The sequence below is a fragment of the Pocillopora damicornis genome, chromosome 7 (genome assembly GCF_964200805.1).
Source record: "Pocillopora damicornis chromosome 7, jaPocDami1.2, whole genome shotgun sequence".
In the NCBI taxonomy this organism is placed as follows: domain Eukaryota; kingdom Metazoa; phylum Cnidaria; class Anthozoa; order Scleractinia; family Pocilloporidae; genus Pocillopora; species Pocillopora damicornis.
The window spans coordinates 17317944-17390032 of NC_142676.1; the positions used below are offsets into that span (position 1 = coordinate 17317944).

General features: G+C 37.7%; 3 protein-coding genes, 1 long non-coding RNA gene and 3 pseudogenes across 4 annotated transcripts; all 7 read right to left on the reverse strand.

The window, feature by feature from the left end:
* Positions 1 to 3701: 3701 nt before the first annotated feature.
* LOC149042897 (uncharacterized) lies at positions 3702 to 7564 on the reverse strand (annotated as a pseudogene).
* Positions 7565 to 11853: 4289 nt separating this feature from the next.
* Positions 11854 to 16303, reverse strand: LOC149042898 (uncharacterized; annotated as a pseudogene).
* Positions 16304 to 21433: 5130 nt separating this feature from the next.
* LOC149042899 (uncharacterized) lies at positions 21434 to 24883 on the reverse strand. The gene is made up of 2 exons (XM_089211912.1): positions 24533 to 24883; positions 21434 to 22989 (listed from the first exon to the last, which is right to left on the reverse strand). Exons 1-2 carry the CDS (start codon positions 24881 to 24883, stop codon positions 22168 to 22170), a joined length of 1173 nt encoding a protein of 390 aa, XP_089068038.1. The 3' UTR covers positions 21434 to 22167.
* Positions 24884 to 29945: 5062 nt separating this feature from the next.
* On the reverse strand, positions 29946 to 44592 carry LOC149042900 (uncharacterized; annotated as a pseudogene).
* Positions 44593 to 52094: 7502 nt separating this feature from the next.
* LOC113669942 (uncharacterized) lies at positions 52095 to 55060 on the reverse strand. Its single transcript, XM_027186025.2, has 2 exons — positions 54710 to 55060; positions 52095 to 54184 (listed from the first exon to the last, which is right to left on the reverse strand). Exons 1-2 carry the CDS (start codon positions 55058 to 55060, stop codon positions 53360 to 53362), a joined length of 1176 nt encoding a protein of 391 aa, XP_027041826.2. The 3' UTR covers positions 52095 to 53359.
* A 1918-nt stretch (positions 55061 to 56978) lies between these two features.
* On the reverse strand, positions 56979 to 57572 carry LOC149042901 (uncharacterized). Its single transcript, XR_016188680.1, has 3 exons — positions 57353 to 57572; positions 57184 to 57264; positions 56979 to 57086 (listed from the first exon to the last, which is right to left on the reverse strand). It is a non-coding gene; the product is annotated as an uncharacterized LOC149042901 (long non-coding RNA).
* A 7602-nt stretch (positions 57573 to 65174) lies between these two features.
* Positions 65175 to 68884, reverse strand: LOC149042902 (uncharacterized). Its single transcript, XM_089213192.1, has 2 exons — positions 68435 to 68884; positions 65175 to 67854 (listed from the first exon to the last, which is right to left on the reverse strand). The coding sequence occupies exons 1-2, from the start codon at positions 68783 to 68785 to the stop codon at positions 67033 to 67035; spliced, it is 1173 nt and encodes a 390-aa protein (XP_089069318.1). The 5' UTR covers positions 68786 to 68884; the 3' UTR covers positions 65175 to 67032.
* Positions 68885 to 72089: the final 3205 nt, after the last annotated feature.

Here is a 72089-nt window from a genome sequence, read left to right on the forward strand (position 1 = left end):
TACCATTTCGCCCCCAAATCTTTCAACTCATTTTGCTTCGGCAGTACTGATTCCTTTTTTGTCTAAATCATGTCGAACTTTCAACAGAGCGGAACCTTCATAAACGTTGTGCTTTTTTCTCCCTTTGGTTTAACATTTCGCGCATTCAGGCGACTCAAACTTTTCCCGCTGAACTGAAGCAAATTTGTCACAATAAAATTTGAACTGAAGCGATAATTTTCTATGTGGCTTTGGCCGAAGCAAAGGTCTCTAAGGAATATAAAAGTAAAATACTTTTTCACAGGAATAATTTATGACAAAGATCTCTTGCCTTTTCCGCGATATTCGAGAATACGAAAATGACTTCGTAATCATCGGTGTATTTACGACACCAAGTGTCGCGAGACTATTTTACTGAAACAGAGCGACCATCAGTTATCACGGATGAAAATCTTCTCCCCCAGAATGCAGAAGAACTTTCATCATCATCATTATCATCATCGTCAGGTCAAGCTGACTCGGTATTCCATGACACGCTCCTTCCACATTTCTCTGTAATCCATTGCAATTGGTAGTTCATCAAGTCTGCATCCTTTGTCATCCATCAATTGGCCAATTTATGTTGGTTACAGAGTAATACATCCCCTGCTAGTTCTTTTTTACTGCGCCATCAATGCACGGGGAATCTCATCCTTTGTTGCTGTGGTGATTTACTGATTGGCGGGATGTGGCAGTAGAGCTCTTCATTTGTGGGGTGGTTCTTCCACGATCTGTTTAAGGCAGTGCGTAGCATTCTAGTGTATGCTCTTTCTATTTTCTTTTCCAGATGTGTTGTTAAGGCCCAGGAGACTGAACCATAAAAAAGGACGGTCTCCACTGCTGCTCGAAAGAAGTTTCTTTTCAGAATGTCTGGAAGGATCGATTACCATATCTTGTCCAGTTCATTTAGAGCATCCCACACCTTTCCTAGTCTGATGTTAACATCATGTTCGGTAGAGGCGATGTAGCTTTCACTTGCTTTATCTTCTCACCATTGAAACTCTTCATCCCTTCTGATGCATCTTGATTGAAGCAGATGAACTCTGTTTTATCTGCATTGAGGTAGAGCCCTATCTTTTTTGCTGTTCTTTCAATGCTGTGTAGCAGGAATGTTGTCAGCATTGTCTGCATCTGTTATTTTCATAGCTGGGTAGCGTTTGCTCTTCCGCTTTGCGAGGGTAAAGCCAAGTTCATTGTTCTTGTCTAGAGCTTTACGCAGTACACAATCAAGACATATAAGGAATATGTATGAGGCTAGCGTATCACCGTGGAGGAATTCAGCACTGATATCGAAGAAGTCTGTGTCTCCATCAGGGGAGCGAACCATAGAGCGGGTGTCCTGATATAGTATCATGATGGCATCCACTGTTTCCTTGAGTATTCCATGGGCGGATAAGATATAAAAACTTTATCTTCTCAGAAGTTTTCCCCTTTTTTTCTCCGTTAGTCATGTGCGAATGAATGTGTTTTGAGTCTCTCCGTGATAATTGTGGCTGTGGTTGAAACATGTTTTCTTTTATAAAAGGTCTTATAAATTTTTGAAAAGGTGATCGAGAATCGTCTTAAGATATTTTTACGTTTACATTTAAACACAGGGATGACTACATTCTTATCATTCATTGTAATATAATTGTAACTTTAAATAAGCATAACATAAAGCTTGCCAGAATATAAGAATCTAAATGATCGAAAAAAAAGGTCAGAAAAGATATATTGGTATATTTCCCGGCAGCTTTTTCACAAGAAGCGAATAGGTGATGAGCTAAAAAGATACTTAAAAAATTTATGAATCTAAAGTATCAAGACTTAGAAACTATGAATTCAGTCTTTTATCGTTAGTTACAGTTATGGTGTGGGTTGATAAGCAGCAGGTGATGTAAAATTTCTCCTAATTTTGAAAATGCAAATTGGAAAAAAAAAACAAAATTCTTTCCTGTCATTGCAGAGACGAAATTTCAATTGACGAAATTTCCTCTATTCCAATAACGGCTACAACTCTGGAGGAAGATCTTGATTTCTGAGGAAGCATGATCTATTTTTTATTATATAATAAGCTCAGTTATGCACGCATTCTGATTGGTTCTCACCTATGATCTATTGGAGGACAGATGTATAGATGACGTCATCATTAAAACTTTTTTCCGTATACTTTAATTCTTTATTATATAAAACAAATAGATTCCAAGTTGCCTTGCGTCTGTTCATTAATAGATCACAGAGGACGTCAAAACGTGGTAAGAAAATCAGTGACACACTCGGCTACGCTTCATGTGCTACTTTTATTAGGGACTTTAAGATCCAACAACGCGGACGTGACTGAAGCTGACCGGAAGTAAAAATACCAAAATGATCACCGCAGCGCATGATCATGACGTTTGAACTGTTTTCTTCGAAAAGCAAAGCATATTCTTCAATCGTAATGATATTAGAGGCATAGCTGGCCAGCAAAATTTCGCGAGTTTCTTTAAAAGTCGCCATTTGCACTGAAAACAATACTATAATCAGTTTCTGTTGTTCAGAAATAAAGTAATTTCACTACTCTTTTTATTCTACCCGCGGGTAGCCGCGTCGTTGAATCCCGCCATCTTAACTTAAAATTTCCCGCCACGAACACGGCGTCCTCGACACAGGCCCCACGCGGCTTCGGTATATTTGACGACGTCCGTGTTGTTGGATCTTAAAGTCCCTATTATCTGTTACTGAACAGACGCATGGCAACTTGGAATCTATTTGTTAACGGGTTCATATGAACTCTTTAGAGAAGAGCGTGTAATTAATCATTCAGATAATCAATATTATTATCAAATATATATTTTTAATTAGGCTTTCCACGGCTAATAGAAAGGAAAGGAAAATTTAGCGAATGAAAACTCTGATATCAAACAACAAAATTCTTGAGCTCGTTTTGAGTAATGGTAAAAGTACATCGCTTATGAATAACAGTGTTAACAGTTTCCCTCAAAGTTCAGTTTTATGCTGTGCTTAAACGTCTGTTTTTTTCTTTATTTGTCAATTTTTTCAAGCTTAGTCGACAATTCACTGATTGCTTATAAATCTTCATTTTCCCTTTCCTTTATCCGTGTGAAAGCGGGAGTGTCGAACTCGAGACTGCCTGAAGTAAGAAAAAACAAACGGATAAGGGTAAGTGAGTGGGGAATTAAAAAATGATAAGCTTTGAACTTAAGCTAGAATTTCGTATGCGGCTATATAAGCTACTAGGAATATGTAAATGTATTTACATATTTAGTTAGACAGTCACTTTTTCATTATTAATGCATGAATGAGAAAGTTTGAGATCTATAGTTGAAGAAGCGTCGGTGCGACAACAGATACTACTGCACCAATCCTTGTCTCAGTGGAGGGGTGTGTCCGGAGATTTGCAACACTCAATGCACCAGGTTTAGCTGTACCTGTCTTGACACATCCTCTGGTCAGAGGTGTGAGAAGATTAAACATAGAGTGATAGAGTGGACATGCTATGATGAAGTTTGAATATCAAATATGAATTGATTTTTCGCCCTTTGTCATCTCTGGCTGATCCTGTTACACTTTTTAGTCTAATCAAATTGTTGTTTACGAACCAATTTTTATTGCAGCATTGTCCGTTAAAAGTTTTTCCGGAAACAGATTTTGGTTTTAATTGCTGATCATAGATTCCACAGAACACTACCTTGATGGTTGTCTCGTAAACATGGACTAAATTTAAAATACGCTCCTTCAGAGACGTTTAAAACCTTCTGATGATGCTATATAATAGGTACAAGAAACTTGACTTAGGCCTATACTACACTCGGTCTTTTTACAATTTACATCAAGTCCCTGATATAGCAAAGCTTTTATGTACATATTTACCACTTAAGAGAGAGACTAAGTTTCTCACTGCACTTAGCAAATTCAATTTCGATGGAGTTCTCCGTACTATGTTGATTATTTATTGTGAAATCAATAAACCTAAACTCAAATTAAAATAACGAAGCTGACACTTATTTTCAATCATAAGTTAAGAGAATTCGTTTAATAGGACGAATTAAAAAATAGAAAAGCCCTGCCGAGGTATGGATGCCGTTTTAAAGATGTCATACAACGCTGAATAGTACACTTTCCGGGAAAGGTTCACGTTATCGTGAGTGTATCACAAATCCCCTGACACACCCTTCTGTTGAAGCAAGGGTCGGGTCCCATCAAATTCATTTGGAAGGTACCTATAATCCCAGTTATACTTGCGACGAGAACATCTTTCTTGATTAAGTTGAAAAAAATTAAAAATTCCTTTCATCGCTTCAGCTTTTCTTGCCTTTTAAAAATTGACTCGTTCTTATTAACACCACCTTGCACTCGAAATCATGTTGTGTTACCTATACCAAGAAACTCCGCGATGACTGTAAAATTGAATACAATAATTATGGGAAGGATTTCTCTTTAGCGCCAATCCATCCAGATTTTCATCACTTTCGAAGCCGTTTTGGGTACACAGGTCACCAACAAATTATAACTGTTTTCTCAGAAAAGTATACCTACTTTGTTGACGTCTCATCGCAGTTATAACCGAGTCCTTAAAATTTATATTCATAGTTACCACTTAAGAGAAATGCTCATGATCACGTTACGAGACTTTCAAAATTCATGGCACATCGCTTTGGTCCCCCTGAACACTATTTTAAACTATCGTTGGATCCTAAAAAAATTATTTAAACTTTGCATTAGTCGGTTGCTCGAAAATAATTTGGATAGATAAACTGATGGCGCGCTCAAAGAGAGTTTTCTAAGCCGGATAAATACGAAAAAGGAAAGTTTCATCGAGCTTTCGACGTTTCAAATTTACATGTATTATCAGAGAAATATCAAATGAAAAAACTGAAAGCTTCGTGGAGATTAAATTACGTCCTAATAGACGCCTTAAAACGAAAAATTCATAGTTTATAACAGGGACACAACATGTCTAAGGTTGCAGATAACATTGCTCTCGTGTATATCTATATTCCTCACTGATAAAGAGCCAGTGCAAATATCTGAATTATTATTAGAGGCTTTTAGTTCAAGTTCAACTCTTTAAGTGGACTCGACTTGTAGCCGGTTGCAAGATGTCATTGTTTGTTCTTAGCGTTGCTTCAATGGGTCCTTGTACTTCGTGGGCCAGTTTGCCTTTTCTGAAAAAAAAAAATGAATTCACAGAAAGTTACACGTCATATTTAGCTCCAAACCAGTGTTGGGTTGTAGAAGCATTTGATGAAGTGCAGCGGTGAGTAGGATTCATTTTTCCGTCCTCATACTCTCCGAAATTGTATTCCGCGTCGATTCCACCTTGGGTTCCATCAAACTCACATCCTTTTTCTTTGCTTCTGTAACTCCTTATGGTCCAAGACGTAGTTGATTTCTGTCTTGTCAGGGCGGTGCAATTAGAACAATTGATTCCTCGGATGTTAACATATTCATAATCTGACAGCTGGTCCAGTTACCAAAAATGTCATGACCTGCCAGTTTTGCGCGTGCGTAGTCCGTATACTGCAGACCATCTGTAGAAAAGTTACAAGTTGCTCTCAGATGTGTGGAATGATCAGCAAGAGACTGCATCTGTGATGATGATAGTCGGTACCCGTTCCAATCCGCTTTTTTTTTGTCATTATTAATCTCAAAATTTACGCCAAATGGTTTATCCTCAAAGGTACCTTTTTTAGCCAAGGAAAACGACTGTATCAGTGTCCATACAAAACTTGGTTCAGACTGCAAGTCACAGTAAACAGAAAACGGATATTTTTTTGAATCAAAGATGTCGTATTCTCCTGATTTCGAGGCACCGTACTTAGCGATGTCCTCACAACTCGTTGGCTTTGTCCTCTCACACCGCTGACCAGTATATTTGTCAGGAAAGCCACATGAAAATCGGACGCCGTGAGTGTCACATATCTCCTGACATACCCCTTCATTGAGACAAGGATTGGGTCTGCAGCATCTGTTGATGCAGCGATGCTTCCCTGAGATGTCTTTGCGTCCACCCTACAACAAAATTTAACCTTTAATTAGCTTACTGTTCTTTCGATGCCTTTTATTATGGAAGCCCATTGAATTTAGTTAACGCACGCACACGAGCAATCTGCATGAAGGAAGGATGAGTGAAAAGGTAAATGTCAGCTGTTTTTTAAGGCCAGAAAATTGCGTAGGTTTAACTTGTGTTAAGGATTTTCAAAAATTCTGAAATTGTACGATTTTAAAATTAAAATTTGCTTGAATTGTTGTTTATTAGAATTTACGGCCAAAAAATTGCTCAGCTTCGAGTTTAAATTCTGAAAATTGTACGATTTTAAAACAGAATCTTCTAGTGACCAAAACTTTTGGTACATAGCAAAGCTTCAAAACAAGATTTTCCTCTCTGATTAAGAGTTCCCAGCGTCGCAAAGCCTCACCTGAAGTCAGAAAACTCCTTGTTTTTCGAAACGAGTCTTATTCAGCATATTTTGTTTCTATTTTGAGCTAAAAAGGTCTATCTCAATCGGGATAGAACGGAAAAACAACATTTAGTGATAGTTTTGAATACTCTCGGCTAAACTCGACGGGACTTTTATCCAAAGTGAAACTGCACACGCCATGTTATGGATGCACGTGTGTCCACTACATAAGGATTTTATCATGGTAGCTCCCTTAAGATATAGGTAGGCCTTGCGCGCGCGCTATGTTATGATAAAATGTAAGTAACTAAAAAACTAAATGCTAACACAATTCTATCAACAACTCACGATTCTATCTCTCACCTTCACCGTGTAGCTTCTCACCAAATCATAATAATTTCCTCCTTGACTCCATTTCATCGCCGCTGGCTCCATGTCTTTGTTAGCGTCGTTGAGCTCACAGTTATTTTCTTTGGTTAGAGGGAAATAATTCATGGATACACACAGGCAGTCATCTTTGCACTTCATGTGACACTGGATGGCGCTGTGGAATGTCAATCTTTGAAACACGTGACCCTCAAGAATGTGATTATAGACGACATCCTCGTCGATAACAAACTTGAATTTTTGACAATTTGCTGTTGGCTGCGCCTCTTTGGTGTGAGCGAGCTGAGATACCAACAACATCGCATGTAGATAGCGAAGAACACTTATGGTGGACCTTAAAAACTTTCAAATAAGATGGATATCTTAGTTCCATAATTATACTAAGGCATGTAATATTTAGTTAGTAGCAATCAGAGTACGTCTATGCAGAGGAAAGGTAAAAAAATTATGAATAGGTACGTGATCATACTATGGTGAAACGCGGTGTAAACGCCGTTCGAGACGTCCGGCCTCAGGTGACGATAAAGATCTTAATCAGTGCCTTAAAGTTTTCTCTTCTTTTGACGCGGCCGTGATTACGTAATGCTTATTGGGAAATGGACCATCGTTTTCTGGGATCGAATATCTCGATGACAGATTGAGAAGCTGATATAAAAAATTGGCTGAGATTGAAATGAGAATCTGAGGTACATTGTGCATGGCGCACTAGATATTTTGATATCTATATATTTTGCTGTGTTGATAGTGGAAAAAAGTAACTTAAAACTTATCGAATAAGTCATGCCGCATGAGTTTGTCAATCAACTGAGTAGAAACAAATTACACGTTGTCTCTTCTCTTTAGTAGTTCAGTAACAAACTTTTGGTTTTAAATGAGTACCATCTCTCTGCACTTACCTTAAAATGTCGATTCATTTTATGGCTTCAGTAAAATCCTTCGAGAAAGGTTTGCGAGCGAACAGATGTAGTTGAAACTATATGTATGTCCGGCAATATCGATGCACCTTTATATTTGAAAAATAGAAAAAAAGCACGAGAGTGAATCAATTTAGATCATGGGTTCTGTGGTAGACGTTACCAAGAAGACACCCGAAATAAACAATTGATATGATATTGCGATACTGTTGACATGGAATTCAATAGAGAGTATTTCACAACTAAAAATTTGCATCAAATAACTGAAATCCGTCACACAGCGGTGATCACAAGAGAGACTATTCAGTTTATTTACAAAGATTTTCTTCTTACGAAAATTGGGTTATATTATTGATATAAAACGTGCGATAAACAAACAGAACCTTTTCGCAAATACCAGATGCTTCAAATGTGTGCGAAAACTCTAACACAGATGACATGCAAAAAAACACGAAAGTTTTCTGTCAACTTTTTTTCCAGCCATTTTGTCGCAAGGGTTGCCTAAAATACATCGATTTTTTAAGATAGGAAGTCATGTGATGTAAGAATGTTTTCAAGCTGGCAAATGCGTCATGAACGATGTCTTTCATATGAAAGAAAATGATCCTCGCGCTTAGCATTTTCTGTAAAATCACTTTACTAATTTGGTAGATAAACCGTGATATTATTTTCATCTTAGAATTTATCCCTTTTATAATGTACCTTGAGTGTACTTGTATTTGGTTTGGTGACCTAAAGCTTTCTACTCCGCCCTTGTTGAATTCTTACGAAAGTATTCCTACATATATTGGTCATTCGGCTGACATTGGATGTTTAAACGCAAACAGTTGTATTAACGTTTTTACCTGGATTAAAAGCAGATTTTATCTTGTTGAGCTGGCTGTCCAAATATGAATTATCTCAACTTACCTCCTCTTTCCGGCCTCCTCTGTCTTTTCCAATTTTGGCTTTGCTCCTCGATATGAGGTGAAGACTTTCACCTTTTTAACATTGAATACAATTAACCTTCACAATAAGAAACGGAAGAGAGCAGAAACAAAGAATGGAGGTCGCCATCACCAAAATAAAGATACTTACAGCTGGGCGCCAAAACTTATTGTCCCACAATTATAAGGAAAAAATTTGACCAAAATATTTTCGTAAGTTTCCCAAGAGTACTTAAATGCGATTCAGTTGAATAGGGGTTTTTCTTTCTTTTCTTTTAACTCTCCACAAAAGGGTCTTAATAGCTAAAAAACCAGAAAAAGAGTTATACCTTCTTTCTTACCGTCCTGGGGGGATATACGTCGCAGTGTGTCTTTTAATTCTTTTTGACTTATAGTGATCACAAACAAAACAATTAATTTCACAACAAGAAGCGGTAGAGACCAGAGACAGACAAAGGAGATCGCCAATACCCTTCTAATCTTTAAATTCAGAAAAACAAATACTTACAGCTGGGTGTCAAAACCCGTTGTCTCGCTATTGAAAGGGATGAAATAAACATTCGTTTTGTACGTTTCCACAGAGGAATTGATTTTGCTACTGTTAAATAGCATTGAAAGAGGCAATTGAAAAATTAACATGAATTATCAATGATGGTCGATCCGGCTCCAGCTCTTTATTTCCAGCTGAGCACTGATAAATGGGCTCACAAATAAAATTTCTTAACTTTAAAATTTAAAGTTAAATTTCTTAACTTTAAGAAGTAATACTGATCTTTATGCTCCTATAACCATCACTCTTCTAACGTTGTGGAATTGAAAAAAAAAACATTTTTTTTAAGCTAACAATGAAGTATGACGTAGTTCTCTCAACTATTTTAGGAAAATTCAGCAACAGAATCTTTAAGAAAACCGTATGACATGCAGTTATGTCTGTTTGTTTCTCAATTGAAGTTTCCAGAATTTTTGCGATTAATTGAAAACTGAGCACAATGAAGTTGAGTGGGATTCCACCTAAGCAAGTAGCCATCAAGATGGTGATTCCTTCGCGAGCCTTCACAAGTTGTCCAATTAATGAAGAATTTTAACGGAGAGTATCGAGAGTCGTCTTAATATACTCCATGTTTAGATTTAAACGCGGGGATTGTTAAGTCCGTGTCACTCATTGTTATATAGTTGTAACTCTAAATAAGCAAATATAAAGCTTCCCAGGAAATCAGACTCTAAATAATCGAAAAAAGGATATATTGGTACATTTCCGGCAGCTGATTACAAGAAGCGAATAGCTGATGAGGTTGAAAATTACCTAAAAGATTTTTGAATCTAAAGCATCACGACTTCGAAACTATGAATTATAGGTATTTACAGTTATGGTGTGGGTCGATAAGTAGCAAGTGATGTGAAATTTTCCTAATTTTTAAAATGCAAATTGAAAAAATACAAAATTCTTTCCTTTCATTGCAGTGACAAAAATATGTGTTATTTTAGTATCAGTATCATTAAGCCTAACTCCAAGCTAGACTACACGATGCATAACATAAAATTCTTAAATTCTATGATGTCCTTGTGCGTGTTTATCAAGGTTTGTCGATGACTAGCGACTAGCTATTTATAGCTTTTAAAGGACCTCGATCTCATAACTGTTTATTCCCATAACGGCTACAACTCTGGGGGAAGATCCTGCCTTTCTGAGAAAACATAATCTATTTCATATTTTTTACAGGTTGATTTAAGAAGATAAAGTTCACGAGTTTTTAAACTTTCCCCTTGGTATTAATTTTAAGTTTATTAGAGTTCCGGCTCCCTCCTGGGCTTTTATAATTCTGACCGTTTATTTAAAGTGTCGTAAATGTAAAAATGTGGCTAAACGAAGATGTTATTTCTTTCAGTAGTCATGTTATGTACTTCGTCATAAGGTTTTAGAATTGTTTAGATTTGTGTGAATCGTTTTTTGCCGCACAATTATTTTGCAGATATATTACAATGCAGTCAAACCATCAATTGTTAAGAGACGTTTTCAAAATAAAGCATAATAAGAGGATTTAAATTTGATGGAAGACCAGGTGGAGTCAACTACCAAAACAATTTCGGGGACCTCAGAAATTAAGTCTTTTCTGCTCTTATGCTTAGGCTTCTTTCCGCGTTTTTTCACATTCCTCTTTTTCCATACTCCCATTTTTCATACTTTTCGTTTTCCGCAATCCTCATTTTGCACAATGCTCATCTCCACGCTCCACACTCCGCACTCCTTGTTTTCCATACACCCAAAGTAGAGGGAAAAAATATGAATCCGACTCAGCTGCACTTCATCAAATTCTTCTACAGCGCAGCACTGTTTTGGGGCTGAGTTTGACGCGTAATATCCATGGATTCATTGATTAAAAAAAAAACAAAACAAGAAGAAGAAGAAAAGTAAAATGGGCAACCCATTCAAGAAACCATGGAACCAAGGACAAAAACAAACAATGACTCCGTGTAACTTTAATCAGGTCCATCAATTGAGTTGGACTCGAATCTTACTTGTCTCTTTCTTCGCTCACTGAGCTCTCCCGGACCTGGCGAAACAACAGTGTCCCTGATTGGCACAGCGTCGTTTCTGAAAAAGCACTTCATCGTTATCCCTTAGACCTCCATGCTGTTTAGTAAGGATAGGTTTCGCTCATAACATGATTCTTCAACATTTGCCGAACAAAGCGACGTATACCTCCAAGTTGTATCTTTGAAATCGTGTCTGTGTCTGCGGACAAACTGCACCCATTTTCCTCTCACAGTTGGTATCGTTCAGGAACTGAAACATCCTGTGCCCGGTGTGAACGATGTTTACTGACAACTTCGCTGGTCAGGAGCAACACATTAGCGCCCACGTTTCCACGTATCTTTCATACTATATTCGATCTTCTGAATTACCAATTATTACTGAATTCGATCTTCTGTCATCAAGTGACGTTAGTGTTTTTTTTGTCAAATGGTACTTTGGCCGCGCAATTCGAATACCATTTTTGAAGGGAAAATGGCATGACTTTAAGAACTTGTACAATCGTCAATTTTAACACTGAACGTTTCAAACTTGGGAAACCTGTATTTCAAATGGTAAACTTTATAACTAGAGAAAAAAATTTTGCTTCATGGTCACTTGGATTTGTATTTAATAATGTATTGACAGCGCGTCCAACAGTGTAATGTTCCTGTAAATCCAAAAGCTTAAAGTAAAAATCTGAAATACGACTTTGAAAAAGACGAACACAAGTTCGTAACGTTACTATGAGCATCAACTGCTCACAACTGATATGTTAATATAATAAGATGATGTCTCACGTTATGTACAACAATCCTGAATGACGTTTACACTTCACTGGTGCTTCTCTTTACAAACACCTGCTCCAACTACTTTACCTACTTTATCTGCTAGATTTTGGACATTTCAAAAATTCTTTAAGAACAAGTGCAATGTTATAAAGAAAGCAGTGATCCTAACGAAGCATTTAAGTACCTTAGTCCTTGTAAAAGAAAGACTATTGAGGGCTTCCCACAGTTATGTATCGAGTCCCTAATATTAAATCAAGCAAAGCTGTGCATTTTTATCACTTAGGAGAGATTCTTAGCATCCACTTGCCTCTTGGTAAATACCATTTCGAGAGAGAGTTCTCCTCACTGTACGGATTATCACACGCTATTAATTTAATATCTCAGGGTCTAAACACAAGCATTTCAACTTACGATTAGTCGCTTGCTTGAAAACATTTTGCATAAATATACACATGATGAGTTCTAAATACGTTTTCAACGGCGAATATGAAAGAAGGTCAATTTTATCGACCTTTCACTTTTAAGATTTAAGTTCGCCATCTACGGAATATCACATGAAAAGATGAAAGTGCAGGTCAAGAGTTTTTGTAGAGAGACCACCTACTGACTTACTTCAACTACTAAAATATGGACGCTGTTCATCTAAGGTTGCTTAGGACGTCTCTCTTGTGCGTGTCTACATTCCTCTGTGATAAAGAGTCAGTGTAACTATCTAAAATATTAAACGTTCAGTTGAAGTTCAACTCCTAAGGTGGACCAGACTTAAATACATATGATGTCAGTGTTAGTTCTTAGCCTTACTCAGATGTTTTCTTGCTTTCAGTTGGCCGAGTTCCCTTTTCTGTGAGAGAAAATGAATTCGCAAAAAGTTACTCGTCATATTTAGCTCCAAACCAATGCTGCGTTGTAGACGCAGGAGAAAACGAGCAACGGTGATCCTGATTCATATTGACGTCGCCAAATTTTCCGAAGTTGTTTTCGTAGTCGGATCCACTCGGTTTTCCATCAAATTCACATCCGGCATCTATGCTACCGTAACTCCTTACGTGCCAGGCCGCATGTTCCCCTGTTTTGTCAGGGCGGTGCAATTAGAACAACAAATTCCTCGGATATTAACATATTCGTACATCTGACAGGTGGCCCAGGTACCAAAAATGTCATGACCTGCCAGCTTAGCGCGTGCGTAGTCCGTATACCACAGACCATCCGTAAGAAAGTTACAAGTTGCTCTCAGATGTGTGGAGTCAATAGCAGGAGACTGCATCTGTGATAAGGATAGTCGGAACTCGTTCCAATTCACTTCCCCCTCTTCAATATCAATCTCAAAGTTTTTGCCAAACCTTGCCTTCTGGAAGGCATTTTTCTTAGCCAAGGAAAACGATTGTATTAACGTCCAAACAAAGCCAGGTTCAGACTGCCAGTCACAGTAAACAGAAAACCGTTCATTGTTTGAATTGTAGATGTCGTATTTTCCTGATTTCGAAGCATCTTTTTTGGCTATGTCTTTGCAGCTTCTCGGATGTTTTATCTTCTCACACCGCTGATCAGAGTATGTATTAGGACAGGTACAGTTAAACCTGGTGCTGTAAGTGTCATAAATCTCCTGACATACCCCTCCATTGAGACAAGGATTGGTGCGACAGCATCTGTTGATGCAATGATGCTTCTCTGGTGAGTATATGTCTCCACCCTACGGCAACATTTAAAGGACTTTTTACCTCACCATGCTCATCGAATTGGGTTGGCATGTACTTTATAGCAACCATCGACAAATCTCACTGGAAGCGGATCGAATTGATAACAAGCAGTGCGAGCAAAGTATATGTGCGTGCAACACATAGCGGGGTGCCAGAAAGGAGATGAAATGTCCGCCACAAAGTAGATTTGAAATGCAGTAATACAGCTATGGTTCAGTCAACGATGTCTTTATGAAATTTGTTGTCACTTTTGTTCTGCCGTCCACTTTGTATTACAACATGGCCGTTGAAAAAAAAAAAAAAATTTGCGAGAAAAAGAACGGACCCAATCCTCTCTCAGCCAAATCAGTGTGTTTGGGTTTTGTCTAGACCAATCATATCGCAGACAAAACGATATGCCCAAAATTGTCTTTGGCCTGGACTGACATATAACACCTGTTTTTTAAGGAGTACCGGAAAACTTGATTATGTATAGGAAATCGTATGAACGCGAGTGCATTTCGTGATTTATGGGCACGAGTGATGTTTTGAAAGTTCTCAAAATTGCACGAGTGACCATAAATCACGAAATGCACGAGCAGGTTCATACGATTTTTTATTTATTATATTCTCGACAAAATTACTCCATCGCGCTACTCTGCACGCCTTACTTCCATTTTTGGGTTTACTTTTCGTTTAGTCGCCCATGTTTGCCAGACATTTAACCGGGTCTGTGTAGCTTTCAACGTGTTTTTGTTTTTCGCATTTTCTTTAAGTTGCTCAACGATGTTTTGGTTTGACAAAGAAAACCGGCTGTCAGCCATTTTTTTTTATAATTTGGTGTTCAAATTTGGCGCTTCCCCGGTGTTTCCATGGCAACTTCTCCGTATTGCACTCTATAACCTATTTATGCATTCATCATTGACCAATCAGAAACGCGATATTTTGTTGAGTATATAATAAGTGGGAATATTTATTTTATTTACGAAAATTCATAAATAAAAGAATAAGGAATTAAATAAATATATGTTATTTGCCGGCTGGGAGGTCCGTATGGTGAAAAACTGTGACCGAGGTCTTGAAAATACTGCCCGAGGCCGTAGGCCGAGGGCAGCATTTTCAAGACCGAGGTCACAGTTTTTCACCATACGGACCGACCCTTAGCCGGTAAATAACATATTTATTGTTTTTAAACTTGACGAAATTCTCTCCGAAAGAACCCGAATGATTTAGGGCTGTTAATACGGCAAGATCTTCCAGAAACTGAACAATTTTTGAGCGAGTAAATGGTAGTTAAAATAGAGGTGAAGCAAATTAAAGAGAGATGCCTCAGCGAAACATTTTCATTTCCGTAACGATAAAGGTGATTTAAAAGGCTTCCAAACAAACTTTGAAACATTATTTTTACAAGTATCTGTCACAATCTGACACCTGTCAATTAGAGAGCGCGTAAGAAAAAAAAAAGCATAAGAGCATTTGAAAAACAACGGAACTGGTTTGGCAAGGACTGTCACGACAATGTTTTCTTCAAAATCAGTCAATAATCTAACGGAAAGTATTATTCACTCTCATCGACGATTCATTCATGTACGAAGATTTACCTCTGTTCATTAAGTAAACGGCGAGGAAAGTAATTGTGAGTAAATTCAACTTTTTTATTTTGAAGTTGTGAGAGTTCGCTCGTTTGTTTGCTGCAATGGCGTGTGTAAATCTCGTCTTTCCTTCACAAAAACTAAATTCGAACGGCACACTCCAACGAGACACAAGGGAATTTAATGCGGCCTTTTCTCAAAAAATTCCTTCAGTTTCTGTTGTGTAATTTACGGTACAAATGTCCAAATTGAACGGAATTGGAAAGACTCACCGGGAGCCTATATTTGTTGTAGAACTTAAATTAAAACTTTGCTCGCTCTTTCTCTACTAACAATTTTTTTCGAGAAAATTCAGATATTAAATTAAAGTTCCATCGTTCAGTTTAACTGTAATCAAATACCTCACGTTTTAACTTTCTGGGTACTTTTTGTGAACGATTAAAATTAATTGCAGACAGTTTTTAGGCCGCTTGTCAACCAACGTAATGACACTATTGTTTATACAAATTCATTCTGAAACCAATATTTTTCTGTCAACCAAAGTGATTTGAGAGAGAGAAAAGAGAGGATTCATAAGTTATTTATCGGCTTGAGGTAGTGACCGACGTGTTTGCTTAAAAATACTGCCCAGCCGGAAAACGAGGTATATTTATGAAAAATGACAACGAAAGTTGGGATGTACTCGGCGATTCACGAAAGCGTTACCGTGGCCCGTGGGCAGAGATAGGAAAATACTGACCGGGTAAAGAACCAATCAGATTGCAGGATTCGTTACCGTGCCCTCTAAAAAAACAGTAAACAATGTTATCTCACCTTCACCGTGTAGCTTCTTACCAAGTCATAATAATTTCCTCCTTGCCTCCATTTCATCGCCGCTGGCTCCATGTCTTTGTTAGCGTTGTTGAGCTCACAGTTATTTTCTTTGGACAGAGGGAAGTAATTCATGGATACACACAGGCAGTCATCTTTGCACTTCACGTGACACTGGGTGGCGCTGTGGACTGTCAATCTTTCAAACACGTGACCCTCAAGAATTTGGTTATGGATGACATCGTCATCGATAGCAAACTTGAAGTTTTGACAAGTTATTGCTTTCTGTGCCATAGTGGAGAGGGTCAAATTGAATTCAAACAGCATGACTTGGAGATGATGAACTATGCCCATAGCAATGGCGCTATTGATGCGAAGGAAAACAAATAATGATTATTTCATCTGACAAGCATGGGATAATCTGGAACGAAATGAATAGATATTTGGGTCTCTTGCTTAAAAGCGACCTACATTGATGCGTTTTTTAAATTAACTAGGAAATGGTTTTCCTTAAAGCATTAACTGTAACATTTAACTTACTTGCGACGCAAGTGGATCTGATATAAAAAATTAAACGAACCAGTAATTGCTGATCAAAAGTTTATCGGTTAGTTGAACGCAAAGCTAAATGTCGAAGTATATCAAGTCTCAGTGAAACAGCCGCTGCGATGAACTTTATCAAATACTGACAGGCGAATGGCAACCACACAGAAGTTTATCAAAAACTTCATGTATCAATTCGCCCATCGTCGAGGAGTGTTTCTTGAAACGTAAAACTTTAAAAGTTTCTTATGTGTCCGTTATTTAAGAAAAAAGCGTTTTGAAAATAAGAGAGATCTCAGAACGTTTTGTGTTACAAAACCAAAAAAAGGGAAACTCTACCCACTATCAATTGTTAAAAGATCCTCCTTCAGCGACGCACTTATGAGTCTCTGTACTCTACAAATTCAACTCTAAGGACGATTTAGAATGTATTATTCACACTTTAATATTTAAAAAGGGTCGCATTTTATTATTTACCATAAGATCATAGTATATAGAATATTAATGAAAGCTCTTAAAGCAAGCTTTCTTTCCATCGACGAATGAAAATATCTCAAGTTTCGCTACACCTATAAATTTCGCAACCGTATGGCTGGTCTCTTTTCCAGCTTTAATAAAAGTATGGATTACAAACCAGTCACATAACAAACTTTGATCTTATTTTCTACTCGTAGATTGGAAAAACACATAAGTTCTGTCTGTAGAGCCAGTTAGTAATTATTTACTGAAGTTGAGTTGAGGTGAATAGTGGTGGATATTATCTCTATTACTTTCACCGACAAATTTATTTACTGCAATCATTAAACCGAAAAACTTGAAGAACTAAAATGAATTGTTAAGTGTAGCTTTATAGAATGTTTTAAATAAGAATCGCGATCTTTTTTAAAACAGTAAGACCCCCCGTCAAGTTCGACTGTCAAACATAAGAGCCCTTCTGTGGCGGTGACTATTTAACAAATAGAGAAGCCTGGACTGTGCTCTGTTCTGTTATAAAGCACGCAGGAAGCGGCTAGAGCACGAAAGAAGTGTAGGGAGAGACAGGAGATGCAGTCGAGTGTTTCTCCTCACTTCTAGCTCTAGCCGCTTCCTAAGTGCTTTACAAAAGAACAGCATGAGCACAGTCAAGGCTTCACTGTTTGTTTTATAATGAAAGAATCCGTTAAAATTCCCCAAGCATTAGTTTCAATTTTAAAAACAAACTTTATTTCCAAAGCGGACATCAGTGTCGTCAGCATGGTCGATACTCTCATAAAGCACGCACCAACAAGCCAATCAGAATCCCCGTTAGAATGGTTCAAATAATCTGATTGGCTGTACAAGAATAAAGCTGTCAAAAATGTCAAACTATCAAAGTTCACATTCTGCGTTAGTTTACAAACTTAAATAGCTCGGCAGGTCGAATTTAAAACTTTTGCCTGAAGATTTTTAGTCTCTTCTACAGAATCTGAAAGTGAAATGTTCAGTGAACTTCTGCCGAATTGTGGCCCATAAAAACAAGCAAGTTTTTTCACATGACAAGTAGAAAACAAAGTGTATAAGGCAGAAGTTTTAGGAATGAACGACAGCCGAATTCACAGGAACATGAAGATCGCTCGGGATGACAACACCGTAAAACTAGGCTGCAGTGACTGGTGAAGCCCTCCACTCGACGCATCAGAAAGGATATCAGAGCAAGCTCTTATTTTTCCACTCGAAGGGCGGCCGATGTAGTTTCTGAGGCTTGCTTCATTGCGATGACCGGAGATCGCCATGATGATCGCAGTCGCTCTGACACCGTCATGAGTGGTATGAATTTTAACAGTTAGGCCAGTTTGGTTATATTTTTCACCATTCCTGTTTTGTTCTGTTTTGTTTTTGAAGACAAAACTTTATATACTATACGAGTGTGAACTGTGTTTGATTTTTGTTACCGCACATAAGCTTGCAATCTAACTGAGCGTGAAACCCTTTCAAACTCGGTCTGTCCATTTTGTTTTCTCTTTGAGGATTTTCGACTCTGATCACGTTTCAGCAAAGTAATTCATGGCGCCTGGCATGGTTAAAAACTTTGGTTTGGTTCCTCCGTTGCTACTTGCCGTCTCGCTTGTTCCGAAATTTCACTTTCAATTATGGAAAAAAAGCTAGAGAGAAGTCCCGGAAAGGTCGGACATAGTACAATTTGGCAGATGACGTGACAGCTTTAGCTCAGCTCCATGCTCTATACTCTCCTAGAGCACACTCTTTGAACCAATTTCAGCCGGCGTTTTATTCGAACTTTATCATAATAATGTGTAATTTTCCGAAACTTTTTAATTTACTGGACAGTTACCTTACAAGGAATTTACTTTAGACTGTTTTATTTGGTTTTCATGATAGGAATTTCACTTTTTACGGAGTAGATCACTTCAGGATATTCGTCTGCCTAGTAAATTGAATAAAATAGACTAAACAACTTAAGTTTCTTACAACTTTGGCACAGTGTAGCTCCTCACCTGATTATGGTAATTTATTCCTTCTCTAAATCTCATCGCTAATGGCTTCAAAATATGATTCAAAATATGGGAAATATGATTATAGATACAAGCAGGCATCCTCACACATCACATGTAACAAACGAATGGTAGCAAAATAAGGCGCATAGCTCCCTAATTATCTGTAATTGTCATAATTATCTACACAATTATCTATTGGCCATGAATCAGGGTTGAACCATGAAGGGGAGGCTGTTGAAGTCATTAAGGTGCCAGTTCGAGATAACCCGAGGTGAGTACACATACATGATTGTTGCATCAGTCAACTGCTGCTTGGAAAAACCTAAAATGAGAAATGGTAAAATATCACAAAATCTTTCTCAAACTCTAACCCTTCTCTAGAAAGATGTGCAAATAACGAACATAGATGATAATACTGGACACTTGTTATCATTGATACTCCTTCACATTATGTATATTTTGAACAGGAGCCGGATGATACGAACAATTCAAAACCGTATACCATCCATTCACAGTTTAAAAGCGTCAACTAGAGAAGGAGAGATTAAGGTCAGACTTCACCATTGAGTAGTCTACTAGGGATCAAAACTGGAAGTAATAGTAATAACACTGAAATAAAATATCACCCGAAGCAATTTTATTGTTTCTCCAGACATTGTTGTTGACGTTAAGTTGCTTCATTTTTTTTCTGTAGTCATTCAACACAAACGAAGACACACAGCCAGGTCTTAAAATGATCGTCCGCGAAGTTGTTTTTTGCCAACAGATAATAACCAATACTTACCCATTTGAATAAACTTCATGAAAAAGAATCTACATATGGCAGAAATTCAACATAAACACGGATATTATAAATCAAACACCGTAATTTTTTGTGAAAATTAGTGTAATGGAATCATTTTGCATTGAAAAATCTTCAATGTTCACAAATGTTACGTGGTTAAATTTTTCATTTTCGTCGCTACTTTCTAACTTGTGACGTAAATATGCTTGATTTAGGCACCGAGGACAAACAGAGCTGAAACCTTTTCGAGGAGATGCTTGCGAATAATTTTTTTTCCAATTTTGTTGTTGAACGGCCCCATTCTTGTTCTCTTGTATTTAGCGGCTACTTTCTGCTTTTTGAGGTATAATTTAGTTTTGAATGCATGCATTGTATGTTTTGTTTACATCAGGTGAACAGACAAAAAAATTGATAGCGACTGGAGCACTAACGCAGATCCTTGGGAAAATGTGAAAACATGAACGACCAAGATGAACGAAAAAGAAGGACGTAGACAAATCAATTATTTAGTTCTAAACAGACATGATTGTTGCATCAGTTAACTGCTGCTTGGAAAAACCTGAGATAAGCCAACGCTCAGAACGTAAGCCTGCGTGTGAAAATTTTTCTTAATCAGCGCCACGTTGTAATTGATAAGTGATGGAAAGTTTTACTTACGTTACTCACTCAACTTATCGATATTTTCAAGCGAGAACGAATGATTGAACCGGTTGTTTTTTGACCAACTTGTTTTAATCAACACAGTTTGCCACTGATATTTCATTCACAGTTTCAATCGCTCAACGATGTGTAAAGTTTGACTCGTAAATGTAAAAAATTGCATGAAAAAATTGTAAAATATCAAAGTTGTTCTCAAACTCTAACCTTTTTCTAGAAATATGTGCACCTAAGGAACATAGTAGTCATTTACCTCAAACGAAGACAGGCAGCTAGGCGTTAAGATGATCGTCCGTAAATTTTTTTTTCGCCAAACAGATGCTAACCAGTACTTATCCGTTTTAAAAAGCTTCATGAAAAGTAATCTACACATGTCATAAAATTCAAAATAAATACAGATACTAATACTCACAAGCAAACCTGCACACTAATGTTACACAAAATAAATACAGATACTAATACTCACAAGCAAACCTGCACACTAATGTTACACAAAACTGGACGTTCAAGCAAGGCTTGATGGTAATTAGCAAAGAAGAAGAAGAAATTCAAAGCTTTTGTAGTAAGATCTGTTCCGAAAGGGAGCTTTCCTAAATGACAATTTTTACTGAAGCCGGGTGGCAAGAAAGAGAGGGCATTTTTATTATGAAACCACTTTTCGAATCCTTCGACCAGGTACATAGTGGACTCGTTCTCTTAACAATAGATACAAAGTGAGCCGTTTTCGACTACAAAGATGTAAATATTTCTTTGCGCAAAAATATGCAAGTTGACTTCTATCATTCTGCTGACTCCTGAGATGTATTTACAAGGCTGGAGAAGAGATCGGTTTTTGAGTCATTTAACGGCAAATGTCTCTTTCACTCTCAATACAAATATCAAACTAGTATCTGAGATTATGTAAATTGATGAAACAGCATTCAGGCGATTAAATGAAATGTGATACTGCCCCTTTCTATGGCTATCAAGTCCTATTCAAACAAACTTAGTGCAACTGTGCAATTTAGTCTTCGTCTTAAGTTATGCAACAGTTGGTGTTTACCCTTGATTGTTCAGATAATATATTTCAACTTTTTAGGCTTTTTAATTTAATTTAGGATCATGTTATATCAGTTGCATGTGTATGTTACCGATATAAGTTTATATAAAGGTTCGTAAGGCGTATTTGAACAAATTCGTATGATAGCTTACGCATACAAGCCATGAATCATTACTTAACTACTACTACAGAGCAATTTTGCTCCTGTTTTCAAAAGGGCCCCAAGATTGCATTAGCTTTGCATTTTTGGTATAGAAAATTCGGGCTAATCTCCTACCTAAGCAATGCACAGCTAAAAACAATCTCAGATTACAACTGTTTGCTTGTTTCTCTTTGATTTCTTAATAGTTCCTGTGATATCATATATTGTTCTGATTGGCTGTCTGTATTTTTTCGGTTTGACAAAACTCGTTGAAAAAGCGTTCTCTCAACGTCATACTACCAAACATCTTATGGGAAGCGGCTGTAACGAGATTAAAGAGCAATTTCTTCGATTTAAAAAAAAACATTTCCGAGAAACCAAAGGCCTATGTTGGAAAAAACAAAACAAAACAAAAAGCAGCCACAACCATTAAAAGATAGAATCCTTCAAGAAAAAACAAAAACCTTATCTAATACTCACAACTCATTCTAGTTTTAGTAGATTATTGGAACTTAGAATAACCTATTCATGTTTAACCCCAAACCAATATTGCGTTGTAGAAGGATCCGAAGAGGAGCAGCGGTGATTCGTATTTATCGCTCCGGAATGATACCGTCCAAAATTATTTTCGTTGTCAACCGCTTCTAGTGACCCATCAAAATCGCATTCATTTTCCTTGCTTTTGAAACTGTTCACGAACCAAGCACCATTAAGAGCCATTCTCGTGTAGGCGGTGCAATCAGAACAGTTAATTCCACGGATGTTAATATACTCAAAAAGTTTGCAATCTCCACCCCAGTCACCGAATATGTCATGACCTGCCAGAACTGCGCGTGCGTAGTCCGTATACTGCAGGCCATCTGCAGGTAAGTTGCATGTTACTCTCAGATGTGAGGAGTGATTTGAGAGAGACTGCATATGTGATAAGGAAAGGCGGTAAGAATTCCAGTCCGGTTCATTGTTATTGTCATTCACAGGAAAATCCGTGCCAAACCCCTTATCCTTATATGTGGCCTTATTGGCAAAGGATAACGACTGTATCAATGCCCATACGAAGCCAGGTTCTGACTGCAAGTCACAGTAAACAGAGAACGGTTTATTAGCTGAATCAAAAATATCGTATTTTGCTGATTCTGAGGCTCCGTTGTTAGCGATGTCTTTGCAGTTTCTTGGATGTGTAGTCTGACCACAACGCTTACCAGTGTATTTGTAAGAACAGGTACAGTTAAACCTGGGGCTGTGATTGTCACAAATCTCCTGACATACTCCCCCGTTGAGGCAGGGATTCTGGCTGCAGCATCTATTAACGCAGCGATGCATCCCAGGAATGTAGCTTCCTCCACCCTAATTGAAAATGAACCTTTTTTTCCTTAAACTATACCTTGATTACAGTTAAGTCCAGCGGTGTAGATATTCAGAAATAAATTTATGGGGGGGGGGGAGGGAGGGACGTACAAAAGAAATTGGTCGTACCATGCGTATATCAAATTATGGATGCACGCGGGAACTAAGTTTTAAGAGCACGCGAGAAGCGTAAGAGTTGCCTGAGTGCTCTTCAAACTTCCCAAGTGCATCCAAATCTCGATACACGCACAGCTAAAGCGTGAACAAATTTCGTTATAACATAGCATGGAAGTTGTGCTCGAAAAAAAAAGAGCTTATTACAACTTCGTCCGATTTACCAGGTAATCATGTTCTACCCCAAAACTATGAATAAATAACAAAGTAAAAACGACCAAGAAATATTTTGAGACCAAATCTTTATTCAAAGAATTGTAAAATTTCTGCTCCGAAGCAAAAACGAATAAATTTTTTGCATGCACGTGAGCGCGTAGTAGATTTAACATGCTTGAATCGTTGTTTACTAGAATTCAAGGCCAGAGAATTGCCTATGTTTGTGTTGGAGATTTGGAGAATTCTGAAATTGTACGGTTTAAAAATAAAAATATGCTATTTAACAATACTTTAAGGTATATCAACACTTAAAACTGATATCAACCGTTCAAAACAGGAAGCAATAGCCTATAAATTTCTCGCATTTACGAGACGCGTGTGGTAGATCTACGCTGCTTGAAATGCCCCTGTTTACTAAAATTTACTAACCGAAAATTGCTCAGCTTTGAACTAACAATTCTGAAATCGTTCGATTACAAAACAAAATATTCTATTGAACAAAACTTTGGTACACATCAACGCTTTAAAATAATATTCTCCGTTCTAATGAAGAGTTCTCAGCGTCGCAAAGCCTCAGTTGAAGTCAGAAAACTCAGTTCTGTTTTCAGCCATAATTCTCATCGCGTCTGTGAATAAAGTATTGTCAACTCCGAAAATAGTTACGTCGCTCGAAGAGCTACATGCTCATTGTCTTTTTCGAAACGAGTTTTTTTCAGCATATTTTGTTTTTATTTTGAGTTACAAAGGTCAGTCTTTATAGGGATAGAACGAAAAGACAATCTTCAGTGATAGTTTTGAATTCTCGGGGCTAAACTAGACGGGACTTTTAGCTGAAGTGAAACCGCACACTTCATGTTATGGATGCACGGACGTGCACTAAATATATATTAAGTACTTTGTTATATATTTAGACTTTCCCTTAAAAAATCATATGGCAAAAACATGCTGTTGTATTCGGCGTGTGGGCAACAACTGCGAACCTGTATTACGGTCGGGATACATTTGAATTTGACCAGGGGCACGTGGCCAAGAGTTAACCAATCACAGTCCTCGTTTTGTTGAGTGGAAGTCTAGGTATGTAACATGGATTTTTATGGCAGTAGCTCCCTCAAGATATAGGTAGGCCTTGCAAGCGCACTATGCTATGATAAAAATGTAAATAAAAAGAAAAACTAAGACAACTCTATCAACAACAAACGATTCTATCTCTCACCTTCACAGTGTAGCTTCTCACCAAATCATAATAATTTCCTCCTTGACTCCATTTCATCGCTGCGGACTCCATGTCTTTGTTAACGTCGTTGAGCTCACAGTTATTTTCTTTAGACAGAGGGAAATAATTCATGGATACACAAAGGCAGTCATCTTTGCACTTCATGTGACACTGGGTGGCATTGTAGACTGTCAATCTTTGAAACACGTGACCCTCAAGAATGTGATTATAGACGACATCTTCATCGATAACAAACTTGAAGTTTTGACAATTTACTGTTGGCTGCGCCTCTTTGGTGTAAGTGAGCTGAGATACGAACAACATCGCATGTAGATAGCGAAGAACACTCATGGTGGACCTTAAAAACGTCCAAATGAGATGGATATCTTCATTCCATAATTATACCGAGGCATTTAAAATTTAGTTAGTAGCATTCGGAGTCTACTAAGAAAAAAAGGCAAAAAAACGCGAATAGGTACGTGATCGTACTATGGTGCGAACGCGACTCGACTTCAGGTTATGATCAAGATCTTAGCCAGCGCCTTAAAGTTGTCTCTTCTTGTGACGCGAAAGTGATTACGTAATGCTTATTGAGAAAGGGACTATCGTTTTACGAGATCAAATATCTCGGTGACTGATTAAATAACTAATATTGAAAATTAGCCGAGATTGAACTGAGAATCTGAGGTACAGTGTGCATGGCGCACTAGATATATTTTGCTGTGTCGATAGTAGAAAAAATTAACTTTAAACTTATCGAATAGGTCATGCTGCATGAGTTTAATTTTATTTAGTCAAAGGAGTAGAAACAAATTACATGTTGTCTCTTCCCTTTAGTAGTTCAGTACCAAACTTTCGGTTTTAACTGAGTACCATCTCTCTGTACTTACCTTCGATTCGTTTTATGGCTTCAGTAGAATCCTTCGCGGAGAAAGGTTTGCGGGCGAACAGATGTTGTTGAAACTACATGTATGTCCGGTAATATCGATGCACCTTTATACTTGAAAAATAAGAGAAAAACACGATAACGAATCAATTAAGATTATTGGCTCTGTTTACTACGTTACCTAGAAGAGACCCGAAATAAACAATGGATAAGATATTGCAATATTGTTGACACAGAGTGCTTCACAACTAAAAATTTGCATCAAATAACTGAAATCCGTCACATTTACAAAGGTGATCAAAATCTGATTACCCTTTTTAAATGTCGGGATCTTTTAACATTTTTATGTCAAAAGACCCCAACTTTTCTGGAAAAGTCAACACAGTGTCCCTCTCAACATTAGTTTTCTTTCGGCTCATATTAACAATGTTTGTTTTCTGAAGTCATTAACCACGCACCAGGACCACTACAGCAAGCCATAAAAAACAACGTCGGTGGAACAAAGGCTGTTTCTTGCCGTGCACCGTTTCCTAATTAAGTAGAAATGAGAACTGTCCAACATTCGATTGTAGAAACAATTTAAACTACCAGTGACCCCCTGAGCTTAAACATACCGCAAGAACACTAATTGATACCGACAACAATAACTAAGACGGCAGTAGTGGCGTAAGTTCAGAAAGACATAACTGAAACTAAAACTGCCGTCAAACAATCGCACAGCTGGTTTGCATGCTTAATGAAAAAAGCTAAACTGTGTGATAATCGCGATCATTTTTCTCCGTTACAAATTTATTCTTCGTAGAGTATCCATAACCAAAGCAATCTTTCTTCGATATCGAGTTCGTTTCCATCCAAATTATACTTTTTCTCGTCCGACCCCATCAGACTCAATGAGTCAATACGTATTTCGTCATTTGACCGGTAGGACCATATCAAAAAAGATTCTACAGTAAAATTGATTCCTTTATTTATTCGAGTCTTACAATTCATCGAAAAAGCGACTTCTTTCATTATTTATGTTTTGTTTTCCTAAGTCCAACATTAGAAGTAATGTTCTAAAATGGAAAATGTGGCAGAATCATGCGACTGCATGGCGAAAGGCTATTCGGGAGTTTAAGATGTCAATATAGCGACGTGTGGTAAAACGTTCCTAAAGAAAACCTTATTTATTTTCCTCTAGGTTTCTCACCAATAGCTCGATGCGTTAACCGTTTCTGTTATGCTGAAGTTGAGGTGTGGCGCCGTATGAGACGGTAAACACATGCAGCCATTTTTGAAATTCTAATTAAAGGCAGAAATTCATTTTTTAATCGAAGTCTTCTTTGGCGTTGCCGTCCTGACTGCTTAAGGTCCCTTTTGTTCTGTATGGGACGGCTAAGAAATGTACAAAGTTCTAAAACGCACCTGTTTAGCTATTGTTTTGCTCATTAGATCTTATGTTACACTTCGTCCTCGTTTTCGTCACCGCCGTGGTTTTTTTTTATAAGGGACCATAAGATCCGACGACAGTGAGGTCGTAAACTGGGGGGAATGGGGAGAGGTCGCCGTCGTAAGGCGCGAAAAATAGCATTAAGAACACTCATGGAAGACGCAGTCTGTTCCATAACAGGCTTTTGGTTTATCAGTGAAAATATGGCATCCTTTAGAGATATACTTAAACTTCTCCTCGAAAGTGCTGATGACGATGATATTTCCAAGGACGAATTTCTTCTTCTTTACGATAGAAACATCTCAAAAAAACCCAGATTTCCCTTACGATTGTTGTGGAGCGTTCTACTTAAATGAGATGAACGACAGCAAGTGTTTGGCTGAGTTTCTATTTCATCAGAATGTGGTTCCCCTCCTTTTAGTGGCCTTGCAGCTCCCTTAGTCTTTCAAGTCTCACCAAGGAACCATTTGGGATGGGGTAGAAGCACTTTGTATAACACTGAGACGATTTGCTTACCCATGCAGATACAGCGATTTAATTCCACGATTTGGTCGGTCGGTTCCGGAGCTGAGTATGATTTCCAACCTAATGATCGATACATTCTATCAAGAACACAATCACAGAATAACTCAGTGGAACAATACACTGCTGAACCCTCCACTTCTTGAAAACTTTGCCTGTGCGATAAATTTAAAAAAAAGTGCATTACTCAATTGTTTTGGTTTTTAAGACGGAACAATAAAGCCCATTTGTCGACCCGAAGAAAATCAGAGGTTGGTTTATATAGACATAACGAGTGCATAGTCTCAAGTGCCACTCTGTTGTCTTACCTGATGGTATAGCCAACATGTACGGCCCAGTATGTAATTGATTTAATCTGATTAGTTGCTCTTTCTTTTTCTTGAGGTTGAGATTTGAAACTGTATACCCAAACCTCAGCTAACTAAACCACTTATTTTTTTCCTCTTGAAGAGGGTTCCTCACGATCTGAGGCGGTATGGCTTCTCTACAACAAGAGAACCAATGGCCGTGCATGTATGGTTATCCCGCCTATCTCCTGCGTGTCCACCTCCAGGTCCCTTACAGAGGTGCCGGAATAGCACCACAAATAGAGTTGTACAACAAAGAGTCTAACAATTTGTTACACAATGTAAGATTTTAGGTATAAATGTTGAAACAAGTATTCACAGCAAAACCAAAGATATTATGAATATCTTTGTGCAAAATTAAGCCGAGTTAATTTTATTTTTCTAAGATAAACATCAGCTGAAAACTTTGCATCTGCTCAAGTTGCTGCTTAGTTTGTTCCACTAGGACTTTTATCATATCCTGATGATGTTTTCTTGGTTGATCTTCTTGTTTACCCTCAACTTCAAGTCGTTGCTTTTGCAGCTGCAATTCTCCTTCTTTTCACTTCTGAACGTGATCATTTTTTTCACGAAAATATGCAATTGTTTCACCTCCATTTTTTGGTTTGCCTTTTCTGTGTTCTTCTCAGGTTTTTTAGAGCCTCTGTTTCTCATTTCAGCTGCTTTTGCGTTGTCAGTTTTCTTCGTATCGTTCTCTACGGTGTCTTCAGCTGCAGCTTCGGCTATTTCTTCCAGAGCCTTTTCCAACTCACTCAAATGACATTCACACTTGCCTTCTCTTCGTCTTTCATCTTTGTTTTCAATTTTCGCTTAGCAGTATGTATCTTTGTCTAACAGCACGCTTACTGACCTTGAATCGGGGAAGCTTTAGGCCGTTCTTATTGTTTGCATTTTTTCCCCTGATTTTTCCTTTAGAAATGCTTCCTTTTTTGTACTTAAAGGGTTTAAGTACTAAAATTTCTTGACACAAGCAGTTGTCATGTTGTTCATTATTTAACTAAGACGACAGTTCGAGTCTCTCCTCTTGTTTATTTCCCGGGAGTGTATGTCATACAACACCTTCTTCTATCACGGGGTGTTTTTACGAACTCACAAAACAGGAACACTTGGATTTGTATTTAATAATGTATTGACAGCGCGTCCAACAGTGTAATGTCGCTGTAAATCCACAAGCTTAAAGTAAAAGTCTGGAATGATACTATAATAAGATGATGTCTCACATTATGTACAACAATCCTGAATGACCTTTACACTTCACTAGTGCTTCTCTTCACAAACACCTGCTCCAACTACTATACCTACTTCATCTCCTACATTTTGAACATTTCAAAAATTGTTTTATGAACAAATTTGCCATGTTATAAAGTAAGCAGTGATCCTAGCGAAGCATTTAAGTACCTTAGTCCTTGTGAAAGAGAGGCTGATGAGGGCTTCTCACAGTTATGCATCGAGTCCCTAATATTAAAATCTAGCAAAGCTGTACATATTTATCACTTAGGAGAAATTGCTAGAATCTCCCTGTCACTAAGTAAATACCATTTCTCCTCACAGTACGGATTTTTTAAAGCGAAATCAAGAAACCTAAACTTAAAGCTTAGTTTTACTAATGATCAAACTAACAAAGCCGAAGCTAATTTTCAATTATCAGTAAAGAGAAAACGGTTGATTGACTGAGTCAAGAAAATACCGCCCTACGACGAGAAAACATGTCATAGATTAACAGCGTACGGAGTTAATTAAACATCTCTGAATCTAAACACAAGCATTTTAACTTACGATTAGTCACTTGCTTGAAAATAATTTGCATAAATCAACCAATGGTGATCTCTGAATGCGTTTTCAAAGACGAATACGAAAAAAGGCCAACTTTTATGGACCTTTGACTTTTAAGATGTAAGTGTACTATCTATTTAACATTACATGATAAGATGAAAGTGCAGGTGAAAAGTGTTTGCAAAGAGACCGCATACTTACTTCAACTATTAAAATATGGATGCTGTGTATCTAAAGTTGCTTATGACGTCGCTCTTGTGCATGTCTACATTCTTCTGTGATTAAGGTCAGTGTAACTATTTGAGATATTTAACGTTTAGTTCAAGTTCAACTCCTAATTGGGCCAAACTTGGAGGCGCATGATGTCATTGTTAGTTGTTAGTCTTGCTCCGATGTTTTCTTGCTCTCAGTTGGCTGTGTTTCCTTTTCTGTGAAAGGAAATGAATTCGCAAAAAGTTACACGTCATATTTAGCTCCAAACCAATGCTGCGTTGTAGAAGCAGGAGAAAACGAGCAGCGATGATCCTGATTCATATAACGGTTGCTAAATTGTCCGAAATTTTTTTCACCGGAAACTCCACCTGGTTTTCCATCAAATTCACATCTGAATTCTGTGCTATTGTAACTCCTTATGTGCCAGGACACATCTTCCTTCTGTTTTGTGAAGGCAGTGCAATCAGAACAATTGATTCCTCGGATATTGACATATTCGTACATCTTGCAGATGTTCCAGGTACCAAAAATGTCATGACCTGCCAGCTTAGCGCGTGCGTAGTCCGTGTACTGCAGACCATCCGTAGAAAAGTTACAAGTTGCTCTCAGATGTGTGGAGTGATTAGCAAGATACTGCATCTGTGATAAGGATAGTCGGAACTAGTTCCAATTCACTTCCCCCACTTCAATATCAATCTCAAAGTTTTTGCCAAACCTAGTATAATTGAAGGCATTTCTCTTGGACAAGGATAACGATTGTATTAACGTCCATATAAAGCCCGGTTCAGACTGCAAGTCACAGTAAACAGAAAACCGTTCATTGTTTGAATAGTAGATGTCGTATTTTCCTGATGTCGAGGCACTGTTCTTAGCTATGTCTTTGCAGCTTCTCGGATGTTTCATCTCCTCACACCGCTGACCAGAGTATGTATTAGGGCAGGTACAGTTAAACCTGGTGCTATGAGTGTCACAAATCTCCTGACATACCCCTCCATTGAGACAACGATTGGTGTGGCAGCATCTGTTAATACAATGATGCTTCTCTGGTGCGTATTTGCCTCCACCCTACAGCAACATTGAAAGGATTTTTTAGTTCACTATGCTCATCGAATTGGGTTGGCATGTACTTTTTAGCAACAATCGAAAAATCTCACCGGAATGGGATCGAATCGATAACAAACAGTGCGAGCAAAGTACGAGTGCGTACAACACATAGCGTGGTGCCAGAATGGAGATGAAATGCCCATCACAAGGTAGATTTGAAATGTAGTAATACAGAAATGGTTAAGCCAATGATGTCTTTATGAAATTTGTAGTCACGCCTTTCCTGCCGTTCCCTTCGCATTACAACATGGCCGTTAAGAAAAAAGTATGCGAGAAAGAAGATGAACCCAATCCTCTCTTAGCCAAATCAGTTTGTTTTGGTTTTGTCTAGACCAATCATATCGCAGACAAAACGGTATGCACAAAATTGTCTTTGGCCCGGACTGACATATAACACACCTATTTTTTAAGGAGTACGGCAAAACTTGATCGTGTGGAAATACTTATTTTATTTACGAACTTGAACATCTTGGGATATTTACTTTGATTACGGAAGTTCATAAATAAATGAGTAAGGAATTAAATAATTAATCTTATCTCACCTTTACCGTGTAGCTTCTCACCAAATCATAATAATTTCCCCCTTGCCTCCATTTCATCGCCGCTGGCTCCATGTCTTTGTTAGCGTCGTTGAGCTCACAATTGTTTTCTTTGGACAGAGGGAAATAATTCATGGATACACATAGGCAGTCATCTTTGCACTTCAATTGACACTGGATGGCGTTTGGGACTGTCAATCTTTCAAACACGTGACCCTCAAGAATTTGGTCATGGATGACATCGTGATCGATAGCAAACTTAAAGTTTTGACAAGTTACTTTTTCCTGTGCCCCAGTAGAGAGGGTCAAACTGAATACAAACAGCACGACTTGGAGATATTGTACGATGCCCATAGCAATAGCACTGTCAATGTGAAGGAAAAAAAAATACACGACTATTTCATCTGGGGTAATCTGGAACGAAATAAAGAGATATTTGGGTCTCTTGCTTAAAAGCGACCATTATTGATGCATTTTTTTAAATTAACTACGAAATTGTTTTCCTTAAAGCATGAACCGTAACATTTATATTAATTGCAACGGAAAGAAAAGAATCGTTAGCAGTAAAATTGCCAAAATTTTAGTCGTTAGCCGCAAGAGATATTACCATATTGAGATCTTCTTCTGAGTCAATAAACGTTTTGAAAGACTGAAAAGAATTTATTCGTCTCGCTGTGAAGTCGATCTTCACTACAGAATCACTTATTTGCGGAATTTTGAAAAGAAGATTAGGCAAACATTCAAGCCCAAACGAAATTGCTCCTCGACGGTTTGTGTTAGGAATGCTCTACAAAAGGAGCCGTAAACGTTCCCTGCAATTTAGCCTAAGCTGAACACAGTTTATAGAGAATTGATTGTCAGCTCAAATGCTTAGCTGATTTCTCTTCATTGCTCAGGTTGCAATGGAGGGAGATATATTGGCAAATGGAACTGATATTAAAAAAATACACGAACCAGTAATTGCTGATTAAAAGTATGTCGGTCACAGTTGAATGCAAAGCTAACTGTCGAGGTATATCAAATCTCAGTGAAACAGCCGCTGCGAGGAGCCAAAATTTTAACCGTTAGCCGTAAGAGCCATTACCATGTTGGGACCTTCTTCTAAGTTAGTAAACGTTTTAGAAGACAGTAAGGAGTGTAGTTGTCTCGCTGTACAGAATCACCAATCTGCCGTAATCCGAAAATATGTTAGACAAAAACTTAAGCACAAAAGAAATTGCTCCTGAACAGTTTATGTTAGGAATGCTCCACAAAATAAGCTGTAAAAATGCACGGCAGTTTAGCTTAAGCTAAACACTCAGTTTAAATACCAAGCTGATTTCTCTTCACTGCGTAGGTTGCAATAAAGGGAGATATTCTGGACTATTCAGTCTTGATTTCATTTTAAGATTGGCAAATGGAATTGATATGAAAAATAAACGAAGCAGTTTCAATTGCTATACTGCAGTAATTGCCGATTAAAAGTATGTTGGTTAAAATTAGTTGAATGCAAAAATAAGGTCGAAGTATGTCAAATCTCAGTTAGACAGCCGCTGCGATGAACGTTATCAAAAAGTGTTTCATGATAGCATGTTTCTGTCTGACGTTCACGAATTAAATAAAATCGCCTAAGTTTGAGGAGTCTTTCTTGAAACGTAAAACTTTCAAGACTTTCGTGTGTGACCGTTAATTAAGAAAAAGCGTTTGAAATTAAGGAGAGATGTCAGAAGGTTTTGTGTTACAAAACCACAAAAAGAGAAACTCTACCTACCATCAATTGTTAAAAGATCCTTTTCCAACAATGCACTCGATGAGTATCTATCCTCGACGGAATATTCTCTAAGAATGATTTGCAATGTATTTTTCCCACATTGATATTTAAAGCGGATCGCAATTTATTGTTTACCACAATATTGGAAACATTGATGACACCTGTTAATGGCTCAAACTTATGGCTGGTTTCTTTTCTAGTTTTAAGAAAAAGTATCAAGTACACACCAGTCGGCTACAAATCAAACAAACCTAACAAACTCTTATAATATCCGTAGACTTAAAAAAACACATAAACTTGAGTAAGCAAAATAACCATTTGTACTCACTGGAAAGTTCTCTCTGTAGGGCCAGTTAATGATTATTTACCAAAGTCGAGGTGGATATTGATGGAGATTATCTCTATCATTTTCACCGACATTCACCCCAGGTAAACAATTATTTTAGTATATGCCTGACAGAAAAAAACAAAGTTATTTATTTCAGTCAATAAACTGAAGAGGAGTCTGAAATTAAACTCTCGACGTGATATTTGTCTCTACTGCTGAGTGGAGCTGATTAATCACTTCCTAGCTAGCCAATCAACGTGTACGAAAAGCACTATTTACCCGCGTGGGGAAAACTAAAATGAATTACTTACGTTCATGACTACAGGCTTATAGGATGTTTTAAAAGAGAATCGCAACGTTTTTCAAAATATTATGAGCTCTCGTCGTGTTCCATTGGGGAACATTTAGCAACCCTTTGTTTCGGTGACTATTGATGTTAAATGTTTCGAAAATTATAATTTTTGAACTAAATTTTGAATTGGTCGATTTCAGCTCCGTTTTTCGAAGAAAAATAAATTTTGAGCCTTATTCGGAGAAATGAAGAGCGTATTCTTTTTTCTACAAGTAACGAAGAAGAGCTACGTACACAAACGTGCTGGAAATTAGAAGCCTAGAATTTACTATAGCCTGTTTTATTTGGTTTTAATGATAAAATAGATACTGTTTTTTATAGAGTAGGTCACTTCAGGATACTATTCGAATAACTAAATGTTTTATTAATAAACTTTGGTCCAGACTAAACAAATCAACAGTTTATGTTAGGAATGCTCCACAAAATAAGCTGTAAAAATGCACGGCAGTTTAGCTTAAGCTAAACACTCAGTTTAAATACCAAGCTGATTTCTCTTCACTGCTTAGTTTGCAATAAAGGGAGGTATTCAATTGCTCTACTGCAGTAATTGCCGATTAAAAGTATGTTGGTTACAATTAGTTGAATGCAAAGCTAAGGCCGAAGTATGTCAAATCTCATTTAAACAGCCGCTGCGATGAACGTTATCAAAAAATGTTTCATGATAGCATGTTTCTGTCTGACGTTCATGTATTAGATAAAATCGCCTAAGTTTGAGGAGTCTTTCTTGAAACGTAAAACTTTCAAGACTTTTGTGTGTGACCGTTAATGAAAAAAAAGCGTTTGAAATTAAGGAGAGATGTAAGAAGATTTTGTGTCACAAAACCACAAAAAGAGAAACTCTACCTACCATCAATTATTAAAAGATCCTTTTCCAACAATGCACTCGATGAGTATCTATCCTCGACGGAATATTCTCTAAGAATGATTTGCAATATATTTTTCCCACATTAATATTTAAAGCGGATCGCAATTTATTGTTTACCGCAATATTTGAAACATTGATGAACGTATTAATGTAAGCTTTCTTTCCATCAGTGAATGAAAATATGTCAAGTCTTGCTACACCTGCTAATGGCTCAAACTTATGGCTGGTCTTTTCTAGTTTTAATAAAAAGTATCAAGTACACACCAGTCGGCTACAAATCAAACAAACCTAACAAACTCTTATAATAAAAAATAAATTTTGAGCCTTATTCGGAGAAATGAAGAGCGTATTCTTTTTTTTACAAGTAACGAAGAAGAGCTACGTACATAAACGTGCTGGAAATTAGAAGCCTAGAATTTACTATAGCCTGTTTTATTTGGTTTTAATGATAAAATAGATACTGTTTTTTATAGAGTAGGTCACTTCAGGATATTATTTGAATAACTAAATGTTTTATTAATAAACTTTGGTCCAGACTAAACAAATCAAGGTAACTGTACAAAACATGGTGTTCTTCGAAGAAATATCCCTATGCAAGCCACCTTTACAAAGACCAAGCAAAAGTTTACATAAATGCAAAGCTAGATATTCGTAATATTATGAAAATATGTTCATCTTGTATGGGTTTTGTTTTCTATGGCATTTGAAGTTCTTCAAATGCAGACTGTACTGTTGTGCCTATATTATTGAAATGCCAGCTGCCGTGTTCCCACAGAAATCAAAACAAACTGCGCCTCGTAACTTAAAAGACATTGAGGTAAATTTTCAAATAACCAAGATTGATGCACCAATTGCCTAGAGACACACAGGTGAAAATGAGGTTTTGAAAGACTCACCGGGGAAAAACAAGGCTAAAAACCTTTTCGAAGAAATGCTTGCTAATAATTGTTCAAATTTTGCTGTTGGACGGCTTCATTCTTTTTCTCTGGTTTTTAGCGTCTACTTTTTGCCTTCTGAGATATAATCATGATGCAGTAAATAACTTTTAATCGATACAAGGCAAATGCACCCTAAATTAAATGAGAGAAAATATATTCATTAATAGGTAGCCATTCCATGCAGTATTCGTCTTGGGAATAATACTTCCGTTCGAGAGACTGTCTATTCATTGTATTGTAAGTGAATTTGACATTTCCCACGGCCTGGAAAAGGAGCCTCCTTCTCTATCTCATAATGTTCTCTTGTTATTTATCAAAACTTTTCCTCTCAATTTTTAAATTTTTACGGATAAATGGAAATGTCGTGGATTTGCCAAAACCTAGAACATCATCCGAACTTCATAAGCTATTTACACTTTTCATTTCAGCTTTTGAAACATGTATGGGTAGACATATCATAAAGTTTTTAAGGTATGGTGGCATCAAGAGTGCCTTAATAGAGATAAAGCCACGCTATATAATGGGAGAAAAGCACATTTGGACCATTTGCCAAAAATGCAATGTCCTTTCAGCTTGGCACATGCATTATCCATATGTTGTTGACCTTCTGTGATAAAGTTACAAGTTACTCTCAGGTGTGTGAAGTGATCAGCAAGAGACTGCATCTGTGTTAAAGGCAGCCTGTATGATGCCCAATCCACTACGTTGTTATTTTGACACAAAAGGAATCTAGATACTTCTCACACCGCTGACCAGTAAAATACGCATGACAGGTGCAGTTAAGGTGGTGTTTTGAGGGTCGCAAATCTCCTAATAAACCCCTCCATTGAGACAAGGATTAGAGAGGCAGCATCTATTAACATAGCAATTCTCTTTCGCGCTGAATTTATCTCCACCCTACAGGAATATAACAGGTTGCTCACATAACATATTTAGAAACTGTTTTGAAGGAGTACTGGAACACTTGAACAGCTTGGGATACTTACTTCATTTACGAAAGTTCATAAATAAATGAATAAGGAATTAAATGAACAATGTTATCTCACATTCACCCTGTAGCTTCTCACCAAATCATAATAATTTCATCCTCACCTCCATTTCATTACCGCTGGATCCATGTCTTCGTCAGCGACGTTAAGTTCACAGCTATTTTCTATGGAGTGAGGGAAACAGTCCATGGATACATACAGGCATTCATCTCTGCACTTCACGTGACACTGGGTGGCGCTGTGGGCTGTCAATCATTGAAACACGTGACCCTCAAGAATGTGGTTACGGACGACATCGTCATCGATAGCAAACTTGAAGAGTTGAGAAATTACTGCTTTTTGCGGCACAGTGGAGAAGGTCAAATTTAATACAAACAGCATGACATGGAGATATTGTACGATGCCCATAGCAATGGCACTATATTAATGTGAAGAAAAAAAGATACATGATTATTTCATCAGATAAGCATTAGGTAATTTGAAACGAAATGAGTAGATGTTTGGGTCTCTTACCTTAAAGCGACCTCCATTCATAAAATTTCTTGAGATAGAACATTTGCTCATTTGTGGAAAATACATTGATGCATGTTTTTAAATTATCAAGGAAGTTGTTTTCCTTAAAGCATTAACCGCAACATTTTTTTTCAATTGCAACGGAAAGAGAAAAATTGCCAAATTTTAGTCATTGGCCGTAAGAGCCATCACCATGTCGAGACCTTCTGGGTCAGTAAACGTTTTGGAAGACAGTGAGGAGTGTATTCGTCTCGCTTTGAAGTCGATCTTCTCTACAGAATCACTTATTTGCGGAATTTCGAAAAGAAGATTGGGCAAACATTCAAACCCAAACGAAATTGCTTCTCGACAGTTTCTGTGAGGAATGCTCCACAGAAGGAGCCCGGCGTAACTGACGAACCCTGCAGTTTAGCCCAAGCTGAACACAGTTTACAAATAATTGATTGTCAGCTCAAATGTAAAGCTCATTTCTCTTCATTGCCCAGGTTGCAATGGAGGGAGATATATTGGCAAATGGAACTGATATAAAACGTAAACGAATCGGTAATTGCTGATTAAAAGTATATCAGTTACAGTAACTTGAACGCAAAGCTAAATGTCGAAGTATATCAAATCTCAGTGAAACAGCCACTGCGATGAACTTTATCAAAAACTGACGTTCATGTATCAAGTTTGAGGAGTGTTACTTGAAACGTAAAACTTTCAAGAGTTTCCTTTGTGTCCTTAATTAACAAAAGTAGCGTTTTGAAAATAAGGGAGATCTCAGAAAGTTTTGTGTTACAAAACCAAAACAAGAGAAACTCTACCCAGCATCAATTGTTAGAGATCCTCCTTCAGCAACCGCACTTATGAGTCTCTGCACTCTACAAAATCAACTCAAAAAATTATTTGGAATGTGTTATTCACACTTTAATATTTGAAGAGGGTCGCATTATATTATTTACCGTAGGAGTATAGGATGGAGAATATTAATGAAAGCTCTTAAAGTGTTTTATTAGCATCTTATTAGATAGCGTGCAAAAGGAGATCCTGTGCAGCTAGTTTGTTTCTATACTACGTGTATCCGGCCCGTGTCTTAATATGCTTGCCAAGTTTTCCACAATGGTCTACCTGAGTATCTCTCTGAAGAGCTAGAGAATATTCAGCGCCGTGCAATAATTTTCCCAGTCTTAAGCTACCAAGAAGCTCTCAAAGAGTGCAATATTGCCACCCTCTACCAACGGCGCCAATTGCTGACAGAGCGCCTTTCCAGTGAGATCAAAGACAACACCTGCCACAAATTACATGGCCTTTTGCCGTCATGTTATCTTACTACCGTAACCTTAAGGAGAACGCGCTTTTAACGTACCTTTTTGCAGAACAAATAGACTGAAGAATAGTTTTATCATGTACAAGGCGGCTATTTCCTAATGGCTTTATCATGTGTGATGCGAATTTTAATATACATATATAGTATTTTTTAGGCTTATTTTATTTTATTTTTTATTCTTTTTGTATCTAGTATTAAGTAAACATTTGTACAGTCCGTAATAATTTTTATCCATGTTTTGAAAGTCACTGTGACGATTCTGTGTACAAAATCAAAAGCAAATATCTGCAGTGTGAATGAAAATCGATAGCCTGTGGATCGTAGTAGCACCGATAGGTGAGACTTGTTTACAATCAGGTGTTTCGAATATATTCCAGTCAAGGTTAAATTGACTTATCAAGATTGTCGCAGTTATTTAAGTTCTACATTAGCGTGATTATTGCATCAGTCAACTGCTGCTCGGAAGAGGAGTCAACGCCCAGAACCTTCTAAGCTTGCATGTGGAAATGGGCACCGAAGGCTATTTTTCTTTTATCAGCGCCACGTTGTAATTGATAAGAGATGGAAAGTTTTACGTTCGTTACTCGCTCAACTTATCCATGTTTTCAAACTAGAACGAATAATTGGTCTGGTTATTATTTGTCCAACTTGCTTTAATCAACCCAGTTTGCTATTGATATTTCACTAAGAGTTTCAATCGCCCAACGATGTATAAAGTTTCACTCATAAATTTAGAAAAATGCATGAAAAAATGGTAAGATGTGCTAATAAGGGACAAAGATGATAATATGGGACACTTGTCATCATTGGTACTTCTTTAAATTATGTAAAGTTGTCATTATTTAAAACAGGAACCGAATGATATGAATTATCCAAGACCGCACGTCATCCATTCACAGTTTAAAAGCGTCAACTAGAGAAGGAGAGATTAAGGTCAGACTTCACATTTGGAGAGTCTACTAGTCATCAAAACTAGAAGTAATAATAATAACATCGAAATAGAACATAATCCGAAGCAATTTTACTATTTCTCCAGGCATTATTGTTGATGTTAAGTTGTTTTTTTTTTCCTGCAGTCATTCACCCCATACGAACACTCACAGCTAGGCCTTAAAATGAGCGTGCGTGAAGTTGCTTGTGCATCAAAATACGGCAGAACTCGTAAAAATACTCAGCGATGCTACAAACCAAAACGTCTAATAAGATATATTCATCCAAAAAAAAATACTAAAGAAATAATAAAATAACTTCCTATAACTTCAAGCTTTGACACAAACAAAACGAACAGATCCACAATAGTAGAATAAAAATTTCTAAATCATTGAATAACTGAGGAGGGTTGTCCAATACACCCAAACCGCTGCGAATCGTCAAACCGGAAATCGATTCGCGGCTAAGTGGTGTTGTGATACTGGAGTTCTGAGCAACCATCTCTTAAAACATGGAAACGCATACCGGAAGTCAATTTGTAAGAGACTTAGAAAATATTCCGCAAGTGTCTGCGATAGGGGGTTGAAGGTGTTGTCGAATCGACTCGAATCGAACGACCGTCATACCGGATGTCGATTTGCAAGACCCTTAGAAAATATTCCGTAAGTGTCTGTGAAGGGGGGTTGTAGATGTTGTCAAATCGACACGATTTGACTTGAATCGAACGACTCGTCACCACAAATGACGACCCGTCATACTGGATGTTCATTTGCATCCGGTATGACAGATTGTCATTTGCTGTGAGGAGTCGTTTGATTTGAGTCGAATCGTGTCGAATCGTGTCGAATCGTCAACATTTGCTACACTGTATAGTTTATAATATTCTGACGATAGACTTCCGGTCGTCTCACGCTTTAAGAAGGTGGAAGGTTCATGTTGTCACGTTCTCGTACCATGCCACTCATTTTCACTCATTGCTCACATGCGCGCCCCTCGACTTCCGGTATGTTAAGGCACGATTCGACTTCCAGTGTGACGATTCGTCAAGGACCGTTGACTAATCGCAACGGTTTGGATGTATAAGACATGTATGTTTGTGGTAAGATCTGTCTCGAAAGGGAGCTTTCTTAAATGACAATTTTGACTGAAGCCGGTTGGCGAGAAAGAGAGAGCATTTTTATGATTAAACCTCTTTTCAAATCCTTCGACCAGGTACATAGTGGACCCGTCCTCTTAATAACAGATACAAAGTGAGCCGTTTTTGACTCCAAAGATGTAAATATTTCTTTGTGCAAAAATATGAAAGTGGACTTCTATCATCCTGCTGACTCCTGAGATGTATTTACAAGGCTGATGAAAGAGATAGGTTTTCGAGTGATTTAACTGCAGATGTCTCTTTCGCCCTCAATACAAATATCAAACTAGTATCTGAGATTACGTAAATTGATGAAACAGCATTCAGGCGATTAAATGAAAGGTGATGCTGCCCCTTCCTATAGTTATCAAGTTGTCTACAAACAAACTTAGTGCAACTATGCAATTCAGTCTTCGTCTTAAGCTATGCAGCTTAGTTGCATAGCAACTAAGACCCCAGTTGGTCTATACCCTTGGTTGCTCTAACTCCTGAAGATAATATATTTAAAATTTTTAGCCTTTTTAGTTGAATTTAGGATCATGTTATATCAATTGCATGTGTATGTTACAGATATAAGTTTATATAAAGGTTCGTAAGGCGTATTTGAACATATTCGTATGATAGCTTACGCATACAAGCCATGAATCATTACTTAACTACTACTACAGAGCAATTTTGTTCCTGATTTCAAAAGGGAACTACGATTGCATTAGCTTTGCATTTTTGGTATAGAGAATTCGGGCTAATCTCCTACCTAAGCAATGCACAGCTAAAAACAATCTCAGATTACAACGATTTGCTTGTTTCTCTTTGAATTCCTAATGGTTCCTGTAATATCGTATTTTGTTCTGATTAGCTGTCTATACTGTTTCGGTTTGACAATAATCGTTGAAAAATCGTTCTATCAACGTCATGAAATCAAACATCTTATGGGAAGCGGCTGTAACGAGACTCAAAATCAATTCCTTCGATTTCAAAAAAAAAGGTTTCCGAGAAACCAAAGGCCTATGCTGATAAAAATAAAACAAATAAAAAAGCAGCCACAACCAATAAAAGACAGAATCCTTAAAGAAAAAAAAACCCTTATCTAATACTCACAACTCGTTCTAGTTTTAGTAGATTATTGGAACTTAGAATAACCTATTCATGTTTAACCCCAAACCAGTATTGTGTTGTAGAAGGATCCAAAGAGGAGCAGCGGTGATTCGTATTTATCGCTCCGGAACGATACCGTCCAAAATTATTTTCGTTGTCAACTGCTTCTGGTGACCCATCAAAATCGCATTCGTTTTCCTTGCTTTTGAAACTGTTCACGAACCAAGCACCATTAAGATCCATTCTCGTGTAGGCGGTGCAATCAGAGCAGTTAATTCCACGGATGTTAATACACTCAAACAGTTTGCAATCTCCACCCCAGTCACCGAATATGTCATGACCTGCCAGAACTGCGCGTGCGTAGTCCGTATACTGCAGGCCGTCTGCAGGTAAGTTGCATGTTACTCTCATATTGTGGCGTGATTTGAGAGAGACTGCATTTGTGATAAGGAAAGGCGGTAAGAGTTCCAGTCCAGTTCATTAACCCATTAACCCATTAACCTAACCCATTCACAGGAAAATTCGTGCCAAACCCCTTATCCTTATATGTGGCCTTATTGGCGATGGAGAACGACTGTATCGATCCCCATACAAAGCCAGGTTCTGACTGCAAGTCACAGTAAACAGAAAACGGTTTATTGGCTGAATCAAAAATATCGTATTTTCCTGATTGTGAGGCTCCGTTGTCAGCGATATCTTTGCAGTTTCTTTGATGTGTAGTCTGACCACAAGGCTTACCAGTGTATTTGTAAGAACAGGTGCAGTTTAACCTGGGGCTGCGATTGTCACAAATCTCCTGACATACCCCCCCCCCCCCCGTTGAGGCAGGGATTCTGGTTGCAGCATCTATCAACGCAGCGATGTATCCCTGGAATGTAGCTTCCTCCACCCTAATTGAAAATGAACCTTTTTTCCCTTAAACTATTCCTTGCTTAAGGTTAAGTCAAGCGGTGCAGATATTCGGAAATAAATTTATAGGGGGGAGGGGGGACGTACAAAAAAGAATTGGTCTTAGCTTGCGTATATCAAATTATGGATGCACGCGGGAGCTAAGTTTTGAAGAGCACGAGAGAAGCGTAAGGGTTGCTTGAGTGCTCTTCAAACTCCCAAGTGCATCCAAAACTCGAGGTATATGTAAAGCATGAACAAATTTCGCTATAACATAGCATGCAAGTTGTGCTTGAAAAAAAAGAGTTCATTACAACTTTGTCGGTTTGTATAGGTAATCACATGAGGCCAAGTACTATTAAGGATTAATTGCACGAGGGTTTTTAAAATTTTCCAAAATTGCCCGAGTCGCGAAGCGACTCGTACTATTAATCCTTAATAGTACGAGGTCTCATGGGATTACTTGTTTATCAATAAAGGGAAAAATTATGCAACAGATTAGCCAATCATTAACAGGTAATCATGCCCTCTCTTGATTACTAAAAATGCCCTCGATTAAGAAAAAATGCCCTCTCTCTCAACCAATCAGCACTCAGTAATTTTGCCCTTTATTGATAAACCAGGTAATAGTGTTCTACCCGAAAACTATGAATTAGTGACAAGGTAAAAATGACCAAGAAATATTTTGAGACCAAATCTTTATTCAAAGAATTGTAAATTTTCTGCTCAAAAGCAGAAACGAACGAATTTCTTGCATTCAACATGCTTCAATCGTTGTTTACTAGAATTCAACGCCAGAAATTTGCACATGTTTCTGTTAGAGATTTTGAAAATTCTGAAATTGTACGGTTTTAAAATTAAAATCTGCTATTTAACAATACTTTTAGGATATATCAACACTTACAACTGATATGAACCGTTCAAAACACGAAGCAAAAGCCTATAAATTTCTCGCATTTACGAGACACGTGTGGTAGATTTACGCTGCTTGAAATGCCGCTGTTTACTAAAATTTACTACCCGAAAATTGCTTAGCTTTGAACTAAAAATTCTGAAAATCGTACGATTTTTAAAACAAAATATTCTATTGAACAAAACTTTGGTACATGTCACTGCTTCACAATAATATTTTCCGCTCTAAAGATGAGTCCCCAGCGTCGCAAAGCCTCAGTTGAAGTCAGAACTCAGTTCTGTTTCCAGCCATAATTCTCATCGCGTTTGTAAATAAAATATTTTCAACTCCAAAACTAATTACGTCGCTCGAAGAGCTACTTGCTCATTGTTTTTTTCGAAACGAGTCTTATTCAGCATATTTTGTTTTCCTTTTGAGCTACAAAAGTCTATCTCAATCGGGATAGAACGGAAAAACAATCTTCAGTGATAGTTTTGAATTCTCGGGGCTAAACTAGACGGGACTTTTAGCTGAAGTGAAACTGCACACTTCATGTTATGGATGTAATGACGAGCACTAATTATAAATTAAGTATTTTGTTATATATTTAGACTTTCCCTCAGACAATCATATGGCAAAAACATGCTGTTGTATTCGGCGCGCGGGCAACAACTGCGCAATTGTATCCTGGTCGGGATACATTTGAATTTTATTGGGGGCATGTGACTAAGAATTAGCTAAATACAATCCTCGTTTGTTGAGTGAAAGTCTAGGTATATAACAAGGATTTTTATTACGGTACTTCCCTTACGATATAGGTAGGCCTTGCACACGCGCTATGTTGTGATAAAAATGTAAGTGAGAAGAAAAACTAAGACAATTCTATCAACAACTCACGATTCTATCTCTCACCTTCACCGAGTAGCTTCTCACCAAATCATAGTAATTTCCTCCTTCACTCCATTTCATCGCCGCTGGCTTCATGTCTTTGTTAGCATCGTTGAGCTCGCAGTTATTTTCTTTGGACAGAGGGAAATAATTCATGGATACACACAGGCAGTAATCTTTGCACTTCATGTGACAATGGGTGGCGCTGTGCATTGTCAATTTTTGAAAAACGTGACCCTCAAGAATGTGATTATAGACGACATCCTCATCGATAACAAACTTGAAGTTTTGACAATTTACTGTTGGCTGCGCCTGTTTGGTGTGAGTGAGCTGAGATACCAACAACATCGCATTCAGATAGCGAAGACCACTCATGGTGGACCTTAAAAACGTACAAATGAGATGGATATCTTCATTCCATAATTATACCGAGGCATTTGAAGTTTAGTTAGTAGGCAAAAAATCGTGAATAGGTACGTGATCGTACTGTGGTGTAAACGCGACTCGACCTCAGGTTATGATCAAGATCTTAACAAGCGCCTTACAGTTTGCTCTTCTTTTGACGCAAAAGTGATTACGTAATGCTTATTGAGAAAGGGACCATCGTTCTCCCGGATCGAATATCTCGGTGACTGATTAAATAACTAATATTGAAAATTAGCCGAGATTGAAAAGAGAATCTGAGGTACAGTGTGCATGGCGCGCTAGATATATTTTGCCGTGTCGATAGTAGAAAAAAGTAACTTTAAACTTATCGAAAAGGTCATGCCGCATGTTTAATTTTATTCAATCAACGGAGTAGAAACAAATTGCATGTTGCCTCCCTTCAGTAGTTCAGTAACAAAGTTTTGCTTTTAACTGAGTACCATCTCACTGCACTAACCTTAACATGTCCATTGTTTTATGGCTTCAGTAAAATCCTTCGAGAAAGATTTGCGGGCGAACAGATGTTGTTGAAACTATATGTATATCCGATAATATCGATGCACCTTTATACTTGAAAAATAATAGAAAAAACGATAATGAATCAATTAAGATCATTGGCTCTGTTTAAGACGTTACCTTGAAGTCATCCGAAATAAACAATGGATAAGATGTTGCAATACTGTTGACACAGAATTCAACGGAGAGTATTTCACAACTAAAAATTCGCATTAAATTACTGAAATCCGTCACATTTACAGCGGTGATCAAAATTTGATTAACCTTTTTAAATGTCGGGAACTTTTAACATTTCATGTGAAAAGTCCTCAACTTTTCTGGGACAGTTAACAAAGTGTCCCTCTCACCATTAGCTTTCTTTTGGCTCATATTAACAATGTTTGTTTTTCCGAAGTCATTAACCACGGACCAGGATGTTGAAGTCCTAAATGTAATAACTGTCCTAAATGTAATAACTGTCCTAAATGTAATAAAGTCCTAAATGTAATAACATTTGGTCCTAAATGTAATAAAGCCCTAAATGTAATAACATTAGGTCCTAAATGTAATAAGCCTCCAATCGTTTAACTGTGCTAACATTGAGATGTTAAAGTGACAGCAGTTGCACCAAAGAATCCTCTGACCTGTATTCATGGCATATTGCGGGCTCGCTGATATTAATCAGGGTCTTTTTATTTGCTAAAGACGTAGGTTGAGAAGCATTGGCTACAAAACCTTATACTAATGTGCTTTTGGCATCAAATTGACGGACGCAAAAGCAATGACAACGCTGATCAATAGCTCTCTTTATATCATGGGCTCAGACTCTCAATTAAGTGTAACAGATTTTGACGATATACTTGTGTGATCAGTGCTGAAGTCAACACTTCATGAACCAAATTACAAGGAAAAGGAAGTCCACTGACCTATACGTTAGACAAATTCCGGGCTCGTAAGTGCATTTTTTGTACTGTCTTTCCTTACCAGATTTGAATGGGTCTGCATAAAATATATTCATAAGTGTTATTGACCAAGCGTGAGGTCAAAATGGCTGGATATTGGGCGAGTTTTTTATTTTTTTTTTTGCGTTTTTATGGACTGAGACGAAGTCTCGGTCCGTAAAAAAGGTAAAAAAAGAACGAGGCTAACATCCAGTCATCTTGAACGAACAAGCATGGTCAAGAGAGTTTGTATTCTCTTGGCTTAATCATAAAAGGATTCATTGTATGGCAAAAGATCTCGCTTTGATAAGAATCAAGAATGGCTTGTTTATTTCGAGAACCGATAGTGAAAACCAACTGTGTTTGCAACACAATAAACCCAAGAGGGTCGTTTATTTTTTTTCTATGTATATGCCGACATTGACCAAAAGTTACGAACTTTGAAAGTTTTCTTGCGTGGGGTCAATACGGGGAATCCAAAGCGGGAGAGGGTAGGCCCATCATGCCCGCTCAGGTAGCCAGTCAGAACACAGGATTCACTTCATCTTGCCCACGCGTGCTGCTAGCTATATGATAAAGTGACTTACAGAGCAAGATATCTACTGACCAATCATATATTATTCCATTTCACGATCACAGGTCTCGACATGTTGCCTTTTTTCCACGCAAGAGCATTGAGCTACAACATTCAACGCATGATGGTCAGTTGATGGTCTGATAAACCATTAATTTTTTTCCTTTAGCCCCTTATGACGGGTTCATCAGTTCCCGAACCGAAATATTGGGAAAACATATATTTTACAGTTGATCTCAAGTCTTTTTGTCTTCATCTCTTCTCCCTGCCGTGAGGGGAGAAAATGAATAGATAAATAGATGAATGAAAAAGGAAAGCTCAACAGTTTCCACTTATAGTCATATGGTACATGAACTGATTACTGATGTGGAGTAAAGCCATAGAGGGCTACAAATGCAATATCCCAGGTTCAAAATTAAATAAATCAAGGTAGTCATTCTTAAAAACGAACTCAAATGCTTCATTAAAATTAATTGACACTGAATAACATAGATGTGCAAAGCTTCAGTAACACTATTGATGATAACACTTTTCTTTTGGATTAACATGTGACACAGCGAAATCATTCAGACTGCTCTAAAATGGTGCATCACTACTTAAGACTTTAACACGAACGATAACATCAACAATAACATGCTAGTTCATCATCAATTGTAGTAAATTTCTTTTCCAAAAAGTCCTAATGATAACGTACCAATCGATTCCATCCTATTGAGCTTCCAGCCAAGCACCAGCCTACTTTAGGCTGGAAATGATTTTTTTCAACTCGATCAATAAACCGCTCAAAGGACCATACTTCGACTGCTGATAATTCTTATGTCTAGCAAGTAAAAAGACGCCCATTGATATCAGCGAGCCCGTAGTGTGATATGTATACTGGTCAGCGGTTTTTTGGTGCAACAGCTGCCACTTTAACATCTCAAGATGGATGTCCGCCATAGCAACAATGCACTGAAGGAGTTAAACGATTGCATTAGAGGCTTATTACATTTAGGACTAAATATTATTGCATTTAGGACTTTATTACATTTAGGACCAAATGTTATTACATTTAGGACTTTATTACATTTAGGACAGTTATTACATTTAGGCCTTCAACACAGGACCACTACAGCTAGCCGTGAAAAAAAGGTCGGTGGAACAAAGGTTGTTTGTTGCCATCCGGTCCACCGTTTCCTAATTAAGTAGAAATGAGAACTCTCCAACATTATAGAAACAATTTAAACTACCAGTGACCTCCTGAGCTTAAACACACCGCGAGAACACTAACTGATACCGACAAAAATAACTAAGACGGCAGTAATGGCGTAAGTTCAGAAAGACATAGCTGAAACTAAAACTACCGTCACACCATCGCACAGCTGGTTTGCATACTTAACAAAAAAGCTAAACTGTGTTTGTTTAAAATCGCGATCATTTTTCTCCGTTACAAATTTATTCTTCGCAGGGTATCCATAACCAAAGCAATCTTTCTTCGATTTCGAGTTTGTTTCCATCCAAATTATATTTTTTCATACGACCCCATCAGGCTCCATGCGTCAATATGTACTTCATCATTTGACCGGCAAGACCACGACAAAAAAAATTATACAGGAAAATCTATTACTTTATTTATTGGAGTCTTACAATTCATTAAAAAAGCGACTTCTTTCATTATTTCTGTTTTGTTTTCCCAATTCCAACGTTAGAAGTAATGTTCTTGGAAAATGTGGCAGAATCATGCGACTGCATGGTGAAAGGCTATTCGGGAGTTTAAGATTTCACAACGGCAACGTGTGGTAAAACGATGCTGAAAAAACGTTATTTATTTTCCTCTAAGTTTCTCACCAATAGCTCGATGCGTTAAGCGTTTCTGATGGTACGACATTTTAACTTCGGCATAACATGGGAGTGTGGTGACAAGTTCAAAGTAAAAAAGGTGACTAAATTGCTGTGGAAGTAACCTTGTTGAGAGAACGTATTAGTTGGTGATTTCACGTCTTTGTTCAGTATGGGACGGACGGCTCAGAAATGTACAAAGTTTTAAAACGCACGGGTTTCGCTATTGTCTGGCTCATTAGATCTTTTGTTTCGCTACGTTCTCGCTTTCGTCGCCGTCGTGGCTGTTTTTAAAAAGGGCCTCAAGATCCGACGACGGCGAGGTCGTGAACTTGGGGGAATGGGGAGAAGTCGCCGTCGTAAGGCGCGAAAAATAACCGTAAAAGAACCTTGAGAACACTCGTAGTACTGTCTTATTTGAACTCGCCTCCATTTAAGCCTTTTTAAGTCTCGAACTTTTGAAGCTGTTTAGAAGGAGAAAGAAACTTTAGTCAGTTTTCGTCTTAAATGAGGTCTACAACCATTTACACTTGTCACAAGTTAGGAAAAATGTTGACAGTTCATTATATATTGAAAATATACGATAAGTTCATTTGAAATGACCTTAAAGTAAAAGAAACTTACTTACGTTTTAGACAAAAGACAAACACTTCGATTTGACGTCGCAGACAACACAGCTACGGCGGGAAACTTCGCGCGCCGGCTACCGGAAATGCGCGAGCAAATATTTTAAACTTCCGCTCGCCGGCGTAGACATCCGCCTTCGTCCCTATTTGCGGATCTGTTTACGTCAATCTGTCGGACCCTACATTTATTAACGTTTTCAGCCAATTCAGAGGCTTTCATCCACTATTTCGCCATTATTGATGAGTAACACGTCAATGTTGCGTGCGTTTGAACTGGATACTAGACAATTCTGGGCATTTTAATCGGCCACCCACACATGTACAATGTAGCCATTCAGAGTATGGAGTTACCGTGTTTTTGGACCGAAATCTGGCAGCTCTCGTCCAATAGAGAACAATACGAGTCAGAAAAGGATTATGATTTTGCATGTTCACCCCCAACTATCTCGAATACATAGAGATTATTCCATGGAAAGTGCGTACGAACGATTTTTATTCACGGGTTGCGATGAACCACAAAAAATGAACAAGTGAGCGCAGCGAACGAATAAGTATTTTGATGCATCGCACTTTCCATGATATGAAGTTTTTATTTCATTCATACTTAGATTTTTTCTCATTGAACAAAAAATTTCAAAGATTGAAAGTAAACGACTTTTCAACGACGAATGTGAAAGAAGACAATTTTATCGAGCTTTTGACTTTTAAAATGTAATAGTGTTATCTATGGAACATTACTTGAATAGTAGAGAGACTATTGTTTGTTCTTAGCCTTGCACTAATGGTTTCTCAGAGTGATATTTTGTTGGCTGAGTTGAATGAATCCACCAAAAGTCACAAATCATATTTAGCTCAAAACCTGTGCTGGGTTGTGGAAGCAGGCGAAGACGAGCAACGGTGATCCTGATTTCTATCGTTGCAGCCATACTCCCCGAAATTGCCTTCCTTGTCGATGAGTCCTCCTGCTCGTCCATCAAATTCACATCCCCTCTCAGTGCTATTACAGACCCTTATTTGCCAGGCTGCCTCCTCTGACTTTTTCAATTTTTGCTTTGCTCTTCAATATGAGGCAAATACTTCCACCTTTCTATCACTCAAAACAATTAAACTAGAAAAGACCAGAAACAATGAAAAGAGCTGGCCATGAGGTGTTTATCATCGAGAAAGATCGACATTTACAGTTGGATGTCAAAGCTTGTTGTCTCCACAATTAGAAGGGAAAAATTGACCACGGTATTTCCGTATGTTTCCAAGGAGAGTTGAGTGTGATTCAGTTGAATAGCCCTTTTTTTCGTATAGTCCTCCTCAGAAGTGTCGTAATAGGAGTTTCACCTTTTTTTTCTTTTTTTTCTTTTTTTAAATTCGTGGGAGGATATACGTCGCAATGTGTCTTTTGATTATCTTTAGAATAATGATCAAAAAAAAAGCAAGTAATTTCACAACAAGAAGCGGTAGAGACCAGAGACAGACAAAGGAGATCGCCAATAGTCTTTTAATCTTTAAATTGTCTTTCATTCAGAAATATAAATACTTACAGCTAGCTGACAAAACTCATTCTCTCGCTATTGAAAATTTTCCTTCGTTTCCATAGAGGAATTGACTTTGTTACAGTTAAAAGAGGCAGTTGAACACGAATTATGAATGATGGTCGATCCGGCTCCAGCTCTTTATTTTTGGCTGAACTCTCTATAAAGGAGTCCACAAATGCAAAGGTTCAAAAACTGAGAAACAGTCCAATTGGAAATTACGTCACTCAACCTCCTTACTTCTGTATCCGCCACCTTTGATGATATTTCAACTGAGTTTCTTTTAGGTTATTTTTATATTAAAGAAGCTGAATGTTTGGAACGACTTTTTTTAAGCAGTATTAGTATGCAAAGAGAAAAAATAGAAAAACAATTTAAGGAAACGGTACAGAAACACTCAAATTTAATTAACACCACGCACAAAACTAGTGTCCCTGGTTGGCACAGTGTCGTTTCTCAAAAAGCGCTTCATCTTCATCCCTTGGGCCTCCATCACGCTGTTTAATATTGAAGAAATATAACACTCGATAAGCGGGAAACCACTCCGCTTCGCGTTGTGGTTTCCTACGCTTATCTCGTATTCTCCCAACCTCCCGCGTGTTTACATCAGGCTATGTAAACACGGTAAACATTTTACATTTCTTTTATGAAATAACTAATGAAAGAGGAACTAAAACCGTGTTTACATACGCTCATGTAAAATGGTTTTATGGCCAATCAGAGCGCGCGTACTATTTTAATTATTTTATAAAAACAAGTTTTGCTCATAGCATAATTCTTCAAAATTTGCCCAACAAAGCGACGTTTACGGCCAGTTTGGATCGTTAAGATCGTGTCTTTGTCTGCAGACAAATTTCACCCAATTTCCTCTCACAATGAGGATCGTTCGAGAACTGAAACATTCTATGCCCGGTGCCGGAACGATCTATAATAACAGCTTTGCTGGTCAGAGCCGGGTTACCAGCAACATATTATCGCCCTCGTTGCCGCGTATCTTTCATACTATTCGTCATACTGAATTTGATTTTATGTTACCAAAGTGACGTCATTGGTTTTTTGTTAAATGGTGCTTTGGCCGCGCAATTCGAATATCATTTTTGAGTGGAAAATGGCATAACTTTAAAAGCTTCCAAAATTTTCAATGTTATCATCGAACGTTTCAAACTTCGGAAACGTAGATTTTAAATGGTAAACTTCGCAACTCAAGAAAAACAAATTTTGCTTCATGGTCACTTGGTTTTTTTTAATAATGTATTGACAGCGTGTCCAACACTGTAAAGTCGCTGTAAATCCACAAGCTTAAAGTAAAAGTCTGGAATGCGACTTTGAAATTGACGAACACAAGTTCGTAACTTTACGATGAGTGACGATCGTCCACAACTAATATGATAATATATAGAGCGGCGCTTGTCCACCGCTAGCTGGACCGCACAAAATCCACTGATCAATACAAAGTACCGCACCAAACTTCTTTGGGAACGCCTTCTTCTTTATTATTGTATTATACCGTGAAACTAAAGATTGATTTAAGAAATTAGAGACACGCAAATAGATTAAGAAATGCTTCAGGTAAATCAAACTTACATTATTGCCGGATCTGGCGAGACTTGATATCGATCGAACCTTTCCTTCCTTTCCTTTACTAATTCCTTTCCTTACGAGCACGAGTGCTTACCAAAAACTGATCAAAAGGCCTTTTATCTAATATATTGAATTACACTTAAGAGCGCGTGACGAGCCACCTAGTGTGACTTTAAAGATTATTAACCAAATCAAACAATGAACAGAAACTCGTGCTATAGGGGCACTTACAATATAATAAGATGATGTCTTACATTATGTACAACAATCCTGAATGACCTTTACACTTCACTGGTGCTTCTTTTGACAAACACCTGCTCCAACTACTATACCTACTTCATCTCCTACATTTTGAACATTTCAAAAATTGTTTTATGAACAAATGTGAAATGTTATAAAGTAAGCAGTGATCCTAACGAAGCACTTAAGTACCTTAGTCCTTATGAAAGAGAGGCACAGTTATGTATCGAGTCCCTAATATTAAAATCAAGCAAAGCTGTACATATTTATCACTTAGGAGAAATTACTAACACCTCCCTGCCACTAAGTAAATACCATTTCTCCTCATTGTGCGGATTTTTTAAAGCGAAAGTAAGAAACCTAAACTTAAAGCTTGATTTTACTATTGCACAAACTAACGAAGCCGAAGCTAATTTTCAATTATCAGTTAAGAGAAAATGGTTGATTGACCGAGTCAGGAAAATGTCGCCTTACGACGACAAAACAATATAATTGGATTAATAGCGTACAGAGTTATTTAAACATCTCTGAATTTAAACACAAGCATTTCAACTTACGGTTAGTCACTTGCTTGAAAATAATTTGCATAAATCAACTAATAGTGAGCTCTGAATGCGTTTTCAAAGACGAATATTTTATCGACCTTTCACTTTTAAGATGTAAGTATATTATCTATTGAACATTACAGGAAAAGATGAAAGTGCAGGTAAAAAGTGTTTTTTTCTATATTCCTCTGTGATAAACAGTCAATGTAACTATCTGAAATATTAAACGTTTAGTTCAAGTTCAACTCCTAATTGGACCAAACTTGGAGGCACTTGATGTCATTGTTAGTTCTTAGCCTTGCTCCGATGTTTTCTTGCTTTCAGTTGGCTGTGTTTCCTTTCCTGGGAAAGGAAATGAATTCGCAAAAAGTTAAACGTCACATTTAGCTCCAAACCAATGCTGCGTTGTAGAAGCAGGAGAAAACGAGCAGCGGTGATCCGGATTTATATACAGGTTGTGAAATTGTCCGAAGTTTTTTTCACTGGGGGTTCCACCTGGTTTTCCATCAAATTCACATCCGAATTTTATACTTTTGTAACTCTTTATGTGCCAGGACGCATATTCCTTCTGTTTTGTCAGGGCGGTGCAATTAGAACAGAAGTTTCCCCGGATATTAACATATTCGTACATCTGGCAGGTTTCCCAAGTACCAAAAATGTTATGACCTGCCAGCTTAGCGCGTGCGTAGTCCGTATACTGCAGACCATCCGTAGAAAAGTTACAAGTTGCTCTCAGATGCGTGGAGTGATTAGCAAGATACTGCATCTGTGATAAGGATAGTCGGAACTCATTCCAATTCACTCCCCCCTCTTCAATATCAATCTCAAAGTTTTTTCCAAACCCTGTATAATTGAAGGCATTCCTCTTGGACAAGGAAAACGATTGTATTAACGTCCATACAAAGCCAGGTTCAGACTGCAAGTCACAGTAAACAGAAAACCGATCACTGTTTGAATCGTAGATGTCGTATTTTCCTGATGTCGAGGCATTGTTCTTAGCTATGTCTTTGCAGCTTCTCGGATGTTTCATCTTCTTCTCACACCGCTGACCAGAGTATGTGTCAGGACAGGTGCAGTTAAACCTGGTGCTGTGGGTGTCACAAATCTCCCGACATACCCCTCTATTGAGACAAGGATTGGTGCGGCAGCATCTGTTAGTGCAATGGTGCTTCTTTAGTGCGTATCTGTCTCCACCCTACAGCAACATTCAAAGAATGTTTTAGCTCAGCATGCTCATCGAATTGGGTTGGCATATACTTTTTAGCAACCATCGACAAATCTCACCGGAAACGCATCGAATTGATAACAAACAGTGCAACACGTAGTGGGGTGCCAGAATGGAGATGAAATGTCCATCACAAATTAGAATTGAAATTCAGTAATACAGCAATGGTCAAATCAATGATGTCTTTGTGAAATTCGTAGTCACTTCTGTTCTGCCGTCCCCCTCGCATTACAACATGGCCGTTTAGAAAAAAGTTTGCGAGAAAGAGAATGGACCCAATCCTTTCTCAGCCAAATCAGTTTGTTTTTGTTTTGTCGAGACCAATCATATCGCAGACAAAAAAGTGTGCACAAAATTGTCTTTGGCCCGGACTGACATATGACCCACCTCTTTTTTAAGGAGTACCGCAAAACTTGATCATGTGGGAATATTTATTTTATTTACGAAAGTTGATAAATAAATGAATAAGGAATTAGATGAACAATGTTATCTCACCTTCACCGTGTAGCTTCTCACCAAATCATAATAATTTCCTCCTTGCCTCCATTTCATCGCCGCTGGCTCCGTGTCTTTATTAGCAACGTTAAGCTCACAGTTATTTTCTTTGGAGCGAGGGAAATAGTTCATGGATAGACACAGGCAGTCATCTTTGCACTTCAAGTGACACTGGATGGCATTGGGGACTGTCAATCTTTGAAACACGTGACCCTTAAGAATGTGATTATGGACGACATCTTCATGGATAGCAAACTTGAAGTTTTGACAATTTACCGCTTTCTTTGCCAGAGAGGAGAGTGTCAAATTGAATACGAACAGCATGACTTGGAGATATTGTACGATGCCCATAGCAATGGCACTATTAATATGAAGGAAAAAAAAAAGGTAGATGATTATTACATCTGACAAGCATGGGGTAATCCGGAACGAAATGAATAGATATTTGGGTCTCTTGCTTAAAAGCGACCTTCATGATATCAAACTGTTTGCTTATTTGTGGAAAATGCATGGATGCATTTTTCTAATTAACTGGGAAATTGTTTCCCTTAAAGCATTAACCATAACATTTTTTTTAAATTGCAACGGAAAGAAAATAATCGTTAGCAGTAACACTGCCAAAATTTTAGTCGTTAGCCGTAAGAGTTATCACCATATTGAGACTTTCTTCTGAGTAAGTAAACGTTTTGAAAGACAGTTAAGAGTGTATTCGTCTCGCTGTGAAGTCGATCTTCACTACGGAATCACTTATTTGCAGAATTTCGAAAAAAAGATTAGGCAAACATTCGAGCCCGAACGAAATTGCTCCTCGATGGTTTCTGTAGGGAATACTCCACAAAAGGTCCGTAAACGTTCCCTTATGATCGCATTTATTTAATTTGTAAGTCACGCAAGCGCTCTAGCGTCACGATCGATCACGTTTACGCAACGCTTTAGGACAACTCGGCATCTAATCTCCATTCAGTTGTTATGAAAACCTAAAATCCTTAGTGTAAAAGATAAACAAACGCAGTTTGAACGGTCAAAAGGAGATCTTAGTAAATTTTCAGAATTATGCAAATAATCTTTGACACGAGCGCAATTGAGAAAATTAAACACATGGATTTGCGTTGTTTTAAGATGTTGGTGGATGAAAATTAGAGATGTAACCGCGGGTTTGAGGCAATCGGTAACATCGTTGGTGTATAAGCTATTCATTTACATGCCTTTTTAGCCCGATTTACGCCTGTATTTTGAGAATTCTTTTGAACAAATAGGTGAGTTTTTGATACTCAAATTTAGGTCGATATTCAAATTAAGGTCGAAGAGAAGGGTCTCCTCTGATCACGCTGGCATGAAAAATATTTCAGGTGAAGTTTCCACATTTTTCTGTGTGATAACTGAATACATCTTGTAACTTGTAGCAAGATGGAATTCCGTGAGCAACATTATTGCAGTCGCTGTGCCCTAGACAAAATCTGTGAAATTCACACTTTCGATCGCTGATCTAGCCAAAAATCATTTTTTGGCTTGTGGCTACGCAAAAAAAAGAGAATTGGAGAACAACTACACTATTTTGGAAACATGTGTCTTAAAAAATTTAACAAAAGTTGGAGTCCTAAGACTACTTACCAAAAGTAACTCAATGACATTGCATTAGACATTCATTACTGGACTACTGTTTAGAGCACTGTGATCTTTCGCCATAATGTATGTAACATGCGATAAACAAACACAACCTTTTTGCAAATACCAGATGCTTCAGATGTGCGCGAAAACTCTCACATAGATGACATGTAACAAAAACACTAAAGTTTTCTGACCAAATGTTTTCCACCCATTTTGTCGCGAAAAGTTGCGTAAAATATATCGCTTTTTGAGATAGGCAGTCATGTGATGTAAGAAAGTTTTCAAGCCGGCATATGTTTCGTGAACGATGTCTGATGAGTCACACTTAAACATAGATGTAAAAATGAATTGATTAGATAGTGTTTCTTTCCAAAACTATTTCTTGTTGATATGATTTCTTCAGTCTACAACTTCCAACAGAAAATTCATAATAATTATAGTTAAGAGTTAGAGTGCACTTCGTGTTTAGGGAGTGACTTGAGTAAATTCAGCTTCAAATCTCTTTCCGCACTTTACATAGCATCTCACGGTTTTCCTTAAGAAGGATTATGGGTAAGAAAATGATGCTTGCACCGAGAATTTTCTGTAAAATCACTCTACTAATTTAATAGATAAACCGTGATATTATTTCATCTTAAGATTTATCCCTTTTATAATGTACCTTGAGTGTACTTTATTTGAATTGGTGACCTGAAGCTTTCTACTCCGCCGTTGTTGAAGTCCTGCGAAAATTTTCCTACGTAACTGGTCATTCGGCTGGCATTGGATGCTTAAACGCAAACAGTTATGGTAACGTTTTTATCAAGATTAAAAACAGATTTTATCTTGTTGAGTTGGCTGTACAAATAGGAATTATCTCAACTTACCTCCTCTTTCCGGCCTCCTCTGCCTTTTCCAATTTTGGCTTTGCTCCTCGATACGCGGTGAAGACTTTCACCTTTTTATCACTGAATACAATTAAACTTCACAATAAGAAACGGAAGAGAGCAGAAACAAAGAATGGAGGTCGCCATCAACCAAAATAAAGGTACCTACAGCTAGGTGCCAAAAGTTATTGTCCCACAATTAAAAGGAAAAAATTTTCTGCACAATATTTTCGTACGTTTCCAAAGAGGAGTTGAGTGCGATTCAGTTGAATAGCCGTCTTTTTTCTTTTCTTTTAACTCTCCACAGAAGTGTCTTAATAGCTGAAAAACAAGGAAAGACTTTCATCTTCTTTCTTACCGTCGTAATGGTAGTGATCACAAACAAAACAAGTAATTTCGTAACAAGACGCGTCTGAGATCGGAGACGAACAAAAGAGATCGCCAACACCCTTTTAATCTTTAAATTGTCTTTTATTCAGAAAAATAGATACTTACAGCTGGGTGTCAAAACTCTTTGTCTCACTATTGAAAGGAATGAAAAAGACCACAATTTCGTACGTTTCCACAAAGGAATTAATTTTGCTACTGTTAAATAGCTTGAAAAAGGCAGGTGAAAATTTTACATGAATTATCAATGATGGTCCATCCGGCTCCTGCTTTTTAATTTTGGCTGAACGCTGATAAAGGGGCTCACAGATAAAATTTCTTGACTTTAAAATGTAAATTTAAATCTCTTAACTGTAAGAAGTAATATTGTTCTTTACGCTCCTATAAGCATCACTCTTCTAACGTTTGGCCCAAAGAAACAAAAGACTGCTGTGAATTCTATGATTATCCTGTGCGTGTTTGTCAAAGTTTGTCAATTATTAAAGACTAACTATTTATACCTCTGAAAGGACCTCGATCTCATACCCCTCTATTCCGATAACGGCTACAACGCTAGGGGAAGATCTTGCCTTCCTGAAAAACATAATCTATATTCTTTACGGGTTGATATAAGAACACAAAGTTCACGAGTTTTTTGACCTTCCCCGTGGTTTTAAATTCAAGTTTAATAGAGTTCCGACTCCCTCCTGGGATTTTATAATTCTGACCGTTTATTCAAAGTGTTTTTAAGAATAAAAATGAGGCTAAACGAAGATGTTGTTTCTTTCAGTAGACATTTGTACTTTGTCATAAGGTTTCAGAATTGTTACGAGACGTTTTCAAACTAATCTACCTTCAGTAACTTTGAAGGCAAATATCTTTCTCAAAATGAAGTGGAACTTTATATTCGAAACATTTTATTTGATTAATGTTTATTGCTGAGTTGCAAGCGTTCTCCTACGACCGAAAAGTTAATTCAGGATACGGAAAAAAAGTTTGCTTAGATGTGAGTGAACTGTAAATACGAGCCTGTTTTGAAAGATTATGTGTCTTTTTTTGCCCATTGTACAACAAATATAGGCTGATATTTGGATCAGAAAATGTAGGGGTACACTTTCAGGTTGTTTAATGGCACGAATAATTTTCATTTTCTTTTTTTTCTGAGTCTTTAAAGGAGAAGGTGTGATTAATTTTTTTATTAGCCTTTCCACGGCTTAAAGATTTTGAAATGAAAATTAAGAGAAGTAAAGCAGCACTGAGATCAAACAGCAAGATTTTTGTGTTCGTTTTGAGTATGGGTAAGAATAAATCGGTTCTGAATAACAGAGCGTTTATAGTCTCCTTCAAAGTTTATTTTTAAGCTTATACATCAGTTTTTTTTTGTTTGTTTTTTTGGTTGTTTTTTTGTTTTTAGTTTGTTTTTTCGAGCTTGTTCGACAATTCACTGCTTGCCTATAAATCTCTCTTTTCCCTTTTCTTTCACCCGTGAGAAAGCGCGAGTCTCCAACTCGAGTCTGCCTGAGGTAAGAAAAAATTTGAATTGAGAAATGATAAGCGAGAATTTCGTATGCGGCTATGCTACTTGGAATATGAAATTATATTTTCATATCTTTTTTACCTAACAGTAACTTATGACATAGATCCTCTAACCTTTCGCGAAATGTCAGCCGTAGAATGATTACGCCGTTGCAATGCAGTCACGACACCAAATTGTCACAAGACTTTTGTAGACCAGCGACCTTGTCGGAAAACTCCTTGCCTGAGTAAAGCGAAACTTTTATGCGCTGATAATTACTTTCTCATTATTAATGCATGAATAGGAACGTTCGAGATCTGTAGTTTATGATAATTATTGTAATTCAAAAAAATGTTCTTTTAGCTCGGATTAAAACAGTCAGACGTTTTGGAAAAATTTCTCTTAAAACGTCTCAATCTACATCACTTTTTTCAGTGGACACCGCCCTGTAATAAAGCCTGAGTCACGCAATTTGGCATTTTATAAAGTAATTAGAGCATGTCTTGAAATAAACTATTGTTTTTAGGTGAACGAAATGGAAATAACACTAAAACGCTGTTTGTAGGCAGTTCACAAGCCAATAACGGAATATGCATATCTAGCATGAGCTGACTGTTTAAGTCACATCTCAGACTTCATTCATTTACTCGTTTTTTCGTCAACTCAATTTGTCGCTGGGCGCACGCAATTTTATGAGCCTTTTATGAAAAAGTGTATGTCGGGAGATTTGGGATACTCAAAGCACCAGGTTTCAATGTACCTGTCATATACTCTGGTCAGCGGTGTGAGAAGAAGATGCAAAGACATAGCTAAGAACGGTGCCTCGACATCGGGAAAGTAAGGAATTTTCCATGCAATGCTCAATGTGACTTGCAGTCAGAACCTGGCTTTGTATCGGCATTAATACAATCGGTCTCCTTGGGCAAGAAGGCCAATTTTGCTATGACTCAAAGTAACGATGAAATGGAGTGGACATTGTAACGACTATCGAATGGTGTAAATGTCAGGTGTATGAATGAATATGTCAACATCCGAGGAAATAAATTCTTTAACGATACAGCGATCCCCATAAGTCTTGGCACGACGAGGTTACAATAGGAGAGTAAGAGGATGTGAATTTGATGAAAGACCAGGTGGAGTCAACTACCAAAAGAATTTCGGGGAGTATGGGGTTGTGCGGGGTGCGGAGTACGGTTTTTTTATATTGTTGCGGTATAATCTAACCGACAGGAAAACACTATAATCCTACAAATTCAACTACTCTATTAAACAAAGAGTGATATTCTCAATAGGGTGCGACTCCTAAAGGCTGCACAGTACTTATCGTTAATGAACTTAATTAAGCCCACCGCAGTCTATATCTTAGGTCACCACTGACCCGAGATTTGTATTGCTGGATATCAACGAAGAGACCGCTGTGGAAAAGCTGGTGGAGGAGTTGCTATTTATGTTAAAGATGATTTAAATTGTGTGCGGTTCATTAAGTATGATGTTCTAATCTTGAAGCTGTCTGGATTGAAGTATGTGCATTCTCCCAGCGACTGCCTGTGGGTTGTGTGTACAGACCTCCTGACCTTACTGATTTCTTTGATAAATTTCGCAGTGTTATGGAAAAAAAAGTGGCTTACAAAGAAAAATGTTGTGATAACTGGTGACTTTAACGCTGATCAGCTCTCTCCCAAATGTAATAGTTCTATGCTAAAACGTATTTGTCAGGCCTTCAACTACCGAAATTTAATAACCCGCCCCACGAGAATTGCTGAATCCTCAAGTACCCGTCTTGATTTGATTTTGACCAATTATTTTTTTAAAATTTTTACATCTGGTGTTCTTGATTATAGTATTGCCGATCACAAGTTTTTTTTGCTGTTTTTATGTTAAAGAAACAAAGCGAACGACCTATTTTGAAGAAAGTGTACAGTTACAAGAAGTTAACTGAAAAAAGGTTGATTTTAAGCATGAACTAAAAAACGTCCCCTGGTGGGTTTGCTCTGTGTTTGATGACATCGCCTGGGCGTGGGAAAGTATGTACAGGGATATCCTTGATGATTATGTCTTTCCCCGTGATGTCAAAATTAGGAAGTTCTCCTTGCCTTGGATAAATTCAGAAATACATAAAGCTATCAAAAACAGATAAAAACTACTGAGAGCCTGTGATGGTTCCTCTCTGACTGCAGACACCTGGGCTAAGTATACACATGCAAGAAATGAGGTAACAAAGCTAATGCATAAAGCAGAGGCCTTTTATCGGAAGGAAAGATTAGCCAAGTTCAAAGACTCTAAGTCTTTCTGGAAGACTGTGTGTGATGCCACTGGCAAACACCGGCCCTGCAAAATCGGAACCCTAAAAGGGGCAAATGATGAAGAACTTGTTAATGACAACAACAAGGCTGAGAGACTCAATCTATTTTTCATAGATGTTGGAAAGAATTTAGCTGAAAGGTTTCCAAGTGCTTGCAATCTGCAATTCGGAATAAATAAGTAGTTGTAAATTTTTTCCAAGACCAACAAAATTGTGGTCTTTGAAAAAATTTGCAAGTGCTTATTTAATCCAAATTGCACGACAAAAATCATGTGATTACAAATTAATAATATGCATGAAAAAACCCGCTGCCTTTCCCGTGTTCCGCTCAGGTTTCCCACAGCCTCTGTTTCTCATTTCCGCTGCTTTTGCCTTGTCAGTTTTCTTCTTATCGTTTGCTACGGTGTCTTCAGCTGCAGCTGCGGCTATTTCTTCCAGAGCCTTTTCCAACCTACTCAAATGACATTCAATTCCACTTGCCTTCTCTTCTTCTTTTATCTTTGTTTTAAATTTCTCGCTCAGCAGTATGTTTCTTTCTCTAACAGCAAGCTGACTGACTTTGAATCTGAAAAACGACAATAATGTTTAGCTTCAGCGATTTTTTTCCTTAAAAAAACTCGGGTAAATCATTTAGATTAATTTCCTGGTTTAGTTTTAATACTCATTACGAATATGAACTGAGAACAACTCACTGGACTTTCTTATTTGAACTGGTCTCCATTTCAGCCTATATTTGAGTCACGAAGTTTTGAAGCTGTTTAGAGGGAGAAAGAAACTTCGGTCAGGAAAAATGTTGACAGTTCATTATATATTGAAAATATACGATAAGTTTATTTGAAATGACCTTAAAGTAAAAAAAACTTACTTACGTTTTTTATACAAAAGACAAACACTTCGTTTTGACGTCGCAGACGACACAGCTACGATGGGAAACTTCGCGCACCGGCTACCGGAAATGCGCCAGCAAATATTTTAAACTTCCGCTCACCGTCTTCCCTAAAGTCCCTATTTGCGGATCGGTTTACGTCAATCTGTCGGGCCCCACATTAATTGAGGTTTTCAGCCAATTCAGAGGCTTTCATACACCATTTCGCCATTATTGATGACTAACACGTCAATGTTGCGTGCGTTTGAACTGGATTCCAGATAATTCTGGGCATTTTAATCGGCCACCCACGCATGTACAATGTAGCCATTCAGAGTATGGAGTTACCGTGTTTTTGAACCGAAATCTAGCAGCTCTTGTCCAATAGAGAACAATACGAGTCAGAATAGGATTATGATTTTGCATGTTCACCCCCAACTATCTCGAATACATAGAGATTATTCCATGGAAAGTGCGTACGAACGATTTTTATTCACGGGTTGCGATACACCACAAAAAAAAATGAACAAGTGAGCGCAGCGAATGAATAAGCATTTGTGATGCATCGCACTTTCCATGATATGAAGTTTTTATTTCATTCATACTTAGATTTTTTCTCATTGAACAAAAAATTTCAAAGATTGAAAGTAGACGACTTTTCAACGACGAATGTGAAAGAAGACGATTTTATCGAGCTTTTGACTTTTAAAATGTAATAGTGTTTTCTATGGAACATGACTTGAATAGTGAAAGTCAAGGTAAAAAGCGTTTGAAGAGAGACCGCCTAAAATCGCAAAATTTAAATATTAAGATATGGATGCTGAGTATTTAAGGTTGCCTATGACGTAGCTCTTGTGTTTGTCTGCATTCCTCTTTGATAAAGAGTCAGTGTAACCATCTGAAATATTTAACGTTTAGTTCAAGTTCAACTCCTGAGGAGGACCACATTTGAAAGCATACATATGATGTCATTGTTTGTTCTTAGCCTTGCTCTAATGGTTTCTCAGAGTGGTATTTTGTCGGCTGAGTTTCCTTTTCTAAAGAAGAAAATGAATCCACCAAAAGTCACAAATCATATTTAGCTCAACACCTGTGCTGGGTTGTGGAAGCAGGCGAAGACGAGCAGCGGTGATCCTGATTGCTATCGTTGCAGCCATACTCCCCGAAATTGTCTTCCTTGTCGATGAGTCCTCCTGCTCCTCCATCAAATTCACATCCCCTCTCAATGCTATCACAAACCCTTATGTGCCAGGATGCCTCCTCTGACTTTTCCAATTTTTGCTTTGCTCTTCAATATGAGGCAAATATATCACCTTTATATAACTCAAAACAATTAAACTAGAAGAGACCAGAAACAATGAAAAGAGCTCGCCATGAGGTGTTTTTCATCGAGAAAGATCGACACTTACAGTTGGATGTCAACGCTTGTTGTCTCTACAATTAGAAGGAAAAAAATTGACCACGGTATTTCCGTATGTTTCCAAGGAGAGTTGAGTGTGATTCAGTTGAATAGCCCTTTTTAACTCGTGAATTGCGCGCATGCGCAATTCACGAGTTATAGATACGATGTGGGGAATAGCATTCGCTCGCTCGCTCGCTCGCTCGCTCAATTGGTCGATTCCTGTAAACTTTTTTTAGATTTTAGGCTTTTGAGTACATTTGATAGTTTTTGGCGAGCAATAAACAGACGAAATGGCGACCTTTGTTGCTAAGAATAGTGGTGGGGTGAAAAAGAAGCCAATGATAATCTTAAAAGAGTTTTTTTTTTCGTTTTAGTTTCAACAAGCGGCGCCAGCGACTGGCAAGCATTCAAGGATTCACACTGAAATAACAACAACCTTCGTTTTTCATAAAATTGTAATTTACAATCCTTGAACTTGAAAAAAATCCGAAGATTCATTGAAAATATCACTTACTGCGAAGCGCTCGGAGTTTACAGATGTTCAAAAGCTTTTTCTGTTATAGCGTAAGATTGAGGACAAAATTGATCATTACGTTTCGTCGCTTGTGTTTTTCCTGTGTGAAGCAACAAAAGATGCCGGCGACTGACTAAATAACAAGTTAACACGAAAATCAAATAACACTTAGACAAACAATTTTAGCTACCGATTTTCAGTGAATTTTTAAAGAACAATTTTCTTGTAAGTTTCAAGACAATTTGAAGATTCAACATACATACAACGTACTAAAATGCGAAAGTTACACACCACAAAATTGATAAATAGGCCAGAAATGAAATTCTATCTTGTTATTGATTATACGTTGCCTAGCACGTGACTTAAATCTACCCAGGCGGAGATCTAAAATGACAGTGGCAGGCTTGGCTTAGTTATATTACTCAAAACTCGTTCCCGTTTGTCTCATTTGATAAAGAGGGAATCGTTGATGTTTTCATTAAGACAGTATTGCCTTGATTTTCTAACATTTACAACGAAAGACAGTAAATTTCACTTTTCACCCACATTTACTTCCAACCTCTTCTTTTGAACCAGAAACAAAAATGATAGACGTTTAAAACACATGACATCATCCACCTTGTTAAATGTAATAGCATGATCATTTCAATTGTAATGCCTTCTTGTCCCAACGTTACTTTGTTTCTTTGCTACATTAGCGAACACTGAACTACTGCTCGTACTCTAGATATGACAATCAACCACAAAATTCCCTAAACCAGATAACATTAAACATAATCTCAAAAATCATGTGTCAATTCACGAGTTTGCTCACAGAGCACTTTGATTTTCTTTTAGTACTCCTCAGAAGTGTCTTCATAGCAAAAAAAGAAAGGAGTTTAACTTTTTCTTTTTTTTTTCTTTTTTTAAATTCGTGGGAGGATATACGTCGCAATGTGTCTTTTAATTATCTTTAGAATAGTGATCACAAAAAAAAACAAGTAATTTCACAACAAGAGGCGGTAGAGACCAGAGACAGACAAAGGAGATGGCCAATAGCCTTTTAATCTTTAAATTGTCTTTCATTCAGAAATATAGATACTTACAGCTAGGTGACAAAACTCATTCTCTCGCCATTAAAAATTTTCCTTCGTTTCCATAGAGGAATTGACTTTGTTACAGTTAAAAGAGGTAGTTGAACACGAATTATGAATGATGGTCGATCCGGCTCCAGCTCTTTATTTTTGGCTGAACTCTCTATAAAGGAGTCCACAAATGCAAAGGTTCAAAAACTGAGAAACAGTCCCATTGGAAATTACGTCACTCAACCTCCTTAATTTTGTATCCGCCACCTTTAATGATATTTCAACTGGGTTTCTTTTAGGTTATTTGTTTTATTTGTATTAAAGAAGCTGAATGTTTGGAATGACTTTTTGAAGCAGTATCAGTACGCAAAGAGAAAAAATAGAAAGCAATTTAAGGAAACGGTACAGAAATACTCAAACTTAATTTACACCACGCACAAAACTAGGGTCCCTGGTTGGCACAGTGTCGTTTCTCAAAAAGCACTTCATATCCATCCCTAGGGTCTCCATCATGCTATTTAATATGGACAAGTTTCGCTCATAGCATAATTCATCAAAATTTGCCCAACAAAGCGACGTTTACGGCCAAGTTGGATCGTTACGATCTTGTCTTTGTCTGCGGACAAATTTCACCCATTTTCTTCTTACAATGTGGATCGCTCGGGAACTGAAACATTCTATGCCCTGTGCCGGAACGATCTATTGTGACAGCTTTGCTGGTCAGAGCCGGGGCACCAGCTCAATATCGCCCTCGTTGCCGAATTCGAGTGAATTCGATTTTATGTTCTAAAGTGACGTCAGCGGTTTTTTTGTCAAATGGTACTTTGGCCGCGCAATTCGAATACCTTTTTTGAGGGGAAAATAAGATGATGTCTCACATTATGTACAACAATCCTGAATGACCTTTACACTTCACTGGTGCTTCTCTTGACAAACACCTGCTCCGACAACTATACCTACTTCATCTCCTACATTTTAAACATTTCAAAAATTGTTCTAAGAACAGATGTGCAATGTTATTAAGTAAGCAGTGATCCTAACGAAGCACTTAAGTACCTTAGTCCTTGTCAAAGAGAGGCTGTTGAGGGATTTTTACATTTATGTATCGAGTCCCTAATATTAAAATCAAGCAAAGCTGTACATATTTATCACCAAGGAGAAATTACTAATATCACTGCCACTAAGTAAATACCATTTCTCCTCACTGTACGGATTTTTAAAGCGAAATCAAGAAACCTAAACTTAAAGCTTGGTTTTACAAATGATCAAACTAACGAAGCCGAAGCTAATTTTCAAGAAAAAGAAAAGTAAAGTAAAAGTTAAGAGAAAACGGTTGATTGACCGAGTCAAGAAAATGTCGCCCTACGACGAGAAAACATGTCATTATTAAATTAATAGCGAACGGAGGTATTTAAACATCTCCGAATCTAAACACAAGCATTTTAACTTACTATTAGTCACTTGCTTGAAAATAATTTGCATAAATCAACTAATGGTGAGCTCTGAATGTGTTTTCAAAGACGAATATAAAAAAAAGGCCAATTTTATCGACCTTTCACTTTTAAGATGTAAGTGTATTATCTATTGAACATTACATGAAAAGATGAAAGTGCAGGTAAAGAGTGTTTGCTCAGAGACCGCCTAATTCCTTCAATTATTGAAATATGGACGCTGTGTATCTGAGGTCTAAGCTTGCTTAAGACGTCACTCTTGTGCATGTCTGCATTCCTCTATGATAAAGGGTCAGTGTAACCATCTGAAATATTAAACGTTTAGTTCAAGTTTTCCTCTTTTGTGAAAGGAAATAAATTCGTAAAAAGTTACTCGTCACATTTAGCTCCAAACCAATGCTGCGTTGTAGAAGCAGGAGAAAACGAGCAGCGGTGATCCGGATTAAAGAATTTATTTTCAAATCTTCCGAAATTTTTTTCACCGGAGACTCCACCTGGTTTTCCATCAAATTCACATTTCTTATTTATGCTAGCGTAACTCTTTATGTGCCAGGACACATTTTCCTCTTGTTTTGTGAGGGCGGTGCAATTAGAACAATTGATTCCTCGGATATTGACATATTCGTACATCTTGCAAGTGTCCAAGGTACCAAAAATGTCATGACCTGCTAGCTTAGCGCGTGCGTAGTCCGTATACTGCAGGCCATCCGTAGAAAAGTTACAAGTTGCTCTCAGATGTGTGGAGTGATTAGCAAGATACTGCATCTGTGATAAGGATAGTCGGAACTCGTTCCAATTAACTTCCCCCTCTTCAATATCAATCTCAAGGTTTTTGCCAAACCCTGCAGAATTGAAGGTATTTCTCTTGGAAAAGGAAAACGATTGTATTAACGTCCATACAAAGCCAGGTTCAGACTGCAAGTCACAGTAAAGAGAAAACCGTTCATTAACTGAATTTGAGATGTCGTATTTTCCTGATGTCGAGGCACCGTTCTTAGCTATGTCTTTGCAGCTTCTCAGGTATTTCATCTTCTCACACCGCTGACCAGAGTAGGTGTTAGGACAGGTACAGTTAAACCTGGTGCTGTGAGTGTCACAAATCTCCTGACATACCCCTCCATTGAGACAAGGATTGGTGCGGCAGCATCTGTTGTTGCAATGATGCTTCTCTGGTGCATATTTGTCTCCACCCTACAGTGACATTTAAAGGATGTTTTAGCTCACCATGCTCATCGAATTGGGTTGGCATGTGCGTTGTAGCAACCATCAACAACTCTCACCGGAAACGGATCGAATCGATAACAAACAGTGCGAGCAAAGTACGTGTGCCTACAACACATAGCGGGGTGCCAGAATGGAGATGAAATGTCCATCAAAATTAGATTTGAAATGCAGTAATACAGCAATGGTTAATTCAATGGTGTCTTTATGCAATTTGTTGTCACTTCTGTTCTGCCGTTCCCTTCGCATTACAACACGGCCGTTAAGAAAAAAGTTTGCGAGAAAGACAATGAACCCAATCCTCTCTTAGCCAAATCAGTTTGTTTTGGTTTTGTCTAGACCAATCATATCGCAGACAAAACGATATGCAGAAAATTGTCTTTAGCCAAGACTGACATATAACAGACCTTTTTTTTAAGGAGTATCGCAAAACTTGATCATGTGGAAATATTTATTTTATTTACGAACTTGAACATCTTGGGATATTTACTTTGTTTACGAAAGTTCATAAATAAATGAGTAAAACATTAGATAAATAATCTTATCTCACCTTCACCGTGTAGCTTCTCACCAAATCATAATAATTTCCCCCTTGCCTCCATTTCATCGCCGCTGGCTCCATGTCCTTGTTAGCTTCGTTGAGCTCACAATTGTTTTCTTTGGACAGAGGGAAATAATTCATGGATACACAAAGGCAGTCATCTTTGCACTTCAAGTGACACTGGATGGCGTTTGGGACTGTCAATCTTTCAAACACGTGACCCTCAAGAATTTGGTCATGGATGACATCGTCATCGATAGCAAACTTGAAGTTTTGACATGTTACTTTTTTCTGTGCCTCAGTGGAGAGGGTCAAATTGAATACAAACAGCACGACTTGGAGATATTGTACGATGCCCATAGCAATAGCACTACTAATGTGAAGAAAAAAAGATGCATGATTATTTAATCAGGGGTAATCTGGAACGAAATACATAGATATTTGGGCCTCTTGCTTAAAAGCGACCTACATTGATGCATTTTTAAAAATTAACTACGAAATTGTTTTTCTTAAAGCATGAAGCATAACATTTATCTTAACTGCAACGGAAAGAAAATAATCGTTAGCAGTAAAATTTCCAAAATTTTAGTCGCTAGCCGTAAGAGCCATTATCATATTGAGACCTTCTTCTGATTCAATAAACGTTTTGAAAGACTGAAAAGAGTGTATTCGTCTCACTGTGAAGTCGATCTTCACTACAGAATCACCTATTTGCGGAATTATGAAAAGAAGACTAGGCAAACATTCAAGCCTAAACGAAATTGCTCCTCGACGATTTGTGTTAGGAATGCTCTACAAAAGGAGCCGTAAACGTTCCCTGCAGTTTAGCCTAAGCTGAACACAGTTTATAGAGAATTGATTGTCAGCTCAAATGCTAAGCTGATTTCTCTTCATTGTCTAAGTTGCAATGGAGGGAGATATATTGGCAAATGGAACTGATATAAATAAATACACGAACCAGTAATTGCTGATTAAAAGTATGTCTCCTACAGTCACTTGAATACAAAGTTAAATCCGCCCGCATGACGAGCTTTGCGTCGGAAAAATTTTTTATGCAAATTAGCTGGCTGCACATTCAATGTGCAGCCAGCTAATTTGCATAAGTAAATCAAGCCAAAGTTTAACGCCTCTTGGTGGCATGAGGTGTTCGATGAACATTCCAGGACATCCGATAATCGCTATAAAAAAGTTAATAAAGCTCCCCTCCAATGAAATGGAAAAAACCGCAACTTCCGATGATTACATTTCTAATCATTTTTAACTCGTGAATTGCGCACATGCGCAAGAGCGAGTTATAGATACGATGTGGGGAATGGCATTCGCTCGCTCGCTCGATTGGTCGATTCCTGTTAACTTTTTTTAGATTTTAGGCTTTTGAGTGCATTTGATAATTTTTGGCGAGCAATAAACAGACGAAATGGCGATAATCTTAAAAGAGTTTTGTTTTTTTGGTTTTAGTTTCAACAAGCGGCGCCAGCGATTGGCAGGCATGCAAGGATTCACACTGAAATAACAGAACAACCTTCGCTTTTCATAAAATTGTAATTTACAATCCTTGAACTTGAAAACAATCCGAAGATTCATTGAAAATATCACTAACTGCGAAGCGCTCGGAGTTTACAGATGTTCAAAAGCTTTTTCTGTTATAGCGTGAGATTGAGGACAAAATTGATCATTACGTTTCGTCGCGTGTGTTTTTCCTGTGTGAAGCAACAAAAGATGCCGGCGACTGACTAAATAACAAGTTAACACGAAAATCAAATAACACCTAAACAAACAATTTTAGCTACCGATTTTCAGTGAATTTTTAAAGAACAATTTTCTTGTAAGTTTCAAGACAATTTGAAGATTCAACATACATACAACGTACTAAAATGCGAAAGTTACACACCACAAAATTGGTAAATAGGCCTGAAATGAAATTCTATCTTGTTATTGATTATACATTGCCTAGCACGTGACTTAAATCTACCCAGGCGGAGATCCAAAATGACAGTGGCAGGCTTGGCTTAGTTATATCACTCAAAACTCGTTCCCGTTTGTCTCATTTGATAAAGAGGGAATCGTTAATGTTTTCATAAAGACAGTATTGCCTTGATTTTCTAATATTTACAACGAACGACAGTAAATCTCACTTTTCACACACATTTACTTCCAACCTTTTCTTTTGAACCAGATACAAAAATGATAGACGTTTAAAACACATGACATCATCCACCTTGTCAAATGTAATAGCATGATCATTTCAATTTTAATGCCTTCTTATCCCAACGTTACTTTGTTTTTTTGCTACATTAGCGAACACTGAACTACTGCTCGTACTCTAGATATGACAATCAACCACAAAATTCCCTGAAAAACCAGATAACATTAAACATAATCTAAAAAATCATGTGTCAATTCACGAGGTTACTCACAGAGCACTTTGATCAAGATACAACTCTACTTTGTTAGCTCACCTTCCAGAAATAAGAGTCCAGAGAAATGCCTCATACAAACTTAACAGGTCCAATTCGAATAAACCTAAGGGGCGGTGCGCTAAGTTTATTTTCTCTGAAGAGACAATAAATGTCTTAAAGAAGACAACAGTAAATCGTTAACACAAGGTCCACAAATAGCCCTGACCAAATGTTAGAAATAAACATATAACAGTAACACTTTAAAACACGTAAAAAAGAAGAAACTTAAAAATAGCCTAAAAAAGCGGCATCGGTAAAGCTGATTTCACCTCCATGATCGAAGACCTGGGCCAATCTAAGGCTAACTCCGACAAACCCCTCTTTACACAGGTCATGGTTTTGAACTTTTAAAGTCCAGAAACTGTGTTGATTAGATAATCCAGAGAATACACATCGCTTTCCATTGATGGTCTCCCCGTTCAGTCTACAAGCTTCGACGCAATGCAACTATTCTTATAATGACCTTTTTTGTACGAAGGTTTTGTAACGGCATTTTTAGCTTTACCGAAGACATCACTATTGCCAAAATCGACTATAACAGGGGAGAAGCTGGTCTGAAACACCGTTATCGCATTTTAGGTCATTGTGAACAAATTCACACGTATGAATATCGTCTTATGTGTCTGTCGTGGAAGGAGGGTAAAGACCCAAGAGGGTATAGAAGAGATTAAAAATTACCCTCAGGTATACAATATCCAGAGGGTATAGGAGAGATTAAAAGTAACCCTCAGGTATACACTACCCAGGAAGGTATAAGAGAGATTGAAAATAACCCTCGGGTATACACTACCCCGGAGGGTATAGAAAAGACTAAAAATAACCCTCAGGTATACATTATCCAAGAGTGTATGGGAGAGATTAAAAGTAACCCTCAGGTATACACTACCCAAGAGGGCACGAAAAATTGAATTCACATTAATTTATATCAGGAGACCGCTCTTTGTCTGGACTCTTTCTTTTGACTGAAATTTGAGGTATCCATCGTTAACTTATACAATTATTACCCTTTACTAGTTCCCGAATGTCGTTGTCAAGCTCGGCTATTCTTGACAGACAAGAATCTTTGCAATTTCCCATGATTTTTCGACTGGAGGCATTTCCCGCCTAAAGTATACGATCGAGAGCGATTTGATTTACCGCATCAACAACAGGATTATATTTTGAGACCTCGCGAATCCATCTGCTGGAATTCTCCCTGTCTAATT

Bases quoted from the DNA above. Each gene is read 5' to 3' on its own strand.
- LOC149042899 (XM_089211912.1), bottom strand. From the start codon at position 24,883: ATGAGTGTTCTTCGCTATCTACATGCGATGTTGTTCGTATCTCAGCTC. The intron at 22,990-24,532 runs GTGAGAGATAGA...ATTTTCAATTAG, and splicing joins TGAGAAGCTACACTGTGAAG to GGTGGAGGAAGCTACATTCC.
- LOC113669942 (XM_027186025.2), bottom strand. From the start codon at position 55,060: ATGGGCATCGTACAATATCTCCAAGTCATGCTGTTCGTATTCAATTTG. The intron at 54,185-54,709 runs GTGAGATAACAT...ATGTTGCTGTAG, and splicing joins TGAGAAGCTACACGGTGAAG to GGTGGAGACAGATACGCACT.
- LOC149042902 (XM_089213192.1), bottom strand. From the start codon at position 68,785: ATGGGCATCGTACAATATCTCCAAGTCGTGCTGTTTGTATTCAATTTG. The intron at 67,855-68,434 runs GTGAGATAAGAT...ATGTCACTGTAG, and splicing joins TGAGAAGCTACACGGTGAAG to GGTGGAGACAAATATGCACC.